Source organism: Macaca mulatta, chromosome 14 (assembly GCF_049350105.2).
Source record: "Macaca mulatta isolate MMU2019108-1 chromosome 14, T2T-MMU8v2.0, whole genome shotgun sequence".
NCBI classification, from domain to species: Eukaryota; Metazoa; Chordata; class Mammalia; order Primates; family Cercopithecidae; genus Macaca; species Macaca mulatta.
The window spans coordinates 5473547-5545088 of NC_133419.1; the positions used below are offsets into that span (position 1 = coordinate 5473547).

The following is a 71542-nucleotide window of genomic DNA, read 5'->3' on the forward strand; positions in this document are numbered from 1 at the left end:
GTTCTTCCTTTGTTCCCTCCTTCCTCTTTTCCTTCCTCCACCCCTTCGTTCTTTCTTTCCCTCCAACAGATAGATGTTTGGGTGCCTTTTTTGTACCATATCTGTGCTATACAACAAGATTTTAACAATAAGACTCCATTTCAGTCCACACGGAGCTCACAGACTAGAGGAAAACTCAAGCAGGTGATGATAGTACAAGATGTGTGACAGGGGCAGGTGCACAGGGCTGTGGGGGCCCCGAGGAGGTCACCTAACCCAGCCTGGGGCCAGGGAAGGCTTCCAGAAGACACAACATGTCCCTAATCCCTGGCAAGGGATTCTTTATGGGACTGGTGTTGAATATGCACTTTAGGATTGGTTAAAACACACGCTGGTCACAGCGGGTAGCCACACCACCACCAGTATGGTGAGCATTAAAGAGACTGACCAGCCAGCATGGTGGCTCACGCCTGTAATCCCAGCACTGTGGGAGGCCAAGATGGGGGGATCACCTGAGGTCAGGAGTTCAAGATCAGCCTGGCCACCACGGCAAAACCCCGTCTCCACTAAAAATACAAAAATTAGCTGAGTGTGGTGGCATGCACCTGTAGTCCCAGCTACTTGGGAGGCTGAGGCATGAGAATCTCCTGAGCCTGGGAGGTGGAGGTTGCAGTGAGCTGAGATTCCACCACTGCATTCCAGCCTGGGCAACAGAGTGAGACTCCATCTCGAAATAAATAAGTAAATAAATAAATAAATACACTGACCATGTCCTGGAGACCCTCCAGAGCCACTGGGACTGACGCACGCTTGCAGGCACATATGTAGGTGCAGCCACTTTGGAAATATGTAAGGCAACTTCTGATAAAGATAAGCTTCTACTTACGCTAGGACCCAGCAGCTCCACACTGAGCCCATAATACAAAACTTAGCATACGTGTCCCTCAACAGACTTGTACATGAATGTTCATAGCAGCTTTATTCAAAATCATCAAAACCTGAAAACAACCAAGGTGTTTGTCCACAGTAGACCTTGCATGTCCACCCAGTGGAAGCCCGTTTACCATGAAAGGTAGATATACATGGACGGTGGATATACACAGCCATGGATGGACCTGATGGGCACCATGCTAACAGACAAAGCCAGACATGAAAAGAGGAACATGCTCTATGTTTCTCTCATAACAAAATTCAAAAACAGGCCAAACTCATCTATGGTGATGAAAATCAGGGCAGTGAGTACCCAGAGGAGAGAGAAGTTAGTGAAATTAGTCCCTAAGAGAGATTTCTGATATGCTAGAAAATGCTGTAACTTGGTCTCTAATTTGATGGTTACATGAATATATATGTTGAGATACACACTTAATGTCTTTTACCATATGTAAATTATACTTCCGGTTTAAAATTCGATTAAGTGAAAAAAAAGAGGCCACTATAGCCAGGGAGAGCCCTGGGCCACAAACCAGGGTCTTTTAAAGTGGAGTCAGCAGGAAAGGACACAGGACATCGGGAGGGTTGGGGGCAAGGACTGGGGTGCAGACAGAGGCTTCAGAGAATTCACAGTTCAGGGCAGTGAGGGAGCCCCGCAGAGGGGTCTGAGGGGTCCAAATAGGATCATTGTTATTGCGCTTAAAGAAAAAAGTATGGCCTAGAAGCACTCCTAACTGCCATGGCCTAGTGACCACCTGACATGGAATGAACCCAGAGCTTGGAATTCTGGGCCTTGGAACTCATTGCAGTTGCCCTTATAAATCCCACACCATTTCAAACTTATCTGACTCCAGAACACATTCTTTTCTTGGTGCACCTGCCAACATTTCATGGAACACACTTTCGGAAAGAAAGGACTCCTTGATGAGGTAGCTGTTAAAAGGGTCATCATGCAGTGTGGTGATTCCTCAAAGACCTAGAACCAGAAATACCATTTGACCCAGCAATCCCATTACTGGGTATATACCCAAAGGAATATAAATCATTCTATTATAAGGACACATGCATGTGTATGTTTATTGCAGCATTATTCCCAATAGCAAAGACATTGAATCAACCCAAATGCCCATCAATGATAGATGGGATAAAGAAAATGTGGTACACATATACCATGGAATACTATACAGCCATAAAAAGGAACAAGATCATGTCCTTGGTAGGGACATGGATGGAGCTGGAAGCCATTATCCTCAGCAAACTAACACAGGAACAGAAAACCAAACACTGCATGTCCCCACTTATAAATGGGAGCTGAACAATGAGAACACATGGACACAGGGAGGGGAACATCACACACTGGGGCCTGTCAGAGGTTGTTGGGGAGCATCAGGATGAATACCTAATGCATGCAGGGTTTAATACCTAGGTGATGGGTTGATAGGTGCAGTAAACCACCATGGCACATGTTTCCCTATGTAACAAACCTCCACATCCTGCACATGTATCCCAGAACTTAAAATTAAATTAAATTAATTTTTTTTAAAAAAAGGTCATCATGAGGCCCATGTAATGATGCAGGAAGGCAATGAGACACGGGAAGGCATGCAGGCTCCCAGAGTTGACTGATCATTGCTGACTAATTTCACTCCTTCCCAGAACCCAACCAAAGCCACAGCAAAGGGATTTTAAAGATGGAAATTCACAAGAATGTGAGAACAGAAAAGACAACTTCAGCAACCAAAGTTTACCAGATGGATGGAAGACAAATGAGTTAAAACTGCAACTCAACAGAATGGCTTGAGAAGACCACCATCAGAGGTAGCTGGGAAGATCAGGGTAGGGGCGGGAAAGAGCTTGTTTACACAGCAGAGTTCTTCAAAAAGCCACTCTGGAACTGAGGTGAAGAACCCACTACAATAGAGAGATTTCGTTGGAGCCCCAGCTCCTGTCAGCATCCACCACTAAGGGCTGTCCACTCTTCTCTTTGGAAGAAGAATAGAAGTTTATGTTCTGGGCCAGGCACAGTTTTGGGGCCAGCCACGCTACTGCTGCTGTCACTATGGCTCATTACCAAGCCATCGACTAGAAGTATGAGCCGTTCTGGGGGTGCTCAGAGAAGTAGGGGTGCTGCACATGCTAACCAAGATGTGGGCAGTCTTCTAGGAAGAGAAACCCAATAGTGCTTTGGTTTTTGAAAGCATCGCTTAGGAGCTGCTAACCCAGAACATTCAGAAATAGAGCCACTCCACCTGGAATTGGTAGAGAAATAAAAGAGAAATATGAAACTATTATAGAAGAAAGTAAAAAATGCAAATCAAATTTAATACGTGCACTAGACCATTCTCACATTGCCATAAGGAACTACCTGAGACTGGGTAATTTATAAAGAAAAGAGGTTTAATTGACGCATAGTTATGCATGACTGGGAGGCCTCAGGAAACTTACAATCATGGGAGAAGGTGAAGGGGAGCCAAGGCACGTCTCACATGGCAGCAGGAGAGAGTGTGAAGGGGGGAACTCCCGCACACTTTTAAACATCTGGTCTTCTGAGAACTCACTATCACAAGAACAGCAAGGGGGAAAATCCGCCCCCATGATCCAATCACCTCCTACTCCACCAGGCCCCTCCCCTGACACATGGGGATTACAATTTGAGATGAGATTTGGGTGGGGACACACAGCCAGACCATATCAGTTGGTATGAACCACCTCAGGAGGAGAAGCATGCTGACTAAGATTCTTCCAGTTGAAAAGACGCTGCACTGAAGAATGGTTTTGTATGACTTAAACAGTTTGCGTGGCATATAATCTTTTCTCAACAGAGGCTGTAGAACTCTTTTAATATGTTAAGTTCACCTATCACACTTTAACTGTTACAAACACATGTACTCAGAATCGCCAATAAAAACTCAACATAACTTTCAAAAAAATGGTTTATTTTCTGGAGAACATAATATAGAAGGTTTACATACTAGGGGATTCCAGCACAGTGAGGGCCTGGAGACCTTGCCAAAAAAAATGTGAAGAGGTGGTCAGGTGACCCTTTGTACCCTGACCCGTTCCCTCACCCAGATCTTCCCCCTAGGCAGGCCACTGAAAGACCCTCCTCTGAGGTCTGTTCAGCCCAAGAGGAAAGATCTAAAGCTGTTTACATCAAGGGAACCTCAAAAAACATCCCATATCATCCTACAACGAAGGGTATGGTGGCCAAGCTCTGCTCTTGAACTTCCAGTGAGCTCTTTCGTCTCCCATCCTGTCATAACCTGACAGCCAAAGGTTACCAGACTTCTGTGAACAGCCTCCAACATGAAAAGCAGAGACCAAAACATCAACAGAAACACATAACTGGGCAGAAACAGACTTTTCAGAAAAACAAAACAAAACAAAACAAAATAATAAAACAAATTTTTTTTTTTTTTTAAGACAGAGTTACTCTGTCACCCAGGCTGGAGTACAGTGGCGTGATCTCGGCTCACTGCAACTTCCACCTCCTGAGTTCAAGCGATTCTCCTGTCTCAGCCTCCCTAGTAGCTGGGATTACAGGCATCTGCCACAGCACTCGGCTAATTTTTGTATTTTTAATAGAGATGGGGTTTCACCATATTGGTCAGGCTGGTCTTGAACTCCTGACCTCATGATCCACCCACCTTGGCCTCCCAAAGTGCTGGGATTACAGGCATGAGCCACTGCACATGGCCAAAAACAAAAACAAAAAACAAACAACAAAAAAAAACTTTAATGACCATAGCAACAATAACAAGCTGTCCTCAATATCCTCAGTGAGAGAGGATATTACATCTGAGAACAAGAGCAGGATGTTATCAAAAGGAACACTCAGAGGATTTTTTTTTTTTTCTAAATTTAAAAATCACAGCAGAAGTGAAAAACTCAGTAGAAGAGTTATAAAAGAAAGTTGAGAAAAATAGCCCAGAAAATAAAAGAAAGAAGAGAGGGAAGGGGGATTAGAAAGAGATAGAGAAGAAAAGAGAGAAGGGGGAAGAGGGAGGCAGGAAAAGAGAAGAGGGTAGATGGCAAGAATGAGGAGGAGAAATAAGGACAATGAGGCTGGGCATGGTGGCTTATGCCTATAATCCTAGCATTTTGGGAGGCCAAGGTGGGCGGATCACTTGATGTCAGAAGTTCAAGACCAGCCTGCCCAACATGGCAAAACCCCATATCCATTTAAAAATATAAAAGTTAACCAGGTATGGTGGTGTGCACCTGTAATCCCAGCTATTTGGGAGGTTGAGGCACGAGAATCACTTGAACCTGGGAGGTGGAGGTTGCAGTGAGCTGAGATTGAACCACTGCACTCCAGCCCAGGTAACAGGGTAAGACTCTGTCTCAAAAAATAAAAAAAAAAGAAAAAAGAAAATCTAGAAAATAAGTACAGAAGATCCAACATCCAAATAACAGGACTAACAGGAGCTACAGATGTATAAGAAAGAGGAAATTTCAGGGAAGAAATCATCAACGAAATAATTCAGAGTAATTCCCTGGCACTAAAAACAAGGCCCACAAAATACCCAGCATAGGAGGTGAACACAGCTCTACCCCATGGACACATCACTGTAGAACTTTAGTACACCTGGGACAAAGAGAAGATTCTACAAACGTCCAGAGAGAAAAACCAGATGACATACCCAGGACTGGTTATCAACATAGCTTCAGAATTCTCAGCAGCCACACTGGAAGCAAGAAAACAATGGAGCAATGCGTTTGAGCTTCTAAAGGGAAATTATTTCCCAACCCAACCTTCTGTGCCAGCCACATTATCAAGCAAGTGTGAGGGTGGAATAGAGATCCCTTCAGCTGTGTGAGGTCTCTAACAAATTTGCCTACGAGCCACACTTTCTCAGAAAGCTACTGAAGGATGTGCTACACCCAACTGACAAGGTAAACCAAGAAAGAGAAGACTCGACATACAGGAAGTAGCAGGTGAAGGCAGTCCCCCAAAAGATCCCTGATGGCCATGATGCACTCCACATAGAAGGCTGCCAGTGCAGGTGACAGCTATGTGACAAGATTTCTGCCACCACTGTGCCCCTTTTTGACCTGAGGACAGAGTATGGGGTGAGGGTCTTATCTTTGCTTGGGTTATATTGACCAGAGGCTGACAAAGTTCCTGCTGTTTCTCCTGCTGGGCTGCCTCCACCAACTGAGAACTTTGATCTATTCTTGAGAGCAGGAACTGGCCACTGTGAGCTTAGAAGCCAATGATACGAAGCAACCAGCTCTCTTTGGCCATCCTTCTGCCATGATCCCAGAGGTCAGCCTCATCAGATAGCCCAGCTATCGTGAGACCTCAGTCTCCCAGGATTCACTCATGCCTTTGCCCAATGACAGTCTGATCTTCAATTCTCTCAGAGAGGGGCAGAGCCTGGCTGGCTGCCCTGAGTTTGCCAGAACTCAGCTGGCCTTTGTATTTTATATTTTTCTGTGAGCTTTCAACTCTTGGTGACAACATTGTCATTTCCTTACACAATTTTCTTTGTGCTTCCTTTAATTTTTTAGAACTATACAATGTGTTGTAAGCTTGTAGATGCTGGCCAGATGATCACCAAGCCTGTTCCTCCCCGCTTCCTGGACACTCAGCTGGACTGCATTTCCCAGCCTCCCTTGCAGGTAGGTACAGGTACATGTCTGCATTCCATCCAATAGAATGTGATGGAAATAACGTCTACCACCTCCAGGCCTGCCTAAAAAAGCTTCCTACACAATCCAGCCTGCTCTTTCTCTCTGTTCGCTCCTCTGCCGACCCAATGCAGTGCACCAAATGGAGGACTCCATGGCTATAGGGGATGGCAGAGCCACTCAGAAAAAAAGGCCTGGGTCCCTGCATGGGTGCATGGAGCAGAGCCCAACCCAACCTGCCCTGCACTGTCATGAACAAGAGATACACACATATTGAATTAGGGTGCTACAATTAGCGGGTTGCTTGTTAAAACAGTTAATATACCCTGATTAATAAAGGATATTTGCATAGCTGGTAAAACTCTAAAGGAAAATATAGGCCATTAGTTTTAGGAGCGAGTTTCCTGACACAGAGGAGGTAGGTACTTGAGAAATAGCTTTGCTGAACAAACGAATGCACAAACACAATTGCTCTTTGACCGTGGCTTCAAAGTCTTGTCCACACAAGCGTGTGGCCCGGAGGGGAACGGGAAAAATGTAGACAGTTGATTTGTCAGCGTAGTGGGAATGTGGGTGAAATTTTTCCTGTTATTGTTAGGATAAGGTTATTTTGCAATAAATACGTAGAGAATGTGGAGTCAGGCTCTCCCGCATTCTGTGTGGCATGTGTAAAAACATTTAGGAACGCAGCACTCCAAACAGATGTTTCTTTGCAAGCAAGAGCTCGTTTCTCCCGAAAGCAGTCAGGATCCAGCCACCAGGCATCCCCCTCCTCCAGCAGCCCAGCTCTCCAAACCCACCCTCCCCAGTCCCAGCCTACACAAGGTCCTCAGCCCTCAGTCCTGCCCCCAGATGGAAGCCCCCCACCTTCTGCCACCACAACACATTCTGCAGGCTCAAGGCTGAGTTCAGTGTCACCAGTGCAGAGCTCTCCACCCATCCTATGTCCCCATAGGTCTTTGACCCTCTGTAGTGGGCATCTGCCCATTCAGCCTGGCAGTGCCCAGAAGACAGCTTGCCTAGGGGTGAAGGGATGAGGGTCCCCCAGTCAGACCAACCAGGTCCGCACCCCAGATGCCCACTGACCAGCTCAGGGGTGGGAGCAAGTTGCTTTGCCTCTCTGAAGCCCAGGGACCATGACAGCCCCTTCCTGAAGGATGTTTGTGAAGAGCAGATGAAAGGATGCATGGAATGTTCTTAGAAAGGCCCCTGGCCCATATGGATCACTCAGTAAGCCTTGGTCCCGGGACTGTCCTCAGAAGTAGAGACTGCATCTGTGTCTGGCTCTTACAATGACCTGTTAACCCCTCAAGGGTGATGCCCACATGCTCCTCCCTGGTAACTTGCCTGGAGTCCAGCACTCAGTGAGCTGCACATGGAACAGAACCAAGAGCTCAACCAGCCGCAGAGGAGCTAAGTTAAGCCTGTGTCTGTTGATGGCCACTTGGCCACTGGATTCGAAGCAGGATGCACTGGCACCTTGGGACTGCCCTCACCATCAGTCCTGCCTTGCCCAGAGTGCTGGGCCAGGAGAAGCTGGCCAGTGCAGGGGCCAGCCAGAAAGCACGTCCTGGGGAATGGCTGAAGAAACTAAGGATATGTACCCAAGGAAGAGAAGACCTGGAAGAAGATTCTATCTACCCAGAAATGGTGGTTGAGCACCTACTATGTTTCAGGTACAGTTCTCAAATGAGTGAGACAGAGAGCAAGACAGACAGATGGCCTGCCCTTGTGGGCTTGCATTCTGGACATTAAATTAAAAATAGAACCAGACAATCCAATTAATAAAAAACAGAACCAGACAATATAATAAATAAAAAATAGAACTAGACCATCCAATTAAAAAGTAGAACCAGACAATCCAATAAATAGATACGTAAAGCAACATCAGCTGGTACTAAATTCTATAATGAAAAATAAAGGCAGGCTAGCAGAAGAATAGAGAGTGCTGAGCCAGGCCAGGTTGGCAGGGTTGAGGGCATGGTTTGGTGTCAAGGAAGGCATTTCCCAGCAGGTGACAGTTGGGCAGACACTTGAAGGAAATGAGTGAGCTATCATCTGGGTGTGTAAGTGGTTTGCTAACCCTGCCCTGCCTGTGCACATGCCAAAGGGAATTACATTTCCCAGAGTCCTTTGCCCTCTGGCTTCTGGGTAGGTTCAGCCAATGGGAGGCCCCAGGGTAAGAGCGGAGGCTGGGAGGAAGCAGAATCTCAGCTACTTTCTCCCCTCTCTCCCTGTTCCCTGTGGCAGTCCCAGCAGGTTGGTGTGGGACACAATGCTCTAAGGTGAAGCAAGGTTCCATTTCTCCTCAGCTGTCTTCTCTCTCCTTCCTGACGTTGGGACTTCTTTTTCCTCAACCCCATCCTCCTTTGCTCCCTTGGCTCATAAGTGAGAAGGAGCTAACTGGCTGACTGGAGGAGCCAAAGATTCCCAACAGGCACTTGCCTAAGGCTCTGCCCTTAAAATCACTCAGGCATCTGATGTGTTCATTTTCTTATTTTCCAAACCTAACATCTCGTTAAAAAAAAAAACAAAAACAAAATTACATCACCACATGACTGTATAGTCAACAGCCTAGTTGAAGAATCCCAGACCTCCCTGAGATGCACGCCAGCCCCAGAGATGAGTAGTAGACCCATCTCTCCTCCAATCAGAACCATGGTGCACCCACACAAGTGCATTTGGGGGACCCATTTGGACAGTCTAGGGCTGTGTATGCTGTAGAAATGGGGGCAACACTTCCCATCCCTGTGGTGGTTAATTTTATGTGTCAACTTGTGATATGGTTTGGCTCTGTGTCCCCACCTAAATCTCACCTTTGATTGTAATAATCCCCATATGTCGTGGGAGGGACGTGGTGGGAGGTAATTGAATCATGGGGGCAGGCTTTTCCCATGTTGGACTTATGATAGTGAATAAGTCTCACAAGATCTGATGGTTTTACAAAGAGGAGTGCCCCTGCACACGCTCCCTCTTGCCTGCTGCCATGCAAGATGTGACTTTGCTCCTTCTCTGCCTTCTGCCATGATAGTGAGGCCTCTCCAGCAACGTGCAACTGTAAGTCCATCAAACCTCGTTTTCTTTATACATTACCCAGTCTTGAGTAACGTCTTTTTGAACAGCTTGAAAATAGACTAATGCAACTTGAATGGGACACAGGGTGCCCAGATATTTGGTCAAGGTTGATTCCGGGTGTTTCTGCAAGAGTGTTTTGGATGAGATGAGCATTTAAACTGGAGGATGTTCGGTAAAGCAATGTGCCCTCCGTAATGTGAGTGAGCCTTACCCAATCAGTGGAAGGCCTGATTAGAACCCAAACACAAGAGTGAATTCTGCTGCAGACGGCCTTCAGGCTCCATCTGCAAGGTCAGCTCCACCGGCTTCTACCACAGACAGCCTTCAGACTAAAACCATGGCATCGGTTTTCCTCGCTGTCCAACCTGTGGACTCACCCTGTGGATTTTGGACTTGCCAGCTTCCAACATGGTTCAAGCCAATTCCTTATCATAAATCTCTGTCGGCCGGGCGCGGTGGCTCAAACCTGTAATCCCAGCACTTTGGGAGGCCGAGACGGGCGGATCACGAGGTCAGGAGATCGAGACCATCCTGGCTAACACGGTGAAACCCCGTCTCTACTAAAAAATACAAAAAACTAGCCAGGCGAAGTGGCGGGCGCCTGTAGTCCCAGCTACTCGGGAGGCTGAGGCAGGAGAATGGCGTGAACCCGAGAGGAGGAGCTTGCAGTGAGCTGAGATCCGGCCACTGCACTCCAGCCTGGGCGACAGAGCAAGACTCCGTCTCAAAAAATAAATAAATAAATAAATAAATAAATAAATCTCTGTCTGCATATCAGCACATCCTATGGGTTCAGTTTCTCTGGAGAACACTGACCAATCCAATCACCATTACTCCCAATGAGTTGCTGGTGAAGCCCCTTCAGGAAAACTTCTTTGACAAATGAGAGCTAGGGAAAGATTTACGGTTCCTGAGCAGCCAAAGTATTTTCTCCAACGGCCATGAGAACCTTAAACCTTTCCTTCTTTCCAGGCTCCCACTGGCCGCCAGGAACTTGCAGGTTCGCTACAGCAACCATGGAGGACGTGGTGGGTTCCGTATCTGTCCCTGGACTCGCCTTCCCAACGTAGCTGCTTTTTTCCCTTGGCCCTGACTTCCTAATTCTAGGTGAATGTTACTCTTTTACTGCATGTTTTTCCCACAAAGTGCAGGGAGCTCAAAACGCCAGGCCACATGTCCGAGGGTTTTCCCTCCCCTTCCGCCGGCCCCTGGCCAATCCGCTGGCTGGGAAGGAGCTGGCTGCATCTCTCCTTTTGAACTCCAACTCCGGAGGTGAGAAACTGGCTGGAGCCACCCCCAGGGCAGAAAGAGGAGAAAGGGCATCAGAAAGGCACGTGCTCAAGACTGCAATCAGGCAGCTGTCCACGCTGTCACAGTGGGCACTCGCCAGATACCAGGTGTATTAGTCAGGGTTCTCTAGAGAGACAGAACTAATGCAATATATCTACATGAGAGTGTATTAACTCACACAATCACAAGGTCCCCCAATGGGCCGTCTGCAGGCTGAGGAGCAAGGAGAACAAATAAATCCGAGTTCCAAAACTGAAGAACTTGGAGTCTGATGTTCGAGGGCAGGAAGCATCCACCACAGGAGAAAGATGTAGGCTGGGAGGCTAGGCCAGGCTCTCCTTTCACATTTTTCTGCCTGCTTTATATTCTAGCCTCGTGGGCAACTGATTAGATGGTGCCCACCCAGATTAACGGTGGGTCTGCCTTTCCCAGCCCACTGACTCAAATGTTCATCTCCTTTGGCAACACCCTGGCAGACACACCCAGGAACAATACTTTGTATCCTTCAGTCCAATCAAGTTAACACTCAGCATTAACCATCACACTGGGGGCTGGAGGAAGGGGGACCTGGGGTTGCGGGTGAAGCCATCAGGAAAGACATCTTGAGGAACCTGCTGCCGCCAATGTTAAGATCGCCGCTGGGATGGCTTGGGCTGCTGGAGACAGCTCACTCAGGCCTGAGGCCTCAGGGCACCTGGGATATGGCGTCACCTGCCCCCAGCCCATGCCAGCTCCAGCCCACCTCAGCTTACCTCAAACTCCCATGAGCAGAAGGCTTTACAAAAGGTGGAATGTGAAACCCCCTGCCACCCATAAGGACACCCCAAATAGAGGCCCAGTAGCAGCCAAGCCCACGCCCTCGTCTTGCCCTGCTGTTGACTGTGAAAAGAGGGAGTAGGGGAGACGTCTCGGTGGCCATTTTTCACTGCCTGATTCCCTTGCTAATTTCTGTCCTTCAGAGGACATGATAGGAATAGCCAAAGGTCAGAGGGATTTGTGTTCCCAACAGGCAGCAAATGCTTCCGAGGAGGTGGAGGATGTGGTGCTGGGCCAGGCCATCATTGTGGGTCCCAGCCTCAGAAGGATTCCAGGGAAGGGGGGACAGGCATTTGGGGGAAAGAGCTGCCCTTTAGACATCACAAAGGCTGGCTGTGTGTCCTCGCTGTTTCCAGACTTTTGGAGGTGGGGCAGCCTATGTCTATCTTATGAGTGAGGAGGTTAGAGGTAGGTTTCCTGGAAGGGTGCGTGGGTCAGGGACTAGATGAAGCTGTGTAACAAAAGAGGCTCAGAACAGATAATAGCTTCATTCTCCTCCATCTGCTGCCTGCATCATCTGCACTCCATGGAATCTCCCTTCTCCATCCTTAACAATGGGGACAATAACTCCTCCCTACAGGAAAAGCGGAATCAGCCAGGCTTAGCCACCCCCAACAGGGCAGCACGGGGGCTCACGGATGCCCTGTCTCCTCTTTCTGCCCTGGGGACAGCTCCAGTCAGCTTCCCACCTCCGGAGTTCAAAGGAGAGATGCAGACACCAGTCACTGCCTGCCGGCGAGACCCATGTCCCATGCAATCCCAGCCGAGCTTGGCCAAGCCCTCTCTCACTCCACCACATTCTGGGCTCACGAAGCCCTAGGCTAGCACTCCATAACTCTGCAACTGGCACCCCAGTCTCTATGAGTACAGAGGTCCCCCTTATCCACAGGGAACACATTCCAAGACCCCCAGCGGAAGCTGGAAGGCGTGAGTAGTATCATATACAATTTTTGTGTACATACGAACCTATATACATTTCTCCTGTACATGCGTACCATGATAAAGCTTTACCTAAAGAATAGACACCAAATGAGATTAACAATAACCAATAATAAAACAGAACAATTGTAACAATATGTCAACATCATTACTTTTTTTGGCGAGGGGATGGGGTCTCCCTCTGTCACACAGGCTGTGGTGCAGTGCTGCTATCTCAGCTCACTGCCACCTCCACCTCCCGGGTTCAAGCAATTCTCCTGCCTCAGTTTCCTGAGTAGCTGGGACCGCAAGTGCCCACCACCTCGCCCAGCTAATTTCTGTATTTTTAGTAGAGACAGGGTCTTGCTATGTTAGCCAGCCTGGTCTCGAACTCCTAGCCTCAAGTGATCTGCCTACCCACAGCCTCCCAAAGTGCTGGGAGTACGGGCGTGAGCCACCACGCCCGACCTCAGCATCACTACTCTTGTGCTTTGGGGCCATTATTAAGTAAAAGAAGAGGAGGGTATCTTAAACACAAGCCCTGCAATATGGAGACAGTAGACCCCACAACTGAGAGGGCTCCCAAGTAACTCGCGTGCAGGTAGCATCAAGGTGTGGAGGCGCTGGACAATGGGATCACTCACGCTTCAAGGGGGACTGAGCGAGACGGAACGGGATTTCATCACACGACTCAGAATGGCATGCCACTTAAAACTGAGGAATTGTTTACTTATGAAATTTTCCATTTAATATTTTCAGACTGCAGTTGACTCCAGGTAACTGAAACTGCAGAAAGTGGACCTGTGGATGAGGAGGGGCTAGCGTAGGTTTATTGGGAGCCCCCAACGTGCCTTGACCAGGAAAGGGACAGTCGCCTTGGATGCCTCACTGAAGCCCCTCAGGGAGCCTCCCCCTTTTTCTAGTCTCTTTTAGGCTGGAGGTGGCTGATGGGTTGGCAGACGCAGACCTGGCAGGACCGGTGAGGGTGCCTGTGCTTCTCGAGAACGCAGCGGTTCTCGTCACCTCTGGGCCTCAGCTTTGTGGCTTCATCCGGTTCTAGAGTTAGGAAAGTCCCATCGGGCATGCTGTCCTATGCATCCTGGGGAAGTTTTGGGACTTTGTTTTAAAAACTTTAATGCAGGCCAGGCACAGTGGTTCACACCTGTAATCCCAGTACTTTGGGAGGCCGAGGTGGGTAGATCACCTGAGGTCAGAGTTCAAGACCAGCCTGGCCAAGATGGTGAAACCCCATATCCACTAAAAATACAAAAATCAGCCAGGCATGGTGACGCGTGCCTGTAATCCCAGCTACTCAGGAGGCTGAGGCAGAATTGCTTGAACCCAGGAGGTGGAGGTTGCAGTGAACCGAGATCACACCACTGCACTCCAGCCTGGGCGAAAGAGCGAGACTCCATCTCGGAAAAAAAAAAAAAATGCAACCTGCCAGTGCTGGAGGGCTCTGTGTGCTCAGGCTGTGTGCTGAGGGCTTTGAGGAACATGGTCGTTCTGTCCTTTTCTTACAGATGGAAGCTGGGCCCCAGGCTTAGCACACATGCCCAGGCCACCCAGGTAGAGGTGGAGGGCATGGGATTCAGGCCCAGGCCATCGCTGTCTCCAAACATATTGCTGGAACAACCTCCCTGCCAGGTGAGTCTGTGCACAATCCCTTCTCCCTTGCTACCCTCTCCCTGCCTCCTGGCCCCTCCGGGACCACACCCAAGACCCTCAGTGGCTGCCTGAAGCCCACTGTTGGGCTCTGATTTCTCCAAGGACTTCCCCACACCCCCATCAAGCATCCGGGCCCCATTCTGTGCCCTGAGTGCTTGGCATCTCCAGAACCCCTCTGCCCTGCTTCTCCAGGACCCAAAACTGCTCTCTCCCTCCTCACCCCAACCCCACTTCTGGTAACAAGCATGTAATTCCCCACCTTTTGCTCACACTCCACACACACACATCGCTGGATCCCTGGTGACCATCCCTGGGCTCTCTCCTGAACCAGGGGTGGGGGGGCCTACATTTTGCCCCTGCAACTGTCACAGACCTCTGCTTCCTCTCACATAACTGTTACAGTCCCAGCCCCCCAAGCCTCTGCCCAAGCGTCTGCCCAGCCTCCTCCCTCCCCATCAATCAGTCACCTACATCACTCCCAGAAGCCATTCTCAGAACCAGGTCCAGGAGCAGCACTCCCTTCCTTAAATGCCCTTGACAGCCCCCTCCTGCCTGTATACCAAAATCCAAACTCCTAGGCAACCCTCAAAACCCTCACAATTTGGACCCGACCTGCCTTGCCATCATACGTCTTCATCCCTTCCTCTATGCACTAGCGTCTGAACCAGAGGGTCTCAAATTTTGCAGACTATGGGAATCATGCAGGGGAATTATTAATCATATTCCTGGGCCCTGCTCTTGGAATCCAGCTGGTCTTCAGGCCTGGGAATCTGCATGTGCCACCAGCTCCCCAGGTGGTCTGGGGAGACCTGCAGAGGATCATGTCCTGAGCTTGCCAGGAGCTCTGCAGCTTCCAGGCCCTTGCTCACACTGTTCCTTCTGCCTGGAATGCTGTTCCCTTCCTACTGGCCTAGCAGAGTCCCCCCAGTCCTACCTCTAGGGACACCTGCTCCAGAAAGCCTCCCGCAGACCCCAAGAGCGAGCAGCGCCCCTTCCTTTGTGTGTGTTCCAGGGCACTCTGCCCTCTCTTACAGCCTAAGACTGTCTTCCCAATGTGGGAGCTATTTACATGCCATCAGTTTGTTTGTTTGTTTATTGAGACAGGCTCTCACTCTGTCACCCAAGGTGGAGTGCAGTGGTGCAATCTCAGCTCACTACAGCCTTGACCTCCCAGGCTCAAGCAATCCCCCCACCTCAGCTTCCCCAGTAGGTGAGACCACAGGCACGTGCCACCACGCCGGCTAATTTCTTTGTATTCTTAGTAGAGATGGGGTTTCACTATGTTACCCAGGCTGGCCCCAAACTCCTGGGCTCAAATAATCCTCCCACAGTGCTGGGATTGCAGGTGTGAGCCCCCACTCCTGGCCTATGCGCCATCCTTTACTTACTCATCTGGGAGCCATTGGAGGCAGGGGACACCCCACCCAACCCCCAAGGCCGGGGCTTGTAAGTGGGGGCAGGTGCACTCTGAGGCTCCAGACCTTGTCAGGGTTCCTGGCCCTCCCTGCCGCCAGTACACTGCTGCGGATCCCTCTGCAGGCACATCGGGCTTAAAAAGGAAATATACTATATCATGACTTCACTTCTTTTATTTTTAGAACAAGTGACTCATCTCTACCACAGGGGCTCTGTGAGCTGCTCCCGGGCGGACTTACGGAGGCCAAGCAGGGAGTGAGAGGCCCGAGAGGGCTAAAGCTGCCCCCGCCCACACCCTGGGGCCCACGACTGGCTGAGATGCAAGGCAGTCGGTCGCTCCCACCGACCTGCCCCTCCAAAACAGCAAGTCTGGAGAAGCCCGGCACCTGCAGAAGAGGTGGCTGCGGCAGAGGGTGCATCCGTCTCATCCCGCCTAGGAGGGGAGATGTGGGTGAGACCAGGCAGTTGTTTCTCAGGGCCTCACCTCACCATCTTTTCCTCCACATGCAGACCGGCCACTGCCATGGCCACAGCCACGGGCTGCCCAGGTGTGCTGCACCTGCCTGGCTGCATCCTTCCTCCCATACCTGCCTCCATAGAAGAAAAGCTGGGAGCACTCTGGGGGCCCAGAAGAGCTAGCCCTTTCCCAGGGCTGTGACCCCTTTGGTGGGGGAATGGGGAGGAGGAATTCCTGGTGATGACATCCGTGCCCAGGACCAAGGGCCCACAATTCACCTTTGCCCTGCCTCAGTCCACCTCACCCCTGGGTGTAATAGCTCATTCCTGTTTTCCTATCCCAGCACTTTGGGAGGCCAAGGCAGGTGGATTGTTTAACCCAGAAGTTCAAGACCAGCCTGGGCAACATTGTGAGACCCTATCTCTAGAAAAAAAAAAAAAAATATATATATATATATATATATATATATGGGCCAGGCTGAGACAGGAGGATCATTTGAGCCTGGGAAGTGGAGGTTGCAGTAAGCCTTGATTGCGCCACTGCACCCAGCCTGGGCAACAGAGCAAGATCCTGTCTCAAAAAGTAAGGGAACAACAGCTCCCTAAGCTTACTACTACTACCACCCTTAACTACTCATTTCCTACAGCCTTGCTCACTATACTTTCCAATCTGTGTAACCCACTTGTTTCTTCATTTTTAAAAAATGTGTGCTCATTACAGGAAAACTAGAAAATCCACAAAAACTTCATATGGGGCAATAAGGATGGGGTATGCACACATGCTATTAATTATGGGAGAAAATGGGGTGGATGGGAGAAGACGTTTGCATTTGCCTGGAAGCACACAGGATAGCTCTGGGTGAGACACAAGAAACAGGTAGCTCGGGCTGCATTGATAGAGGGAGACAAGATGGCTTCGGGGAGACAGAATCCTTGCTCATGGTATATCCTTCTGCAGTTTTGAAAGAAGAGGAGGAGAAAGAGAAGAAGAAACAGGAAACGAAGACACAGAAATTAGGAAACAGTCCCCAGAACTACCCTCACTTCTGACAGCAATTGCAAGTTCAGGGATCCTTAAGTTCATCATCCTCCATTTCAATAACTCACTGAAAGTTGTAATGGTTAGTTATGGTTTTTTACAGTGAAAGGATTAAAATCAGCCAAGGGAAGACATGCATGGGGCAGAGTGCAAGGAAGTTCCAATCTCCTTCTCCCAGTGGAGTTATGGACCGTATGAATTCCTCCCAGCAATGGTGCGTGACAAGATGCATGGAGTATTGCCAAGCAGAGACGTCCCCGGAGCCTTGGTGTCCAGAGTTTTTACTGGGGCTTGATCACGAACACGTGGGCATGATGGACTGATGCCCAAGTGACTGACCCTTACTCTTCTGCCCCTCCAGAGGTCAAATGGAGACCACGTGACCCAAACTCCTCCTCACAACAGGCAAACAAAGATGCTCTTCTCAAGCAGGACATCCCAAGGGCCTGGAGATCCCCTCCTAGGAACCAAGGACAAAGACTAGACTTCTATTTGGGTCAGATTAATTCTTTACTACACAGAAAGTCCTATAAACAGGATGACCAGCCATCCCAATGTGGCCAAGACCCTCCCCATTTTAATGTTGAAAGTCCCATGGCCCAGGCAATACCTCCACCCTCATTACTCATCCTACATGGAGGCACCCACCATCGCCACCTGCAAAAAACTACGATGGCTTTTTTCTGTGTCTTCTTGACTGCACTGTAGTGACAGGTACAGGAGCACAGGACTGGGCAGCCGTGGGGAAGGAAAGTCAGCTTCTGTGCTCTGAAAGTCCAAGTGGAGTCCCCAGCCCACAGTGGTCCCCAGCTACAGCCCCTCCAGCAAGGCTGTTCCTCTAGCTTATCCAGGCCTCCTAGTCTCAGCAACATGACAAAGCCACCAGCTTCCCCTGCAGGTCACCTGGGCCCCCCAGGCTGGACACCAGCTTTGTGTGGGCTTCTCCACCAGCCTTGACGCTGTCAGGGTCTCATGTCCATAATAAATCTCGTCTAGAGCACCCATGGCGATCGCACATTAAAACAGACTAAAGGAAATCACTGTAACCCTAACTTGATCATCCACAGTGGCCAACCATGTTTCTGCTCCTTATGTTGCTCTTATAAATGGGGTCTTTCATGCTTCTTATCTCCTAATGAATTGCTGTGTGTATAGTTTCTCCGTATTGATCTAGACCCATTCACTTGACTGAATTCTGGTATTAGCATTTGTAATTGCTTTCAGTTGACTCTCTTCCATTTTCCAAGAAAATCATCCATCTCTCTGTAAATAATTATTTTCCTTCCCAGTGCTTGCACCTCTGATTTCTTCCTCTTTTCTTATTGTTTTTCTAATATCCAACCATCCTTGCATTTCTGGAATCCATTCCACTCAGTTGTTGCAATGATTTATTCCCCTAATGTGCTGCTTAATTCAGGGACTTAATATTTTTACATCAATGTTCCCAAGCAACACTGGTGTGTGTTTTCCCTTTCCACGCCATCTATGATGGATCTTGGCATCAATGATAGGCTTGTTACATAAAAAGAAGTTAAAAAGTTTCTTCTTTTATGTTTTAGAACAGTTTAAATAGTGTTACCTGTTCCTTTTTGGTATGGTTGGATCCTCCTATAAAACATTCTGGGCCTGATGCCTTTTTTTTATTTTTTTTTTAAGGAAGGTTGACTTTGACAACTTTCTATTTCTTCTATGGTAATCAATTTGTTTAGACTTTATTTTGAGACAGTCTTGCTCTGTTGCCCAGGCTGGAGTGCAGTGGCGTGATCTCAGTTCACTGTAAGCTCTACCTCCTGGCTTCATGCCATTCTCCTGCCTCAGCCTTCTGAGTATCTGGGACTACAGGTGCCCGCCACCATGCCCGGCTAATTTTTTTGTGTGTTTTTAGTAGAGACGGGGTTTCACCGTGTTCACCAGGATGGTCTTGATCTTCTGACCTCATGATCCACCCACCTCGGCTTCCCAAAGTGCTGGGATTATAGGCGTGAGCCACCACGCCCAGCATGGAGTCTTTTTTAAATAAATTATGCTTTCTATGTTTTCAAAGTCTCAAAATCATTTACGTATCCCAGTGCCAGTTTCCTGTGGTTATTTGCCATTTTATGTCTCCGTGGTTGTTTTCCCCATAGACTTTTATTTCATTTACGTTTCCTTCTTTTTTCTTGATAGGATTGACTAACAGCGTCCTTTTTTATGCCCATCAAAAATCTGGCACTTGGGAACATTTGTTAATTCTATCACTTCTTAATGCATACATTTCCTCTACCTTTATTTCTTCCTTCTGTTTTTCTTAGTTTTGTTCTATTATGTTCAATATATTGAGCCATATGCCTAATCCATATGTTTCCATCCTTCCTATTTGTTAATATGAATATTTAAGGCTATAACTTTCCCTTTAAGAATTGCTTTGGCTGCATCTCATAGGTTCTGGTTTGCAGTCCGAACATTATCACTCAACCCATTTATGCCTAGTGTTCCATTATTGGAATGCTAAGCATGTGGGAGTTATTTATATATCCTACTGCTCAAGGTAATCACCAAGGTCTGATTGCAAAATTCAAAAAAAGGCAACCTCAGGCATAAATGGACTAAGAACCTCCTCCAAGAAGCTCCCTCCTGTGTTCCTGTAACACACCATGCATTCACCCACCACCCTTTTACTACATTATGAAGGTCCAGCACAACACTGTCCATAACAAAAATAATATAAGCTATCTATGTGATTTTAAATTTCCTAGTAGCCATATTAAGACCTATTAAAAGGAACAGGTGAATCAACCTAAATGCCCATCAATGGTAGACTGGATAAGGAAAAAGTGATACATATATACCATGGAATACTATTCAGCCATAAAAAAGAATGAGATCATGTCCTTTGCAGGAACATGGGTAGAGCTGGAGGCCATTGTCCAAAGCGAACTAATGCAGAAACAGAAAACTAAATACCACATGTTCTTACTTGTGAGAACATGTGGTCACATAAAGGGGAACAGCAAACACTGGGGCCTACTTGAGGGTGGAAGGTGGGAGGAGGCAGACGATCAGATAAAATAACTCTTGGGTACTAAGTTTAGTACCCAGGTGACAAAGAATCTGTACACCAAACCCCCATGAGTTTACCTGTGTAACAAACCTGCACATGTACCACTGAACCAAAAATAAAAGTTAAAAGTTAAATAAAATATCATGGCCAATAAAAAATGAAAATAAAAGAAACAGGTGAAATCGAATGTAATATTTAACCCAATGTGTCCAAAATAGTATCATTTCAATGCATAATCAATATAAAACCATTACTAATGAGATTTTACATTATTTTTCTGTGCTGTCTTCAACAGTCAGTATGTATTTTACTGACATCATATCGCAATTTGTGATGGCCACATTTTTACTGTTCAATAACCACACACGCTTAGTGCAGGTCTAATATCTGTTTCCAGGTCTCTCTGCCCACTATCCTTACCTCTCTGACTGCAAGCTACCTGAGGGCAGGTGCTTTGCCTTATTCAACATTGTATCTGTGGTGCCTTGAATACTGCAAGCACTCAATGAATGCTTGCTGACTGCTTGCAGACAGGATGGCTCAAACGGCAGACATTTATGTTCTCACAGTTTTGGAGGCTGGAGTCAGTTGGTTCTTCCTGAGTCCTCTCGCCTTGGCTTGTACATGGCTGTCTTCTCCCTGTGTCCTCACCTGGCTCTCTTTCTCTGTGTGTGTCTGGGTCCTAATCTCCTCCTCTGATTAGGACACCCATCCTTTGGATTAGGGCTCACCCTAATGACCTTATTTTAACTTAATTACCTCTGCCAAGACCATATCTTCAAATACCATAAATTCAGATACTGTATTTGAATCTCTTTCTGAAGTATTAGGCATTAAAGGTTCAACATATGAATTGGCGGCACATGTTCCAGCCCTAACACTATCCTTTTATGCCTTTTATACATCTGCTGTCCATCATCATTATTCATTTATCCATCAGTTCTTCACTGTCTCCATTCCATGGGCTACAGTTTGCATCTGTGGCTACCAGCTGTGAGCAGAGGCGTGCTCCCATGTGTCTCTAAGAAGGAGTGTGTCTGTCTCAGCCTTGGACTTCCTTATTAAAACATTTTCTTAGGAGGCCCCAAGGAGCCATGGGGGAGCCATGGAAATCTGCAACCTCTGACTCCAGATTGGAACAGCCAAAGACAGCTTGACTCAGCTGCTATTCCTGAAGGGCAGACAACAGCAAAACCAGCACATAAGGGTACCACAAAAGATGCCCAAATATCCAAAATAGGGTCCAAGACAAAGACCACTATTACAAAGAATGGCCAAGGAGCACATGGCAGAGACCACCAGTTGCCCGCCTGATCACCATTTTGCCTCTGTTTCTTTATAACAAACTTGGCATTCAGGATGGCAACGAGACCAGCTAACAAACACCACCATCTCTCAGCCTCCTGTGCATCCAGGGATGCCACGTGACATCCTTCTGGCTTATGAGATGGAAAACTAAGGGTATCTGGGGACACTGCTTTCTGTCTCTGTCACCCTTTTTCTCTTCCTGCCTGGAACTCGTGTAAGGTGCCTGGAGTAGCAGCAGTTTTCTTGTAGCCATGGAGGTCAAAACTACGTGCTGAGGGTGGCAGAGCAGAAATATGGCAGGATCTGAGACCCTGATAACTTCATGAAGCTGTCACGCCACAGCCTGGGAATGCCAAACGCCAGACTTCTTGCTACGTGAAGAAAGAAAAACAAAATATTTTTAAAGCCTCTCTTTTTTAAGCCACTGTTTGTCTACGTGTCTGTCACCTGCTGCTGAATGCATCTGCTGCCTGAGATACGGCCAGGGCACACCCTCTCGTTCATTCAGCCGCCGTGGCCTGAGTGCCTGCTCTGAGCCAGGCACTGCATCACGAGGCTGGAGATGCTGACACGTGGATGCAGAATACATGAACTCATTAGAATTGTGTCTATTTTCCAGGAACAGAAACCAATGAAACTGGCTTAAGAAAAAGAAAAGAAATTATGAACCAGTGTAACTGAGATAGGGAGTCAGAGGAGGTTGGCAGAATCTTCCCTTCCACCATCTTTCCAGGTTGATATGTTCTCATGGGGCTGCCTGGAGCTTCTGTCCTCCCTGCCAGGCAGCCCCAGCAGAGGAGTCTGTTCTGACCCCTGGCTCCAGCAGAAGTCCCAGGATTCTGAGGCTGGGCACGGTAGCTCATGCCTGTAAAACCCCAGCATTTTGGGAGGCCAAGGCAGGCGGATCACTTGAGGTCAGGAGTTCGAGACCAGCCTGGGCAATATAGTGAAACCCCATCTCTACTAAAAAATACAAAAATCAGCAGGGCATGGTGGTGCACACCTGTAATCCCAGCTACTCGGGAGGCTGAGGCAGGAGAATTGTTTAAGCCCCAGAGGCAGAGGTTGCAGTGAGCCAAGATTGCGCCACTGTACTCCAGCCTGGGTGACAGAGTGAGATTCCATTTCAAAAAAACAAAAAAAAGGAAGGAAGAAGGAGGAGGAGGAGGAGGAGGAGGAAGAGGAGGAGGAGGAAGAAGAAGAAAGAAGGAGGAGGAGGAGGAGGAGGGGAAGCAGGAGAAGGAGGAGAAGGAGGAGAAGGAGGAGAAGTCCTAGGATTCTGGTTCACTGGACCAAGAGGTGACCTCAGGTATGTGTGCAGGTGCCATCCTACACACCCATATGAACACGCAGGCCACACACAGGTTTACACAAAACTCTACAACTGGCAAGACATCAGCACATCGGATGAACGTCTAACTCTTTCCATCCAGCGTGACCTGGTTTGCCCAGGACTGAGGGGTTTCCCAGGACGTAGAACTTTCCATTTTAAAACCAAGACAGCCCTGGGCAACCCGGAACAGCTGGCCATCCTAGCTCCGTCTGTACCTGCTCATGACAACAATGTGATTTTTCTTCCTTAAAGAGAATAATAAAATTGTACAAGATCATGTTTTTAAAAAGTGAACAATATTTTCCTTAGAGATCAATAAGAACATTCCTCGCCACAATCCAATCAGGCGAGAATATTCAGACAGAGTCCTGGTGGCTGGTGGGGGTGGCAAATTGTCTGTGGCAGGGGGGAGTGGCCATAGAGTTCTGCTGGCCTCTGGTTGATACAACAGAGGCCAAACTGAAACAGAGCATGGTAGCCCCTGCCCCTGTGCAGACTTCAGAGTATGAATGAGAAGGGACCCTCTGCAATAGGTCATCTTCACATCACCCCCTGGACACCTCAAACTCTAGTCGGTTCCCCTCCCAGATGGTTTCTGCTCCTGCTCACCAGCACCCCCATGTCTGTAGCTCTCTTGAATGAATGATCTGAGCACAGCAAGTCCTGCAGAAACCAAAAAAAAAAAGATTTCCTTGGCATAGGTGAGTGTATCAGGTGCTGCAGAAACAGTGATAATGGTGTTTCTGGCCCTCACTTGGGGCCATTCAGCCAGGATACAGCAAGGCAGAGGCTCCCAGCCAGTGCCCCGCTCCATGCCCACCCTGGGGGGGGGCCACTTGCCCCAATCAGCAACACCAGCCCTGGAACCACCATCTAAGCTCCTGCTCTTGCTGGATGTCCCCAAGTCCTTTCAGAATTCACAAGAATCACCCCCTGTGCAAGCTTCGTGTTCAGAGGACTTGGCCCACGTTCCCTGAGCGAGCATCCCTAGCACACCCGTCACCTCTCAGGGAGCAAGATGCTGCCACATCACCAGGCTCAGTCTCCCCGGGACGATATCTGGTTCGATGCTCCTCCCTGGAGCTGCCACCCGTCGTCCCTTCCATCTCACAGTTCCACATATAGTCAGCAGCCCTCGCTGCAATCCAGAATCCGCTGGAACCATCCCAGGAAGTACAGTGTGGAGCTTGGATGTGGGTGTTTGCCGAATTTCCCCCAGAGTCTCAAATATGGGGCCAGGATGAGAACCACTGAGCTTCCCCAAGCTGTGGGTTAGGTCACCGGCATCACGGCGAATGTGCTAGGGAGGCGGGGCAGGAGCACTGGATGCTTGGCCTCAACCCAACTTCCCTGCCCCGTCAGCCTTCCTGGCCACGTCCCAGCCCCACACTTGCAGGAACAGATGAACAGAGGGCATTGGTAGGTCCCTTGGCTTGTCCCCTAAATCGTCCCCCACATGATGTCCTGCTGAGGGGGGCAGGCAGGGATCATTGTGTCCTAACTGAGGTTCAGACCGTTAGAGAGTATACAGCGGCTCAACCAGAGTCAAGTGCATCTGGCTGGTCAACTCAGTCTCACAAGTGCGTCTTGAGACCTTTCCCAGGGGTCTGGCTCTGGGGAAATCAAGACAGCCATCTGCACTTGTCTTGTCCCTCGGGAGGCAGGAGGAGCCTGGTTATGAGGGTAGTGAGCTGAGACAGGATGTGGCCTTTGGTAGCAGAGCCGGCTTGTGGTTAGGTCACCTTTGTCTTTGTGGTCCCTCCACCTGAGTCCTCTGGCTTACCCAGCTCTCCCTGCAGGCATATTTATAAGGAATTGGAGGCAGAGAAGGTCTTAAAACAAGACCCACCCCCAGGACCACTCCCTGCAACCGGGGACCCCAGAACCTGGTGATGGACCTGCAAGGCCGGCCCCTCCGTCTCCCCACATGGCCGACTGCCTCTACGGGACGGCCCTGGTCAGTCTGTGCAGGCACGATCCATCTCAGGCCTCTCTGAGCTCCTGCCCCGGGGGTGGGACATGGGGGTCATGTGCCTGTCCTGCTCCCCTCGCCTCCCACCACCACCAGAAAGGCCAGCTGAGTCTAGAGACAGGGCGCGCGGAGGCCGCAGCCTGCAGAGGCCTAGTCCTGCTTGGGTTTCCGGGGCCGCCGCTGGGCCAGTCTGTAGTCGATGTAGGTCCCAAGGCAGGACCACAGGATGAGGCGCGCTAGCAGGATCACCACCAGCAGGGCCAGGAGCGGGTCAGGGCCCGAGCTGCCACCTGGCCAGGAGGTCATGCCTGAGGTCGGCACCACAGGGCAGCAGCAGCCTCTGCCCTCCAACCCCGATACAGTGGGGCCCTGCCGCCCAAGCCCAGCACTGCCAAGTGGCCGCCGTGCAGACCGGGGTCAGGAAGCTCCGTCCAGCCTGAGGCCTCTGCAGCCGGCGCCCCCAAGGGACCGCCCTGTTCTCTCCGGTGCCACCAAGCAGGCCAGACCTGCCCGCCAGACTCCAGCCCAGGGCCTCCCTGGCATGTGAGAGGACAGACTGGGGACGGCGAGCGGCCTCCTTGGTCAAGAGGCCCGTGTACCATTCATCCAGAATTAACCACTCTCTGTGCTGACAATGACAGCATTGTCCAGGGGCCTGGGGGGCGGGAGGCCGCCGGGAGCCGGCCCCCCTCGCTGTCCCTGCGCCCCCTGCTCGCCAGCGCTGACGTAATCTGCAAACATCCCCGGCGGCAGCTGCTGGGCGAAGCGGCCACCTCCTCCCGGCGCTTTCAGCAGCCCACGCGGCTCTTCCGGCCCCGCCAGACAATTGGGCCCTTTCTCTCCCCAATTAGCTATCACTTCTGGAGGCCGCGCCGTCCAGCGCCGGCCCACAGTCTCCGCAGCAGCAGGCCGGGGATGGGGCGGGGGTCGGGAAGCTTGGCTGGGAGGCTGGGGCCACCGCAGGGAAGGAGGACACAGCCTGTGGATGAAAAACCAAGGAGAGGGGGAGAAGATGAGGACGGCGGCCCCAGCCCACAGGCGGCCCCAAACACAGCTCAGCAGCACAAGGACCGCGCTAGGGCCTCTAATAACAAGGGGGTCAGCCCGGAAACTGGCTTCACCCCGGAAACTGGCTTCACCCCCAGGAAGGGGACCGGTGGACCTCCAGCAGCACCTCCCTCCAGTTCATCCCCACCACTCCCCACCAAGAAGCCTTAGATGGGACCTGTAGCCCTAAGCTGGAGCGCACAGGCCTGCAGGGTCCCTGACATCCTCACAGTCGCCCTGGGCCTGACGCCAGTCCCGCCTTCTACTAGCTGAGTGACCTCGGGCAAGTTGTGCAACCTCTCAGAGCTGCAGATCCTGCATTAAAAAGTGAAGCAAATACCTCCTGCTTTGAAGGACTGGGGGAGAGAGTGTTTCTCAGAGGCCAAGCCCAGCACCTGGGCACAGAGATCCTGGCCCCTTCCTCTCAGTGGATGCCTTCAGAAAGGCCTCCACATCTTTTCTGAAATAACAGTGTTTGCCCAGCCTTCTCTGTCACACGCACACACACGCATACACATGTATACACTTGTGTGCACACGGACTCACACGTGTGCACACACAATAAGGACACATTGACCTCTATAGGCTCTGCCCCCCAAGTCCAGCTCTGGCCTCTCACAGCCGAGTTTCTGTGGGTGAGAGACAGACTGCCAGCACTGCCCCCTCTAACTCTAAGCCTACATCCCATGAAGCAAAGGGGCCCCCGTTGGAGCTGCGGGGCTGAGCGTGAGGAACAGAGGTCTCTGGTGGCTGGATCCTGGGAGTTCAGCCAGTTCTCACCAGGAAATGTCCAGCCTGAGCTACAGAGAACAGCAACGGGGGCCTTCCTGGCCACAGGGCTCTGGGGCCCATTGCTGGTCGCCAGAAGCCAGCTCTTCAGTTTCTTCCCAGTCTACACAATGAGTGTCCTCCCTGCCAAGTCTTTCCAGAAGATTCCAACGGGACCACGCGTTCAAACGGAGTGTGGAGCGCGATGCTACCTCACCTTCAGCCGGGCACTGCCTAAGCTGCCTTCCTGCTGCCACCCTGGAGCCCCTGCCTGGACTGGCAGAGGCCGTCTGGGAAGTGTGCCCGGCCCTTCCTCGATCCGTGGTGTGCCCTGCACCCACTGGGCTGCCCAGCGCTGCTGTCGGAGGCCACTCACTTAGGGAACATTTAGCTCTAGGCTTGTTTTCCATGCACAGAGGTTTGAAGATCACTTCAAACATAGGTGGGGACTTAGCTCTCTGGACCCCATCACAGAGTGAGTCATCAACAGTGCATTTGTGATGGGGCCTTCCAGAAGGCCAGGGAAAGTCCTGCTGACTTCCTGGGGAAGCCCATCAGCACATGGGGTGCGGGTCCCCAGACAGGAGCAGCTGTGCACGCAGGGAGGGTGCAGAGGCTGCTGCCAGCGGGCATGTCCCTTACCTGAGAGGGTCACCTCTCCAGGTGACATGTCCTGGGGGAGCCGGGGGCGTCTGCTCAGGCCAGAGGCGCTCACACCAGGCAGGGCACCTCCCAACCTGGACAGGTGGGGACCAAGGTGGCCTTGGACAAAACTCTGTGTTTGCCAAGCACCCAATCGACACAGAGAGTCAGCCACGCCCCAGTCACGTGGTGTCCACACGCAGGGGTCAAGGAGGCCTGGCCCCTCCCCCTCAGACGTCCCTGGGCCTCTGGGAATCAGCAAGGACGAGGACAGCGTGCCCTTCGAGAGAGGAAGGGAGTGGCCTCCTCCCGGTGGTGTCCAGGCTCAGCTTCTCCCGAGAGGGGGTTGCTTGCTGGATAAAGTGGCCGGGGCCACAGGGAAAAAGCGAGTGACCATGAGCAAGCCACAGACACAGTGCACCGACACCATTGCAGCGTGGGGACTGTGAGAAACTCCCCACGTCCCCTCACCGTCAGCAGTCTCACCATCAGCAGTGCTGTGGTTGGGGCTGCGACCTGTGCTCGGAGCCTCCACCAGCTCCTGTGGCTCACCGCCTGCTGCCCTGCACTTTCGCTTCCAGCAGGACCCTTCTCCAGGGCATCCTGGGCCACGGGAGCCACCCCAATGCACAGAGACCCGAAGGCCCAGGAAGCTCCCTCCCCCAGGCAGCCCTTAACCTAAGGCTGACCTGGGCAGGACATAGCCCGGGTTCCCTGCTTTGGGGCAGGACAAACTACAGGCCACTTTGAGCCCTCAGAGCTCCCCCTGAAAATCCCAGGGACGTGTGGCTGTGCCTGAAGTCACCCCCTTCCCAGCCTGCCCCACTTCATCTTGCCCTCCCTGCTCCTCCTTCCTGTGTCTCCCCATCACACCACCCCCTGAGTTAGCCGCCTGTGAATATAATCCAGGATAAGCGAGAGGAGCTCCCCGTCAGCGCAGACCCAGACCCCGCCAATGGGAATGCATGGAGCTGGGCGGTGGCGGCTCCCAGCCCCGAGCCTCTGAGGATGGATCAGGGATGCTCCCAGCCCCGGGTCTCTGAAGATGGATCCGGGGATGCTCCCAGCCCCGGGTCTCTGAAGATGGATCCGGGGATGCTCCCAGCCCCGGGCCTCTGAGGATGGATACAGGGATGCTCCCAGCCCCGGGCCTCTGAGGATGGATCTGGGGATGCAAGTTGCCATTGGGACCTCCAACAGCCAAGCTATCTTCCTGCACCCAAATATTCAACACTGATACAGCAGTGAGTGACGCACCCTCACTCACTGTTTCCTGACAAAATGCTTGGCAGAGGAAACCTCTCCACAGGTGAGCTCCGTGGGGAAGGCCTGGGGTGGAAGCAACGAGGAGGTACAAGTTCTCGCCCCCAAAGCCTGGTCCCCGCCCAGGACCAGCCCTCAGTCCAGGTGACAGCCTTGGACAGAGCCCCCAAGAACCTCATGAGCAGCTTTCTGTGAGCCCCAGGCAAGCTGGTCTCCACTGAAGCATCACTGGGCCTCAGTTTCCTCCCCTCAGTAAAAGGGGAAAATAATCCCAGCACTATGGGAGGCCGATGTGAGAAGTTTCAGGAGTTCGAGGCCAACCTGGGCAACATGACAAAACCCCATCTCTACAGAAAAAAAAAAAAATTAGCCAGATGTGGTTGTGCACACCTGCAGTCCCAGCTAGCTAGGAGGCTGAGGCGGGAGGATCGCTTGAACTTGAGAGGCAGAGGTTGCAGTGAGCCATGATCGAGCCACTGTACTCCAGCCTGGGCAACAGGACAAGACCCTACCTCAAAAAAAAAAAAAAAAAAAGGTGAGGGGATAATAATCCCTCCCCATCTTCTGCAAGCAAGGATGGGGATAAGAGGGCTTTGCAGGGGAAATCCCTGCCCAAATGTCATAGAGATGAGCTGGACTTGGCTGACTCGAATGTAGGCCCCAGGAAGAACCTTGAATGCTCTCCCCCAGGGACCACCAGGCACATCCCCCAGGGACCGCCAGGCACATCCCCCAGGGGCCGCCAGGCACATCGCCCAGGGGCCGCCAGGCACATCGCCCAGGGACCGCCAGGCACATCCCCCAGGGGCCGCCAGGCGCATCCCCCAGGGCTTCAGTGGGTTGGTTGGTTTTGTTTGTTATTTTCATAGCACCAGCATCCTCTGAACTCTTCCACGTGTTTCTAGAACTTGAGCTCTCACCAAATCTCCCAGGACTCAGCACAGTTCCAGGCACCCAGAAGGCTCTTAGCAAGGATGGCCGCGTGCATCAGAGCCGGGAAGCCAAATTAAAGGAAGCACGTGTTTTCCTTAGACCAGATTCCACCAAAACTGTAAAACCACCACCTACAGCCTTGTTGATAGTGAGACATTCTCAGACATGTCAGGGTCCTGTTGAAAATCGCTATTTTTTTTTTCTTTGTTTCTTTTTGCAAGAGCAAAATATGCTTGCTTTAACCGCCCCCTCGCCACCCCACCCCCAAAAAAAAGACAACCATGGCAGAGATGGGTGAGTTGGGAGAGCATTAACATCATCAACTCTTACTTCTGCCAAGACGGAGCACAGGCCATGGGGACCCCGTCCAGGGCCCACGGGGAGCCTGAGTTCCCACCCCATAAAGGTCTGCAGCCCATCACCTCTTCCCCTGAGAATGCTGCATCTCAAAACCCAGCCGGCGCAGGCTGCCGAAATCAACAGAACATGCAATTCAAACCGGGTTTCCACTGAAATGCTCCCTACACACAGACGGGCGAAAATTAATTTTCTTTCTTCCTGCGCCACAAAAGAAGATTAAAATCACGAACAGTGGGACGAGTGGGGGAAGTGGAGGGCTTCCTCATTGAGGGAGACCCCTGCCCGGGCGGTTTCTCTCCCTAACAAGGGATGGCCCCAGCCGTTTGAAACGCCCTGCTGCAGGCATAAAACCCGACCCAGGAGAAGGTACTTGAGAGAAAGGACGCCGCTGCCCTCCCAACGGCTGAAAGCTGGTATGTAACTTTGCTCGGGGTGATCAAACAGCTAGTCAAGGACGCTGTCAGGAACAGAATGAAATTCCAAATAAATTAGCCATGTCCAAGAAGCCAATACAACACCGGATTAAGGCTCACAAAGAAAACACAATTTATTCAGCCTACCTTGTCAGAATTCTTAATAACCCCCCTTCCTTTTCCTCACCTCGGGCTGAGAGTCTCTGGGTGTGAAGAGACAAAGTGAACCCCACTCGGGACGCTGGGCTACACGTACTTAGATGTGCGGGATGTCTAGTGGAGCATAAGCGTTTACAAAATCGTGTTTTTAGGAACATTTCAGCGGGGACCATACACAATCGCGTAGGGAAGGCGAGCTGTCCCAAGGCCCACTCACATCTGAATGAGCGGGTTCATACATTAGAATACAGGAGGAGGGGGGCAGAGACAGGGATATTAACCATTTCAGCTTAACTCTTTGGGGTTTTAGGAAGAGTAACATCCCTGCCGGCGGCTCAAATGTAGTGTGTGCTGGCAGAGGTGCCTGAAACCTCTGTCTTCATTTGGACATGATTTTAAATGTTAAGGCAACAAGTAGGTGAACGGTAACTGTCGCCCTTTGCAAATCCTAACTGTCCGCCGTGACAACTCATTAATATATTCAGCAGCCCGAAAGACAATATCTTTTTTTTTTATCAATGAACCCAGACGGCTTTCACAGCCCACAAACGCTCTTTGAAAGAGTTAATAGGCAGAGGTTTGTGCCGACTCTGGAGCGGGCACCTTTGAAGGCTCCCGGGCCTCCTCCTCGTCTTAGGCTGTGATGATGTATCTGGTCTGCCCAGGCCTCAGTGAGAGTATGGGGCCCTTTCTTTGTCCCCAGAGAGGGGGGTGGAGGGCCCGGGCAGGGGGAGTTTGCTTTGCAGCACGGAGACATTTGCAAGAGATAAAGCCGACAGGGAATTTGAAGGGGAGCTGGAAGGAAGTGATTGGGCCATTACTCTGAGACGGAATGTCAAGATGCTTGAGAAATACACAAAATAAAGATTTTCCCAGAAAATTTTTTTTTAAAGGAGATGACCTAATGGTATTAAATTAAAAAACAAAAAAAAAAAAGATAAAAGAATTGGGCTAAGCTTGGAGAAATCTCTGCCATTTCCCAAGCCTAGATTCTCTCTTGATTTCTAAATAAAACAAGAAACCAAGCGGTGGGGACAAGGACAGGGAGACGCGTTTGAGGCCTGCCATGTGCACACAAAATGATTTTTGCGAGAGTGAGCAGGAGTGGGCCTCAGAACAGGACCCCAGCAAAAGGACAATGGGCATGAGAATCCCATGATGCTCCAGGGCTCTCAAAGTCAGACTGAGTTACCGGGAGGTGCCCTGTTGTCACCAAGTGTGTGCCACAAGGAAAAGCTCCTGTCACCTTAGAAAGGCTGTAGTCTCGTTTAATTTCTGTATAGATTCTGGGCATTAGACCTTGGTTGGATACATAGTTTGCAAAAATTTTCTCCCATTCTCTAGGGTGTCTGTTTACTCTGTTGATAGTTTCTTTTGCTGTGCAGAAGCTCTTCAGTTTAAGCAGATCCCATTTGTCAATTTCTGCTTTTGTTGCAATTGCTTTTGGCATCTTTATCATGAAATCTTTGCCCATGCCTGTGTCCTGAAAGGCTTGCCTAGGTTGTCTTTCATGGTTTTTATACTTTGGAGTTTTCCATTTAAGTATTTAATCCCTCTTGAGTTAATTTTTGTATATGGTGTAAGGAAGGGGTCCAGTTTTAATCTTCTGCATATGGCTAGCCAGTTATCCCAGCACCATTTATTGAATAGGGAATCCTTTCCCCGTTGCTTGTTTTTGTCAGGTTTGTCGAAGATTATTTAATTGTAGGTGTGTGGTCTTATTTCTGGGTTCTCTATTCTGTTCCATTGGTCTGTGTGTCTGTTTTTGTACCTGTACCATGCTGTTTTGGTCACTGTAGCCTGGTAGTATAGTTCAAAGTCAGGTAGAGTGATGCTGCTAGCTTTTTTCTTTTTGCTTAGGAACAACCCTATTAAAAAGTGGCCAAAGGACATGAACAGACACTTTTCAAAAGAAGACATACATGCAGCCAACAATCATATGAATAAAAGCTCAACATCACTGATCATTAGAAAAATGCAAGTCAAAACCACAATGAGATACCGTTTCACACCAATCAGAATGGCTATTACTAAAAAGTCAAAAAAAAAAAAAAAAAACAGCAGATGCTAGTGAGGCTCTGGAGAGAAAAGAACACTTATAAACTGTTGGTGTGAGTGCAAATTAGCTCAACCATCATGAAAGACAGTGTGGCAATTCCTCAAAGACCAAAGAGAGAAATACCATTTGACCCAGCAATCCCATTACAAGGTATATACTCAAAGGAATATAAATCATTCTATTATAAAGACACATGCACATGTGCATTCATTGCAACACTATTCACAATAGCAAAGACATGGAATTAACCTAAATGTCCATCAATGAAGAAAGAAATTGTGGCACATATATATCATGGAATACTACACAGCCATAAAAAAGAATGACAACACATCCCTTGCAGGGACATGGATGGAGCAACAGACCATTATCCTTAGCAAACTAATGCAGGAAGAGAAAACCAAATACTGTATGTTCTCACTTAAAAGTGGGAGCTAAATGATGAGAACACATGAACACAAAGAGGGGAACAGACACTGGGGCCGTTTAAAAGATGGAAGATGGGAGGGGAGGAGGGAGAAGATCAGGAAAAATAACTAATGGTTACTAGTCTTAATACCTGGGTGATGAAATAATCTGTACAATAAACCCCCATGATACAAGTGTACCTATGTAACAGACCTGCACATGTACCCCTGAATTTAAAATAAAAATTTAAAAAGAGAGAGAGAGAAAGAAATGCTGTGGTCTCACAGCCACCCTGAGGGACGTGTGTTCAGAGCCTCCCAGAGACTCCATTGTCAGTGGGTGACAGTGTTCACTTAGCAGGAAGAGGAGGCTGCTCAGGCTAGCCCAACTGTGACCCCCGCTGGAGGCTAGCTCTGGCACATCCCCTGGCTGGAGGCTAGCCCAGACATGACCCCTGGCTAGAGGCTAACTGGGGCTCATCCTGTGGCTGGGGGATAGCCTAGGCATTGAGAGGCGAAGCCAGCTGGACTTCCTGGGTCGAGTGGGGACTTGGAGAACTTTTCTGTCTAGCTAAAGGTTTGTAAATGCACCAATCAGCACTCTGTAAAAACACACCAATTGGCTCTCTGTGTCTAAAGTTTCATAAATGCACCAATCAACACTCTGTAAAAACGCACCAATCAGCACTCTGTGTCTAGCTAAAGGTTTGTCAACACACCAATCAGCACTCTGTAAAAATGCACCAATCAGTGCTCTGTGTCTAGCTAAAGGTTTGTAAACGCCCCAATCAGCACAAACGCACCAATCAGTGCTCTGTGTCTAGCTAAAGGTTTGTAAATGCACCAATCAGCACTCTGTAAAAACGGACCAATCAGCAGGATATGGGTGGGGCCAAATAAGGGAATAGAAGCTGGCCACCCCAGCGGGCAGTGGCAACCCACTCTGGTCCCCTTCCACACTGTGGAAGTTTGTTCTTTCACTCTTCACAATAAATCTTGCTGCTGCTCACTCTTTGGGTCTGCACTACCTTTACGAACTGTAACACCACGAGGGTCTGCGGCTTCATTCCTTAAGTCAGCGAGACCACAAACCCACCGGGAGGAACAACCAACTCTGGATGCGCCACCTTCAAGAACTGTAACACTCACTGCAAAAGTCTGCAGCTTCATTCCTGAAGTCAGCCAGACCACGAACCCACCAGAAGGAAGAAACTCCGGACACATCTGAACGAACAAACTCCAGACACACCATCTTTAAGAGCTGTAACACTCACTGCAAAGGTCTGCAGCTTCACTCCTGAAGTCAGCAAGACCACATACCCACCGGAAGGAAGAAACTCCGGACGCATCTGAACATCTGAAGGAACAAGCTCCAGACACACCATCTTTAGAACCGTAACACTCACCACAAGGGTCCGCGGCTTCATTCTTGAAGTCAGCAAGACCAACAGTCCACCAGAAGGAACCAATTCCGGACACAGCATGACCCCCAGTGGAGGCTAGCTCGGGCCCGTCCTGTGGCTGGAAGCTAGCCCAGGCACATCCCTCGGCTGGGGGCTAGGTCGGGCACATCCCCTGGAACCTCACCAGGAAGCACAGTGGCCACCTCTCCTTCTAAGGCACTGGGTCTCTCTACCTGACTTCTTCCAGCTTCACTTTCTCTCTGCTCATTGGCTCCCTCTGCTCTGCCTGAGCCTAAAGGCACTATCAGCCTCATCCATAAATAAATCCAGCACCCACACATTTCAATCCCAGCCTCCCAGCCCCAGGCTCCTGAGAGAGAATCAGAAGGGCCCAGCAGCCCCTGCACTGGTTCCACAGGCAGAGTCCAAGCTTGACCAACCCGCTGAGGGCTGAGGTACACACATGGCTGTGGGGGCTCCAAGAAGGCACACGAGAAGCAGAGCACATGTGGCCGGCCCCCACCTCTAACCTATGTGCACACACACGTGCAACACATTTCCAGGTGCCACTGAACGTCCTTAGCAGTGAGCACTGTGGGGCTATTAACAAAGACAAAAACACCAACCACCCTGTATAGTCACAGAGGGCGTGACAACCCACACGTTGCCTCCATATCCAGTGTCCATTTCTGGCACACGTAGAGCATGGGAGGCTCGGAGAGGTGGGACATATCTGTTGCCTCTGGGAGCCCTGACTTGAAAGTTCACACCCAGGCTCCTGTCACTGAGCCCCAGGTGAAGATGCTGAGCCAGGGGAGGCGGCTCTATCACTCCTCCCCCATGCCCTGGCCTCCCTGCCCTGCAGGACAACTCTCTGTCCTTGCCCTGCTGAACTCAGGAGTGGCCACGAGATTCGCTTTGGCCAGTGAGATGAGGGAGGAAATACTCCTGTCGCTTCCTGGTGTGGTGGCTCACACGTGTAATCCCAGCACTTTGGGAGGGCAAGGCAGGCAGATCACGAGGTCAGGAGTTCGAGACCAGCCTGGCCAATATGGTGAAACCCCATCTCAACTAATAATACAAAAAAAATTAGCTGGGCATGGTGGCGCGCTCCTGTAGTCCCAGCTACTTGGGAGGCTGAGTCAGAAGAATTGCTTGAACCCGGGAGGAGGAGGTAGCAGTGAGCCAAGATCGCGCCACTCACTCCAACCTGGGCGACAGAGTGAGACTCTATCTCAAATACATAAATAAATAAATAAATAAATAAATAAATAAATAAGCTACGGCATGGTTTACCACGTTCTCTTTTCCCTCTTCCAGGACGAGAGCACTATTCCAGAAGGAGGCTGCCCTGCTAGCCTGGGTCCTGGAGTGAAGAGTGCATGGAGCAGTCTTAGCCGACCCAGGTGGGATGTGTAATGTGGCAGAGAAATCCACCCGTCCTGCTGAGAGCCACTGTGCCATGGGGTCATGTGTCACCTAACTGACTTAGCCCAGCCTGACCGATCCCCCGCGTGTGACTGGACATCAGCACAACCAGAGGACCTCATACTGAGAATTGGTGGACCTTTCAGAATGGACATGACCACTCAAAGTAGGGATGTTATTCGCTATCTGATGGCTCGTGTGGGACCAAAGGCCACTGGGGTTCCCTCCAAGGCATTGCACATTTAGAATCCCGTAAGTCCTCAGTTCTAAGGCATGTATTTTTCATACTTTGATAATTCTGAAATCAAGTATAGCTTCTAGTAGATATTAAAACTCATTTTCAGATACTGCAGAAAGGAGGAGACAGAAATAAAGATGCCATTCCCTGCTTTTGTATGAACTCTAGCTGAGCATAAACCATAATCTATTTAACCTCCACCAGGTGTTTGCCTTGCGTCCCCACACCTGGTTGACTCGTAACCTAAGTTTGGATTTCTAATTTTCACTTTAAATAATTTCAGCTACTCAGGATGCTGAGGCAAGGGAATCGCTTGAGCTTCCCAGGAGGTGGAGGTTGCAATGAGCTGAGATTGCGCCACTGCATTCCAGCCTGGGTGACAGAGCAAGACTCTGTCTTGGAAAATAAAATAAAATAAAATAACTTCAAAAATATTGCAGTACAATGCAGCACTGAAACAAGAAGCTGTTGTGTATGTGAGATTGCCTGTCCCACATTGGGCAATGCAACTGAAGGCAATAGAAACCAGGACATTGCTCAGAATACGCCATAAAGCTCCACCATGCTAAGAGCTTTAAAAAAAAAAAAGAAAGAAAGAAAGAAAAGAAAGAAAGAAAACCAAAAATAAAAGAAGAAGAAGAAGAAAAGCTCCACTGGGCAGCTGGAGATGTTAGCATGAATAACCTCTCGATGAAGATAGTCTATCAAAAAGTTTTTGCTGCCAGCAGAAACAACAGAAAGTAGAATCAGACCCAGAAAGACCTGTCAAAATTATCAGAATATAACACAAAATAAGCATGATTAAAGATTAAGAGAAAATATTTAAAACATAAAGAGCAAAAGATTATAAAATGACCAAGCAGATTTGGAAAGACCTAAATGTAATTCCAGAAATGAAAATATATTAAGTGATATTAACAGATGGTGAGACATGGCTGAAAATTATGTTGGTGAACCGAAAGACAGATCTGAGCTATGGCCCAGAATACAGCACAGAGAGACAATGGGAGACAAGAAGGAGCTACCAAGAGGCATGAGGGGTGCAGTAAAAGGTACACTGTATGGTCCCAGGAGCTCCAGTAGGAGAGACTAGAATAGGGCAAAGGCTAGATCTGAAGGGGAAATGATTGAGAAGTTTTCAGAACAGATGAAAGACATCAATCCTCAGATTTGGGCATCCCAGATAATCCAACATAGGATGAGTGACAAGCAATCCATACCGGGGACATCATAGTGATACCATATGATACCAAGAGGTGTTTTTAAATGTACCTGGGATTTTGTTTTAATCAGGTACATTACCATGGCAGACATGGAGACAGCTGCCTTAAAAGAAGTTTATTACTTACAGTTCAGGAGCAAGGGGCATGCCATGCTACGCAGGCTACATGGGAAAGCACCAGGGTTGGCCAGGAGGCAGAGGGAGCAGAGGAACGCAAGGGGAGAGTTTACTATTACTATTATTACTATTACCATAGTTATTATTATTACCATAGTAATAATACCATAGTAATAATACTAGTAAAGTACCATAATAGTCAAGACTCTCCCCTTGGTGGTAGAAGGTTAAATGAGGGTGTCCCCTATCGGGCAGAAGGCAAAACACAGATGTTGGGGGTTGTGGCCAGAGGGTTTATGATATGATTTTTGCGCACCCATGAAAACGCAAGGATAGTAAGGATAGAAATAAGCCTGGCTATAGTTTGGCTCATGATTTCAAGACACCAAATTACAGGACATCAGGAATGATTTTTACAGTGGAGTGTAGCTTAGAAGCAGCCAAAGAGGCAAGGTTGGCCCACAGCTGACTTCTCAACAGCAATGGATGAGCAGAAGATGGTGGAATGACATTTTTAAGGTGCTAGAGTGAAGTGACTACCTAGCACTGTATACTCAACCAAAAATGTTTAAATAATGACACATGCTAGAGGTTTCTCTTGGGAACATACCTATGAGTGTATGTGCTTAGTTGAAGGGAATACGGATCTGGCTTCATGGACGCTTCCAACAATAGCTTAGTCTGGGTTCCTTCCAGTTGCTTCTATGAAATTAAAGGATTCAGACTTAAAGCTGTTGGAACTGTATTCGGAGCCTTGAGAGGAACGTGACTATGCAACTTGAGTCATGTGGAATGCAACTGCAACTTCTGCCTTTTTTTCCCCATAAATAATTCAGAAGACCAAACGACTTTAGAGATAAGAATTCCTTGAATTTCTACCCCTCCTCATGGAGTAATAAAGTATTTTCCTTGGAATGTAGCAATCTGTAACCGATCAAATCACTGTACGAACTGATCTTGTATGAAAAATGTTGTAATCCTGCTGAAATTTCTCTGTCTCTGCCTACGTAAGAGAAACCTTAACTTCTCCACTTTGGAACACTGACCCCATTCATTTGGAGTCAGTGTTTCCCAAGCAGCTATCCTCATGCTTTGGGCTCAAAGAATCTCTACACTTAATCATATTTTCTGAATGTCACTGTTTAAGGTTGACACTTCTCATCCTCACCAACACGGGCTTTTGAATGCTTGCCAATCTGGTGGATGAGACCTGGTGTCCCAGTGTAGTTTGGGGTTGCATTTTCATGTTGACTTTTCTTATGCTGATTGCCTTTGGGGTTTCTTCTCTTGTGAAGTACCAGTTAAGTCTTTGGTTGTTTGTTTTTCTTAGTAATTTGTAGGCATTCTTCATTGTATTAACCATTACCCTTTTTTTCCTGTATTCTGAGGCTTTGACATCTGGGAACTTGCTGACCCTGGAGAGATGGCCCCTCCCAGGATTTGCCAATTTCTAGAAATGAAGTCACCTGTGAGTGCACCTTTCAAATGCAAACCAACTAATCCAGGGCCCACACTTGCAACTACCTCTTCTATCAGGTTCTCATACTCAGGGCTACCATCCCCCTGCCATAATCACTCCAGGGCCAGGTATCAGACAGGCAGGGACAGCCCCTGTGCCCCAGAGCCTGTAACATTATTCAAACTAGTCCATCCTATGCCTGCTTGCCCTGCCTCACTCGTTTCTTCCTACAGAAACCACAATCAAGGCTCTTGCCCACACTTTCTCCTTAGTCCCTATCCCTCCAGACCAACTCCCGTGCTTCCCTGTACCCCCCATGCACCCTGGGTTGCGGTATGTCCCCTCCTCTTCAGATCTGTGAGTAACAAACTATCTTTTCAATGATGGTTATCCCCTGATCTGTTGGCCTCGCCATATCTGAATAATAACAAAACCTATAGCAGCCGGGCGCGGTGGCTCAAGCCTGTAATCCCAGCACTTTGGGAGGCTGAGGCAGGCAGATCATGGGGTCAAGAGATCGAGACCATCATGGCCAACATGGTGAAACCCGTCTCTACTAAAAATACAAAAATTAGCTGGGCATGGTGGTGCAGGCCTGTAATCCCAGCTACTTGGGAGGCTGAGGCAGGAGAACTGCTTGAACCCGGGAGGCAGAGTTTGCAGTGAGCTGAGATCGTGCAACTGCATTCCAACCTGGTGACAGAGCGAGACTCTGTCTCAAAACAACAACAACAACAACAACAAAAATTTTTCTTCATACAAATCATTTGTCAGTTCTAAGCATTGCAGTATCTTCTCCCAGTTTGCAGTTTGTCTTTTCATGCTTCCTATGGTGTTTTTTGTTGGTTGGTTGGTTGGTTTGTTTTTGAAACAGAGTCTCGCTCTGTTGCCCAGACTGGAGTGCAGTGGCACAATCTTGGCTCACTGCAACCTCCACCTCCCAGGTTCAAGCAATTCACCTGCCTCAGCCTCCCAAGTAGCTGGGATTACAGGCATGCGCCACCATGCCCAGCTAATTTTTGTATTTTTAGTAGAGATGAGGTTTTGCTGTGTTGGCCAGGCTGGTCTCAAACTCTTCACCTCAAGTGAGCCCTTCGCCTAACCTTCCCAAAGTGCTGGGATTACAGGCATGAGCCACCGTGCCTGGCCCTTATGGTGTTCTTTGATTAACATAAACTCTAAATTGTAATGTGGTCGAATTCATCAATTGCACTGAAGGCCCCAACTGGGACAATAAGGCAAAAAAAAAAAAAGACATGTAAAGACTGGAAAAGAAGACAAAATCCTGTTGTTATTCACAGATAATGCAATTATCTATGTTGAAATTCCAAAATAATCTACAAACGAGTTATTGAAAATAAGAACAGACTCTACCAAGGTTTCCAGTTAGAAAGTCAGTGTGGGAAACTCAGGAAGAAAGTACTGCCCATTACTGTCTCTTGTGGACCTGAGGCTTCATCTCTACAAACACTTCCCCAATTACAGAAGCCAAAGGAGGGACATGTAGCAAGTCCCAGACAGCTCTTAAAGCTTGTCTCAGGAAGTGACATGCCCCATTCTGCTTGCACACCATTGGCCAAAACAAGTCACATGTTCAAGCCTAACAAATGTGATTGGATAGCCACTCCCATGTTTAGGTTACACCATATAAGACTCCATCATAGCCAAGTGGAGTGAGATTCTTCTGCTGGTTTTGAAAAAGTGAGCTACCATACTGTGAGAGGAGAGGCCACAGGTTAGAATCTGAGGACAACCTCTAGAAGTTGAGAGTGGCTCTGGCTGACAGCCAGCAAGAAAACAAGGACTTCAGTTCTACACCAAAAGCAACTGAATTCTGTCAACAACCCCATGAGCTTAGAAGCAGATTCCTCCTCTGAGCCTCCAGCTGGGGACCACAGTCCCAGCCACCATCTTGATTTCAGCCTTATGAGAACCCAGGCAGAGAACCTAGCCAATCTGGACTTCTTGCCCTAGAGAACTGTGAGCTAATAAGGGGGTATTGCTCTAAGCCACTAAGTTTGTGTAATTTGTTATACAGCATAGACAACAGAGAATTTGGTGGAGGTTGGAAATCCTACCATGTGCCTGAACTATTTAAAGCTGCAAATACTGTGGTAAGAACACTAATGACCACCATAGACCCCTACCTCACACCTTACCCAAAAATCAGTTTCAGGTGGCTTAACAATTAAACGTGAAAGGCAGAACTATCAAACATTTAAAGGACAATACAGAGTAACATTTTAGAGCCTTGGGGGCAGGGACATCTTAACAACACATAAAAAGTACCAATCATAACAGAAAAGAATGGACTAATTTGGTCAATGTATTTTTAGACAAATGAAAATTAAGATGTTTGCACTAATTAACTGCCAGTAAAGACAATTCCAAAGGATATATTTCAGGTCAAAGAGAAATTACCACAGAAGGAATGTTTAAGATGCAAGAAAAGATTGTGCGCAAAGAGCATGGGGAATATTTGGGGAAATCTAAGCAAACCCTGACCAAATAAAACGAGAAAAGTCAGGTCTGCTTAGGGAAGTCAAAATTAGAAGTAAACTGTATTAGGTCCGTTCTCATGCTGCTAATAAAAACATACCCGAGACTGGGTAGTTTATAAAGAAAAGAGGTTTCATTGACTCACAGTTCCACATGGCTGAGAGGCATCAGGAAACTTACCATTATGGGGAAGGGGAAGCAAACACATCCTTCTTCACGTGGCAGCAGCAAGGAGAAGTGTTGAGCAAAAGAGGGAAGCCCCTTATAAAATCATCACATCTTGTGAGAACTAACTCACTATCACAAGAACAAGATGGGGGAACCGCCCCCATAATTCAATATCTCCACCTGGTCCTTCCCATAACATGTGGGGATTATGGGAACTACAAAATGAGATTTGGGTAGGGACACAGCCAGACCATAACATAAACTATATAACACAATTGCATATAAGTCAGAAGAGGAGAGACAGGAGATGATTCTATGATTTTGTACCTTTTGGAAGAAGCATGAAATATTGTTTAACTTCGACCTTTACAAGTTTAGTATACCTGGTCAAAATTTCAGATCAGTTTAACAACTTGTCCCTGCAGGTCCTGCAGATCAAATTCTTCAACTATGATCAACTCCTGCAGGTCAAACTCAGATTTTATTTTTTTAGCGGTTTTATTTTTGAGGGCATTTTCATTTTACCTCTTCTAATGGGTAGATGTTTATTTCATGATACACTTCAGCCAATTATTGTTAAGGCTTCAAACCTCCCAGTCACTGACCTCTTGAAGCAAGGTAAGTTGTCATCTGTGGCCCCTGAATGTTCCTCACGTCACCAATACTTACAGTGGGTGGTACAACATCATTGCAAAGATGGCTATTCAGAGAAATTGCCAATTGTCGTGGGCCTCTGAAAGGGAGCTTTTTTCACAAAATCCAACATTTCCCTGAAAACATGGCTTCAACCTCTATTCTTATGATCTACAGAAGTCACAAAAAAGCACCTACTGCTGTTACTGGAATTTCAGCTCATAGTGGGGTCAAAATCTATAATTTCTCTTGTGACATATGCAAGCATTACTTTGAATGGCATCTGACACAGTTTGGTGGTCCAGGTCATTACTGGCAAATCAAGAGTCCTGTTTCAGCCACAAAATCAAGTATCATCACAGCCATGCTACAGAGAGGGAAACATGGGTTTGGGGTAATGTAGATACTACAATATATTGTAACCGTGAGATCAACTCAAACTGATCAACCATTGTGTGAGTTGTTACTGGTGACACAGAGCCAGAATTGTCCAGGCGTGCACAAGATAAAACACTTTAACCTCCTGTTAATGTTGCCAGCCTGGCAGACCAGCTGTGTGGGCATCAACTGGGACTAGTTATAAATGCCATAAAAGCTCCACCCACCCCAGATCAGAGAGACAGATTTGAACACTGCCTCCTGTCTCCTTGCCGTTGACTCGCAATAAAGCTCTTTCTTTTCTCCAAAAGCCTGTGCCATAGTATTGGATGGTGAGTCCACCGCTCAGTAATAATTTGTTGGCCTCATATTTGGCCAAATGTATATGGCACAACTGATTTTAAAATAATGCTTTCTGCTGGGTGCAGTGGCTCGTGCTTAGAATCCTAGCATGAACACCCAGGGTGCTGGGCTTGAGAACCAGTGCCCCCCTTACTGAATATGTTACTGCAGGCAACTTCCAGCCTCTGGACCTCAAGTGCCTGCAAAAGGGCGAGCATGATTTTAGCTTTTGTTGGGTGTCTACTATATTCCAAATATATATCAATTAGGAGGTCTCTGAAACCCTCCACAGAAACTTCACCCATGGAATTTGTCTTTGATAATGAGGGTTGGGCAGCATCTTCCTGACACCTTCAATATCCAAGCACCTCTGACCCCCACCATGCAGAGCTTGCAGTTTCAACCTCATGGCTCAAAATGACTGCCACGATGCCAGCCCTTAACCCAGGCTTCATGAAGAAGAGAAGAGCCCAGGAGGAGGCAGTGATGCCTATCTCAAGGGAGCAAACGCTTACTGGACAGTCCTCTGTAGACTTCCAATGACATCCCTTCAGCAGTGTTGCATGGCCCTGAATTTCAAGGTAGCTGGAAGGTCAGGAAACTTCTCCGGGCCCATTTCTAACACCACTGCCTCCAGGGTTCTCTTAGGAAGGGAGAAGGGAGACCAGCCAGTGGGCCCGCAACTGGCAACATGGTCCCTCATGCTCAGCAGTTTGAGATGGTTCCACAATCATTCCCATGAGGCAGGTATTTTTTAACAAACTACAGCACAAAGAAGTTGAGGAACGTGAACCAAGCTCCTCAGAGCTGGGATCTGAACCTAAATCAGGGGTCTCCAGGTTCTTTCTCTGAACCTGGCTTCTGCCATTTTAGGTAGAAATTTGGCTATCACAGATAAGGAAGGCTGCCAGGAGGAATTTTTGGTCTCCCTCCTCCCTCTTCTCCACCCCTGCCTGCCCAAGACCGCCACCTCATTTCCGACTTTTACCCAGGTAATCTGAAATCACACATTGTACAGGCTAAGCCTGGATGATGTGTCTAATGTTTCCAAGTAACTCGGTACAATAATGTCCTTTTCTGTGACTGGGAGCTCGGGACAATGCAGGCTCCCCAGCCAAGTCACGTTGCATAAGGCAGCAAGGACACTTCTCCATCTATCAGGAAACGAACCCCTTTGGCCACAATGGAAAGTCTATGAGGTCTGGGCACTACCGGCTCCTAAAATCTCTTGTGGAATGCTGAGATTTGTTTCAGGAGCAGGAGGAGAGCTAGGGGGTACGAAAAGGAAACCAGGGATTAAGATAACCCTCTACAGGGCAGCCCACGGCTCTGATATTTCCTGTTGAGCAAACATCTGGGTTCTGGCACCGCCGTGGGGCAGCTCTTCCTGAGACTGTCAGCCCCATACCTCCCGAAGCTCCTGGAGCACCTGGGTGGTGGGATCAGAAGGAGAGGTCAGGGGGTTTCAAGACCTGCAGAAATCTGGGTGCCACTACACCCCTAAAAGCAGCGGGAAGAGCTGGAGGTGTCCACAGCAGATGGGGAGTGGGTAGGGCCGGGTGGTGGCCCCAGCTGCCCACCACCTCTTCAGAGGATATGCTGGATGAGGACATACAGAGGCTTAGACATGGGAGTCCCAGCAGAGGGGGTGGCAGGACCAGTGGGAGATTCCCCTTGTTTAGGGCACCTCCCACTCCATTGAGATCTGGCCCATTTTGATAACTCCCACGCTACGCTGAGAGCCACTGCCCAGGCATCAGTCACCTCACCCTGCAATTGGGCATGTAGAGACGCTGTGCCATAAAGCCACTGGAGGGTGAAGGGCTGCTGTCACACCGCTGCCTCTGAGACCACCAGGCATGTTCAGCTCTTGTTACTCACATCCCAGATTCCTGGTGGTGGGTCTTCCCCTGCTAGTCCTCTTTGCATATCCTTGCCACATTAATCTTCCCAAAAATGCCATGTGCATGAACCACCCCCACCCCACACTCTAAACCCTTCGAGACTGATCCTGAGCACATCCACTTACTGGGTCCTGCACCAGGCAGATGAGAAAACTGAGACTCAGCAAGACACCACAAAGGCCCCACAGCTGGTCATTGGAACCACTTCACTAATCAGTGAAGCCAGAAGGGAAAAGCTGGTCTGTGTGAGTCTCTCAGCCACCTCTCTCCCCCAGACCCACAGGACCAAGCTCCTGACTCTTCACCTGGTGGTGAAGGTCCCTACCACACTGGCTAGTACTCCTACCATCGTCCTTTATGCCAGCATCTCACTCACTCAGGCCAGGCCAGTCTCCCTGTTCCTCAGACTCATCTCCACTGCTCACACAGGAGCCCCACCAGGAATGCATCTCCTTCTTTGTTGTAGCCAGTTTCTAAGATGTCTTTCATATTCCTTCCCACTGGTATCCACACCCTTGTGTAGTGCCCTCCCGCACTTAATAAGACTTATTCTGCAACAAATAGCAATGATGGAGTGTGATTTTCCAGACTAGACGGTAAAAGATGTTGTGGCTTCTTGGATTGCATGCTCTGGGGAAAATCAGCCGCCATGTTGTGAGGATGCTCAAGCATTGCTGTGGAGAGGTCTTCATTGCCAGGAGCTGAGGCCTCCCACCAGTTTGCCAAACACATGAGAATCTGCATTTGGAAGCAGATCCTTGGCCTTGCTCAAGCCTTCTGATGATGCAGCCCAGCCAACGCCTTGACCACAACCTCATGAGAGACCCAGAGCCAGGAATGCCCAGCTAAGCCACTCCCAAATTCCTGACCCACAGAAATTGTGTGAGATAATAGATGTTTCTTGTTGTGTTAAGCCATTAAGTGCTGGGGAAAATCATTGTGCAACAATAAACAACTGATACACATGCCTTTCGTTTTTCAGAGTCCTTCCCTTCCTCAGAAGCCAGGGTCAAGCCCACCTCCATTCCCACTCCTGGGAAGACTGCTCTGACGGTTGGCCACAATTTTACCCTCCCCTGGGCTCCACACAGTGAACCTGACATATGCTTTGGTATGGTGTCCACTCCCATAACCTCAAAGAGCCTCCACAACACAGGAGCCCCGGAGGACAAGACCCTGCTGGCTCCCTCATGCCCCTGAACCTGGGTCATTGGTACAGGAGTGCAGATGATACTAACGATAGCATCAGAGAGCAGAGCAGACTCGTGACTCCTCAGCAGGAGGGTGACTGGAGCAACTCCTGCCTCTGGAGAGAATGAGAATTCGCTTTTACCAGGCCCTTGCTAGGTAGAGGCAGGGACAAGCTACACACTTGACAAGTATCCCACTGACTCCCTGGGGCAAGAGGGTATCCTGGGTATCCCCATCTCACCGACAAAGGCAGCTTCAGCTCATTGTCCAAGGTCACTCAGTTCAGCCATGTCTGGCCCAGGACTGGAACCAGCTGTTGGCTCCAGTGTCCACCCAGCCCTGCCTGCCCTGTCTCAGGCACCGCCACTCCTGCTTGCTCCTCGATGCCCCCATGCTCCAAAGGCCTTCACTGCACGCACCCACACGTGTGCACCAAAGCTGGAGACTCACACTACCACCACAAACTCAGCACACCTACCCAGCCCCGCCCCAGGTCTCTGATGTCACCAGACCTCTAAAGCCAGGAAGAGATACAAATGCATTGAAGCATGTTCACAGGGGAACACACGGCAACAAGGGCCACACCCTCCACCTGGAACCTAAGCCACTCGGAAGGCCACACAAGGAGGAAGCAGGGCAGAGTTGGGAACCTGAGACCAACCTAGAACCTATTCCTGTATCAGCTCATTCACTCACTCACCGTTCACATGCAAAGTCCCTGAGCACCTACTATGTTCCAGGCACAGTGCTAAGCCCTGAAAACGCAGCGGGGAATGCAACAAGCTCTCCTGGGCTTCCAGCCAAGCCGGGAAAGAGACTGTGAGCTAACCAAGCCCCAGCTCTCCCTGGACATGCCAGGTGCCCGTGAGCGAGTCTTCAGCCTCTCTAGAGCCTCAATTTGCCCTCTCAAAATGGGGAGTGATGGGGAGCAGGGGCTGTCACCCAGGGGACCCACAGAGGGACATTTGGCAATGTCTGGAGACATATTTAGTGGTCATGCTGGGCAGTGGTGGGGTGGGGATGCTACTGGCATCTGGTGGGTAGAAGCCAGGGATGCTGCTAAACATCCTAAAATGTACAGGACAGCCTCCACAAAGAGTGGCCCTGTCCAAAACGTGTATAGTGCTGCCACAGCGGAGAAACCCCGGCTTGGAGGAATTGACGAGCCTGCAGTTGGAGAGGCTGCAGCACTGAGCCTGGCAGCTGGACAGTCCCTGACAAAGGTGTATTCCCTTCTCCAGCTGTTCTTGAGGCCCTTACTGAGACCAGGGGACCCTGAGCCCTGCAGGGCCCCAGGCCATTGAGGTATACACAGCCTCTCTGCCTGTCCACCCAGGTCCCAGGGCAGGGCCATGTCAGTGGAACCCACAGCCAGCACACAGACAGGAGGAAAGCAGCCCAGGCCTAATTCCTCACCTCTGTTGGTCCTGGGTTTCTTGAACACCCATCAGGACTCAGGGTCTCCCCTCCCACAAGGTCCCAGCAAGGCTGCATGCAGCCTGCGCTCACCCATCAGGTCCCTCTCCTGCTGCACCTCCCCAGCCTCCCCAGCTGAGAGGCAGGATCTTCCTTCCAGACCTGGGCAGTCTGGGGCAAGAGTCCTCCCTCTGTGGGTCTTGGTTCCCCCACATAATGAGAATCAAAATAACTGCAGCCCCAAGTCACGGCGTGGGTTTGGGGTAGGACCTGAGTGTCCCTCCTCAAACACAGAACCTTCTGACCACCAGTGCTGTTCTCTGTGGGACTGCATTCGTTTGTTCTCACGCTGCTAACAAAGACATACCCGGAACGAGGTAATTTTTAAAGGAAAGACGTTTAGTTGACTCACCGTTGCACATGTCCAGGGAGGCCTCACTATCGTGGCAGAAGGCAAAGGAGAAGCAAGATACATCTTCCATGGCAGCAGGCGAGAGAGAACGTGTGTAGGTGAACTCCCCTTTATAAAACCGCCAGATCTCGAGACTTGCTCACTACCACAAGAACAGCACAGGTGAAACCGCTCCGCCAGATCTCGAGACTTGCTCACTACCACAAGAACAACACAGGTGAAACCGTTCCGATGATTCAGTTATCTCCACCTGGCCCCACTGCTGACACGTGGGGATCATTACAATTCAAGGCGAGATTTGGGTCTGACACAGCCCAACCACATCAGGGATCCCAACCCTGGAGAAAACAAAAGGGTCAAGCACTTCTTTTTCTGCAGTGCGTAACTGTGGGCTTCAGACACAGCAGAGTCAGGAGGACTCCTGTCCTTTGACCTGAGGCCAAGAGCCTGCTCTGACCTCTCATCACGCTTCCCCTGTGCCCAGGTCAGAAGTCTATGCCCAGGCCTGCTCCTGCTGGAGGCCCCTCATCCTCACTAAGAGCCTGCCACGGACTAGACATGTTGGGCTACAGGGGCCCTGCACCAGGGCAGTCATCATCTTTACCAGCACAAAAACCCCCTTGATGACAGAGCCTCAGCAGGCCCCGGCCTTGACCCTGGCTTTCACGGTCCATTGGGTTTTGTTATAATTTACCATTTCCACTAGATGGGTGGTTCCAAGTTCATTCACTTGTGCCACAAGCATTTATTGGACCACCTACTGTGTATCAGGTGCTGTGGACAGGGATGTACGTGACTCACAACTTCATCGGGGCATGGAGAGTCTGTCCACCACCGTCAGGAGCATCGTGAGGAGTTGGTGCCGCTCTGGGGACTCCACGTGAGAGCCCCTTGGGTCACTGAGGGAAGAGACACAAAACACAAGAAATTTGCAACCCAAGGGAGACCTACGGAACAGGAGCGGGGCCGGCAGCACCCTCACCCTGAAATAACCACCTGCCAATGATGTCGGTTAAATCACAGCCAGGTTCCCGCGTGGATGCAGATCTAGGAGGCCTAATGGGGTGAGACCTGACCTGGGAAAGCTACACGGCATCAAGGGATTGAGTCCCAGTTCTGCCATTCATACTGTTCCACCTTGGACAAATAAGTGGTTCTCTTGTAAACCCAGTTTCCCCACCCTGAGAAATGGGGCGAGGAACCTGCTGGGGGGTGAGGAGAGTGGGTAGACTCTGATAAAAATGTTTGTGTTTGGGCTGGGTGGCTCAGCCCACACAGTGATAGGGAAGGTGCCCCCAGGCTGGACAGAGAGGAGGAGGAGAACCCCTGGGGCACAGGCAAGCAGCAGCTGCCCAGGGCTGGAAAGGACAGGCAGACGTGGCTCATTCAGCAATTGTATCTTCTAAGCAGTGGGCAGGATCCAGCCTTGGGGTCCCCTGGACAAGGTCACTGATATGGTTTGGCTCTGTATTCCCATCCAAATCTCATGTTGAATTATAATCCCCAGTGCTGGAAGAAAGGCCTGGTAAGGCCAGGCGCGGTGGCTCACGCCTGTAATCTCAGCACTTTGGGAGGCTGAGGCGGGCAGATCAGGAGGTCAGGAGATCGACACCATCCTGGCTAACACTGCAAAACCCTGTCTCTACTGAAAATACAAAAAATTAGCCAAGTGTGGTGCTGCATGCCTGTAGTCACAGCTACTCGAGAGGCTGAGACAGGAGAAACACTTGAACCCGGGACATGAAGGTTGTGATGAGCTGAGATTGCACCACTGCACTACAGCCTGGGCAACAGAGCGAGATTCTGTCTCCAAAAAAAAAAAAAAGAAAGGCCTGGTGAGAGGTGATTTCGTCATGGGGGCGGATTTCCTCCTTGCTTTTCGGGTCATAGTGAGTGAGTTCTCACGAGATCCAATTGTTTAAAAGTGTGTGGCTCCTCCCCCGTTTTCTCTTCCCTTTTCTCCAGCCATGTAAGACATGTCTGCTTCCCCTTCACCTTCTGCCATGATTGTAAGTTTCCTGAGGCCTCCCCAGCCATGCTTCCTGTACAGCCTGTGGAACTATGAGCCAGTTAAACCTCTTTTCTTTATAAATTACCCAATCTCAGGTACTTCCTTATAGCAACGTGGGAATTAACTAATACAGTCACCCTGCAGTTCTGAGGGCAAACAGTTGGGCAAAGGCTGACGCCAGCACCAAAACCCGCAGGGTGGCCCAACAGCTTCGCATCTGTTGTTCACAGGTGGCAGAGCAGCCTTGGCCAACAGCTGCCCAGGTGGACAAGGGTGGCTGTGACAGGGACAGCCTGGCCAGCTGCAGCTGCTAGTGGCCACAGGACGTAAGCACTGCAGGGCACTGTAGACAAAAGTGAATTCACACCAAAGGGTCACAGACATAAATGTAAAACCTACAACTACAAACCTGGAAGAATACAGAGCTAAAGTTCTGCAACTTTGAGTTAAGCATGAGTTTTTAGGTATGACTCAAAAAGTACAAAGTATAAAAGAACAAAATCATAAATTAGACCTCATCAAAATAGAAATTTCTTCTCAAAAGACACTGCTAATAAAGTGAAAAGACAAGTCACAGGCTAGGAGACAATATTTCCAAATTGCATATATTATAAATGTCTCTCATCTAGAACATAGAAGAACTCTTACAACTCAGTCATAAAATAAACAACGCCTATTTTTTAAATACACAAAATTTGAACTGACACTTCACCAAAGAAGAAAAGAGACGGCAAATAAGCAACTGGATGGCAAACTGAAAAGATGTTCAACAACATTAGAGAGTTGGTAAAGGCAAATTAAAACTACCATACTTACTAAAGTGGCTAAAATTTAAAACTGACAATACCAAGTGTTGACAAAGATGTGGAGCAACTGGAACTCTCATACCTTGCTGTTGGGAATGTAACACAATGCAGCCATGTCGGGAAAGAGTTTGGCAGTTTCTTATACAGTTAAATATACACTTAACATACAATCCAGTGATAATCCCACTTCTGGCACGTGTCCAAAAGAAATGAAAACATATGGCACACAAAGACCCGGATACAAATGTTTGCAGCAGCTTTATTCATAGTAGCCACAACTGGAGACAACTTGAATGTCCATTAACCAGTGAGTGGGAAAGCAAGCTGTGGCATATTCATAAAACCCAGTCTTCGTGCAATGGTCACACAATACTCAACAGTAAAAAGGAACTATCTACAGATACATGCAACAACATGGGTGAATCTCAAACACATATGACAAGTGATACAGTCACAGGCAGACAGCTGCACACTGCACACTTGCATTTCTATGACATGCTGGAAAACCACAGGAATGAAAACCAGGTCATTGGTTTCTAGGGGCTGGGGTGGGGGCAGGCTTTGACGGCCAAGGGGCAGCATTGAGGGACTTCTGGGAGACAGCACTGTCCTATGCCTGGACCAAAGTGGTCGTTGCATGATTGTGTCTTTGTCAGAAGTCATCAAACTGTAAAAAGAGCCACTTTTGCTGTGTGCTAATTATGGCTCAATAACACCCCACCAAAAAAAAAAAAAAAATCACTTCACTGTCCTCATCATTGAAAGTAAAGACACTGAAGGAAGGGGAGGAGCACTCCCTACATGGCAGAAATGGTGTTGAACAACCGAGGAGCTGCATTCCCTGTGGTCAGGTACCCAGGAGGCCCTGGGTTCTCTCCATTTTACAGATGAGTGAATGGAGGCCTGGAGGTGCCAGGTCACCCAGTGCCACCCAGGAAGGCTGGAATGGAGTTGGGACTTCCACCCAGGACTGACTGCAGCGTCACCCCCCAAACCACTAAAGCTGTCCTGGGAGAGACCTTGGGTATCAAGCCAGCCTCCTCCTCCTGTTTTCCACAGGAAAGGATGAGGCCTCAGGGGGCCCGACCCATCCAGGCTCACGAAGAGAGCGACAGAATCAGAATGCAGAGGGAGCCAGGCCTCATTTGTCAACAAACACCTTCCTATGACAACCTTGGGAATAGAAAAGACCCCAAGACGTGACAGGAATGAGGTCCGAAGCCATGACAGGAACAAAGTCTGAGGCCACATGCAACACAGGTGCACCAGGGTGAGCCCCGCCCCTGCCCTCAGGGAGCTCCCAGCCCCATCTGGCACAAGGTCACCTCCCAGACCCTGGGCAAGTGGCTCGCCAGACACACCCAAGAGGTGCAAACACCTCTCTGCAGTTCCCTCCTGAAAGCGACTCTTGGACCTTGGTGATGATGGAAGCTGGGGGTTCCCCATGAGGGCACTAGGGTTAGAGCAGGGAGGGAGCGGGACCCAAGACATGCCTCAGGCCTGTCCAGGAGGGATTCCAGCCCCAGGAGAGGGCGAAGAGAGGAACGCCGTTTCCAAGCCAGAGAAGCAGTGAGAGTCCACACTGCATTTCCCGGTCTGCAGGGAAGGGCAACAGCAGGTGGGTGGGTCAGGCACCAGACCTTTCTAGACTGGCTGCAGGACCTCTACACCCCACCTCGGTTCTGATCAACAGTTCTGGGAGTTCCAAAATGCAAGCGCTCAGCTCTTTAACCCAGGAATTCCCAGCCAGCAGGCAGAGCCTTCGGGAACACACGTGCAAGATGCCCCACCTAGAGGCAGGAATGTGGCTGAGGCATTTGCACCATCAGGAAGGTCTGAACACCTGGGGAGGAGAGCGGCTCCCTCCGTCTCTTAGTGCTTCCCACCCTAGCTTCCCATCATGGCTGGGCCACCTACCAGCTTCTCTGTGCCTCAGTTTCCTCATCCGGGAATTGTGGATTGCAATCCTATCTACACCCCAGTCTCTCATGGAGATGGTGTATGTAAAGTACATCACCTGGCACACAGCTAGTAGCCATGAGGCAGCCAGCCCAGGGTTGTTCTTGGGAACATGGGACAGCCCACTGCCTGGAAATTTGGTGGCTCTGGGATTGGCCAGATGTCTTCCATGGAAAACCAGGCAGCCCATGCTGAGACACAGTGGCCCATCGAGATATCACAGTCTGGGAACCTTTCCGGGCCACCCCTGGGCAGCTGGGACAGTGCCAGGGACCTTGGCCAGCTCACATCAGGAGGCTCCCCTGCCAGGCTGCCTGCACCCTCCTCGGGCAAGGCCTAGCCTAGATGTACAGACACCCAGAGGGAAGTGGCTCCGGGACAGCAGAGGTGGGGGACTGCCTTCGGACCCTCTGTTTAGGACAGCACAATGCTAAGAGGACCTCCAGGACAAGAGCCAGCAGGGACCACAAGCTGACAGGCCTCTGACGTCACCAGACCTCTAAAGTCAGGAATAGATACAAATGCGTCGAAACACGGTCACAGGGGAACACAATGCTGGAGAGGATCTGCTCTGATGGAAGGAGGACTCGGCTCTTTTGAAACACGGATGGAAAACTCCAGAAGACAGATATCCTTATTTATGAGGTGCCCCAATCCCTGAGCAGGCAGTAGACCCTGCCACCCTTCGAAGCCCACTGAGCTTCTGCAAGATGGATTTCCTGGGATCGGACAGCACCTCCTCCCCGACTCCCTGGGAGCGTCCTCTACAGGAGGGAGCCTGAGTAAACAGAGGGGCCACTGAGGCTTACGGAAGTCATGTTCCCTCTCAAGGCCGGCCACAGAGCCAGACATGGCAGAGCCAGGACTGGAGCACAAGATTCTGATTCCAGTGCTCCATGTCTTTCCCTGGCCCTCCTCCCTACACAGGTAGATTCCACCTACCCAGGAAAATCCCACTCCTGCTCCCGTCACCCCCATCAAGGCTCCCACCCAGGAAGTGAGTTTTTGGAAGGATGGCAAGATTCATCACCTTGAAAGAACACTTACATTCCTTCTTCCATTAAAAAGAAAAGAATTTATTATTTTATTATCATTATTATTATAATTAAGAGAGGGTCTCACTCTGTCATCCATGCTGGAGTGCAGCAGCATAATCTCAGCTCACTGCAGCCTCAGTCTCCCAGGGTCCAAGCAATTCTGCAATTCTCCCACCTCAGCCTCCCTAGTAGCCGGGACCACAGGCATAGCCACCACATCCAGCTAATTCTTGTATTTTTTATAGAGACAGGGTCTCACTATGCTGCCCAGGCTGGTCTCAAACTCCTGGCCACATGTGATCCACCTGCCTCCGCCTCCCAAAGTGCTGGGATTGTAGGCATAAGCCACCACACCCTGCAAAGAATTCTATTGATCTAACTATGCCAGAATAGAGACAGATCAATATTATACATAGTATTATTTCCTGGGCCTGCCATAACCAATTAAACAGGTGACTCAAATTTGTGGAAATTCTTCTCTCACCGCTCTGGAGGCAGAAATCCAAACTCAAGGTGTCGGCTGGGCTAGGTCCGCTGAAGGCTCTCAGGGAGGGTCCTTCCTTGCCCCTGCCAGCTTCTGCTGGTTCCTGGCATTCCCTGGCTTATGGCCGCATCGCCCCAATCTCTGCTTCCATCGGCGCGTGGTCTTCCCAGCCTGTGTCTCTGGGTCTCTTCTTCCTATGAGGATACCAGCCATGGGGTCAGGGTCCACCCTGCTCCAGAACTGCCCCCTCTTCACTTGACTACATCTGCAAAGACCCAAAGAAGCTCATACTCTGAGGCTCCGAATGGATGTGAATTTTGTGGGGATATTATTTTTTTAATTAACACATAATAATGTACATATTTATGGGGCACATGTGATATTTCAATACATGCATATGATCCTATTTCAACATGTCACGATCACAGCAGAGTGACTGGGACGTCCATCGCCTCAAACATCTATCTCTCCTTTATGTTGGGAACATTCCAATTCTAGCTAGCTATTTTGAAATATATAATAAATTATTAATATAGTCCCCCTACTGTGCCATAGAACACTAGAGCTCATTCCTTCTGTCCAGCTGTAATTTTGTACCCATTTACTAATCTCTCCCTATTCCCCTGTCCCCATCACCCTTCCCATTCCCTGGTCCCCAAGCTCATTCACTTTTCCTCAAATGACAGAATTGCATTCTTTTTTATAGTATTCCATTATGTATATGCACTTGATTTTCTTTATCCATTCATCCATTGATGGACACATAGGTTGATTCCATCTCTTAGCTATTGTGAATAGCACTACAGTGAGAATGTGGGTGCAGATGTCTCCTTCACATGCTGATCTCCTAGTCTTTGTATACATACCCACTAGCAGAATTGCTGGGTCATATGGTAGGTCTGCTTTTAATTTTTTGAGGAATTTCCATACTGTTGTCCATAATGGCTGGACTAGTTTACGTTCCCACTAAGAGTATATACGAGTTGCTTTTCCCTGTATCCTCACCAGCATTTGTTATTTGGTTGTTTTTGTCTTTTCGACAACTTTATTTCTACTTTAAGTGGGATAAGATATCTCATCGTGGTTTTGTTTTTTGTTTTTGTTTTTGTTTTTGTTTTTGAGATGAAGTCTCGCTCTGTCACCCAGGCTGGAGTGCAGTGCCACGATCTCCACTCACTGCAACCTCCACCTCCTGGGTTCAAGCAATCCTTCCAACTCAGTCTCCCAAGTAGCTGGAATTACAGGCATGCATGACCATGACCAGCTATTTTTTGTATTTTTAGTAGAGACAGGTTTCACCTTGTTGGCCAGGCTGGTCTCAAACTCCTGACCTCAAGTGATCTGCTCGCCTCGGCCTCCCAAAGTGCTAGGATTACAGGCGTAAGCCACCACATCCGGCCCTCACTGTGGTTTTAATTTACATTTCTCTGATGATCAGTGATGTTGAGTATTTTTTTCATATACTTGTTGGCCCTTTGTATGTCTTCTTTTGAGAAATGTCTATTTAGAACACTTGCCCATTTTTTAATCATATTTGGATTTTTTGCTGTTGAGTTGTTCAAGTTCTTTATATGCTTTTGTTGCCAGTGCTTTTGAAGTCTTAGCCATAAAATCTTTGCCCAGACCAATATCCTGAAATGTTTCCCCTATGTTTTCTTCTAGTAGTTTCATAGTAAGTCTTTAATCCATTTTGAGTTTTTTGTGTGTATGGCGTAAGGTATGGGTCCAACTTCATTCTTTTGCATGTGAATATCCAGTTTTTCCAGCACCATTTATTAGAAACTGTCCTTTCCCCCAACAGATGTTCTTGGTGCCTTTATTGAAAATCAAGTGGCTATTAATACATGCATGGATTTGCATCTGGACTCTCTATTGTGGTCCATGTGTCTATGTGTCTGTTTTTAGCCAGTACCATGCTGTTTTGGTTACTATGGCTTTGTAGTATATTTCGAAGTCAGGTAGTGTGATGCCTCGTTTTGTTCTTTAAGCACCAGATTGCTTTGGCTATTGGGGTGTTTTGTGGTTCCCTATGACTTTCAGGATTTTTTTTTCTATTTCTGTGAAGAATGTCATTGCTATTTTGATAGGGATTGCACTGAATCTGTAGATCACTTTAGGTCATATGTGGGGACATTATTAACCATTATTTCTTCAACCTAAAAGTTCATTTCTTTCTTTTGATTTTGAAGGACATTAAAAGATCACTGTGGGTCCCTGCAAGTATCATGGACCCAGGTATTGTGCATCCTGGAGGCACCACCCCATCTCCGTCCACCCCAACAACTGGCACATTCTCCTGGCACACAGTAGGTACGCACCAGGCTGCCTTGCTGCAGAGGTCCCAGCAGCTAGAGAGAGGTCAGCTGGCCTGTGCTTTCTACTCCCTGTCCCCGGTTATCGCCTGTGCCTCCTCCCAGGCACTGGGTGGATAAAGTTCTTTGCTATAATCTGCTCCTTCCGAGGGTGCCTTTCCACTGGCCGCCCTGCACAAACAGCCCCACTCTGGCTGCCACCCGCTCGGCTCCAGACTCCTGATATGAATGCGGAGGTTAGATATTCTTGACACTGCTTTAATTTTTCAAATAGCAAGCCAGTTACCAAGCACGTTGGCACCTGGGCCCGGTTCCACCACGACTTGGCAGGGCCCACGCAAGCTGCTGGCAGTGATGGATGCGTGCCCCTCGGCACACCCCACACCCACCCGGCCGCAGCCGCACCAGCCCCAGGACCTCACGCAGCCAGCCCCCGGCAGCTGTGAGGCCTGAGTGCCAAGACACAGAGTGGGCTTTTCCGAGGCCGGGATCCGGCTGGGCGGGCTTCCCAGCATGGCCTCTGGGAAATGTGTGCAAGGCCTCTCATCCATCTGCAGGGACTGAGCTGCTCGGAGGGCCTGGGGCTGAGCGATTTCATGTATTTTCCCACCCACTCGGCCTCACTCTCCCTCAGCCTCGCGCCAAAACAAAATCATTTTAAAAATAAAAAGTAACAGGCGATACAGAAGCTCTCAGAGCTGGATAGAACTTAGCCATCAGAGGGTCCCATTCACTCCTGGTACAGTTGGAGACACTGAAGCTGGCACCAGGAGGCTGAACAGCCAAGACTAGAGCCAGGGTTTTGGCTATCAGAGGGGACAGTCGCTCAGCAGTTCTCAGGAGCGTGGGAGCCAGGCGGTGGGTCCAATCCCCAGCTCTGCCACTCGTGAGCTCTGAAACTCCGGGCAAATCGCTTCCCCACTCTGTGCCTCAGTCTCCCCATCCACAGAGTACGACCGACGCAGGACCTGCCTCTCAGGCTATTGTCAGGAAGACAGGGTCATCAGCGTGCGGGGAGAGGCAGGCCCCAAGCAAGGCTGGACAGTCACCGCACAGGGTACAGAACCCTGGAATGGCAGGGTCCCTGAGGAAGGTCAGAGTCAGACCCCTGCAGCAGGTGAGACATAAAGGCCATCCCGGACCACACTCCACAGTGAGGCCTGCACCTGAATCCATGTACCAGGCCACCAAGAAGGGCCGTCTGTCCGTCAGGCACCGTCTGGTGCTGCTAGACCTCTGGGAAGGACTCCAGTTCCTGACTTGTGGGAACTGGCAAGTACTAGGTAGAGAGACTGGAGCCCGAGGGGACATCAGAGCCCTCTGGACAGGCCCAGAGAAGGGTTGCGTGCGGCCCCAGGCGCCCAGCCCAAGGACTCAGACCCCACCAGGTATGAGCCCTCTTCAACCTCACAGCAGAGAGGGCTCCAACGCAAAACCCCTCCCCTGCCTGCCTCCCTTTTGAAAAGCCTGAAGCCCCATCTGATCAGCCCTCGAATGTCCCCTAAATGCCTCTAAACGGGAGGTGGGGTTCAGCCTCTCGCAGACAAGTGTGCCTGAGAGCCTCAGATGAGCCAGGGGCCACTCAGCAGAGGCTCAGGCTGGAGGGACAGGGCCCTGTGCAGGTGCAGTTTGATAAGGGTGGAAGGACACAGATGACGCCTGGACCAGCGTCACCCACACACCAGCCCCTGGCCACGCGGCCGCTGATCACTCAGTACGTGGCTGGTGAGACTGATAAACTGTGATTTTTTTAAAACATATTTAATTTTCATTATTTTACATTTAAAAACTGAAGCAATAATTGGATTGTTTGTAACTCAAAGGATAAATGTTTGCGGATGGATACCCCATTCCCCAGGACGTGCTGATTTCACACCGCATGCCTGTATCCAAACATCTCATGGACCCCACAGGTACATACACCTACTACAGACCTGCAGAAAAATTCATTCAATTTAATTTTTAAACCCGAAGCCATGTGGGCCAGGCGAGGTGGCTCACGCCTGTGATCCCAACACTTTGGGAGGCCGAGGCGGGCAGATCACGAGGTCAGGAGTTGGAGACCAGCTTGAGCAACATGGTGAAACCCCGTCTCTACTGAAAATAAAAAAATTAGCTGGGCATGGTGGTGTGCACCTGTAATCCCAGCTAGTAAGGAGGCTGAGGCAGGAGAATCATTTGAACCCAAGAGGCGGAGATTGCAGTGAGCCGAGATAGCACCACTGTACTCCAGCCTAAGCGACAGAGTGAAACTCCGTCTCAACAACAACAACAAAAAAAAACTGAAGCCATGTGAAACGGCCTCTTGTTCAACACAACTTTATTATCTAGGTAGGCCGTTCAACATGTAGTGTCTGAAGTAAGAGGTGCTCTCGATGTAAAAAAACGTACTGGATTTTTAAGACTAGTACACACAAAAGAATGCAAAATATCCCAATAATTGTAATATTGATTATGTGCTGATTCAATATTTTGGATGGACTGGGTTAAATAAAATGTGATTAAAATTCATTTCACCAGTTTCTTTTTACCTTTCTAATGTGGCTACTCAAAAATTTTAAATTATCTCTGTGGTTCGCATGACAAATGCTGCCCAACTTACGATGGGGTTACGTCCCAACAAACCCATCCATTGAATCAAATGCATTGAATCCACCTGAACATCACAGCATAGCCTGGCCCACCCTATGTGTGCCCAGATCACTGCCATTAGCCTACAATTGGGTAAACTCATCTAACACAAAGCCTGCTTTATAATAAGATGTTTACTATTTCATGGAATTTACGGATGTTCTACTGAAGGCATATGGCTTTCACACCATTGTGAAGTCAAGAAATCCCTAAGGTGCATCCTAAGTTGGGAGCCATCTGTCTACAGCTAATCCTTAAACAACACGGGTTTCAACTGCCAGCTTCACCTATAGGCAGGTTTTCTTCCACCTCTACCACCCCTGAGGCACAAAGACCAACGTCTCCTCCCACTCCCCCTCCTTCCCCCACTCCTACTCCTCCCCGCTTCTCCTCCTCCTCTTCCTCTTCCTTCTTCCTCCCCTCCCCCTCCTCTTCCTTCTTCCTCCTTCCTCTCTCTCCCCCTCCTTCCCCCCTACCCCTCCTCCTCTGACTTAGCCTCTTTGATGTAAGATGACAAGGATGGAAACCTTTATGATGATCCACTCCCACTTATTGAATAGTAAACATATTTCTCTTCTTTATGATTTTCTTAATAACATGTTCTTACTTTATTGTAAGAACACAGTATGTAATACATGTAACATACAAAATACCTGTCCGTCAACTGTTGATGTTATCAGTGAGGCTTCTGGTCAACAGTCGACTATTCCTAGTTCAGTTTTGGGGGAGTCGAAAGTTACAAGCAGGTTTTCACTGCGTGGGGGAGGGGGTCGCACCCCTCACACGTGCATTGTTCAAGGGGAAACTGCATGTCTATTGGGCCCTAGTGTTTTGGAGCCTTCGCTGATTTGCTGCTTTTGAACTCGCTGGTTAAGGTGGTAATAAACACAGCAGAGCCCTCACCAACCCTCGCCGAGCACCAGTCTGGGAGTGAAGCTTACATTCTCCAGCTGCCCTGAGTGATCCCAGCATTCCGACAAGATAGGACCCATCAATCCCTCTCCGGGCCCAGAGAGATGGAGTCACTTGCCCACGTCACAAAGCAAGGCCTTGGGGGATCTCATATCTGCAGGCCTGAGGTGGAGGCCCTGGGAGGGCGCCCGGCCTCCCCTCCTCCCTCCAGCTCCTCAGCCATATTCTGCCCTGGATTTTCCCAGGGACTGGGGGCCTTTCTCAGTTCCTAAAACCAGCAGTGAATCCAATCCCAGGAGAGCCGCCTCCGGCCGCTGTCTACCAGAAGCAGGGGAGGGGAGAAGAGAGACCAGAGACTGCAGACCTGGAAGGCCAGAAAAGGGAAGGGGAAGTGGGCCAGCGGGGAGGGGCATGGTGGGGGGGCGCCCAGGGATGCAAAGGCACTTAGCCCCTGCAAGGGCCAGGAGGGAGGGCAGGGGGAAGTAGGAGGACCCCACCCCTCGCCCAGCCAGCAAAGGACGCTTGGGCACCTGGCGTGCACCCACCACTGTGCTCAGTGTTGGGGTGCAGTGGTAGGAGGGGCCTCAGCCTCACAGAGCTGGCATCGGCGGCAGGGACCGGTGCTGACCACCCTAATGGTCAAGCAGAATGCTTGCGGCGTGCAAGGTCACAAAGGTCTGGGTTCAACTCTAGCTGAGCCCCACTGTGTGACCCTGGGCTACCGTGGGCTGCAGCCCACTGGCGTGAGGAGAGACCTCGAAGGTGCAGGGAACTCTGGGGCTTCCCCACCCCCATGAGTAGAGGAGATTCAGAGGCCTCCGCAGAGCGCACAGAAAGGCCAGCTCAGCCCCCAGCGCCCCCACACACCCAGCCTGAGCACTTCCTTCACTCGCTAGATCAGGGCTGCACACAAGATGTCACCGGCTCTGCAACCTACGTCTCTGCAAACCACTGATGCCACCCACTCCGGCTCTCACAGGGAGCTGACTCGGTTTGCCCAGGGTCCCTGAGCGGGCAGGAACAGCTCAGGGTGTTCTGGCTCCCCTCCCCTCGCCCCACTGCCGTGGGTCTAGAATATTAAAAGAAAATTTCCCCAGGAAGCCTGCAGAGACACACCCAGCCCCGTTTCTGAGATCACAGGCCAGGAGCCCCCAGAGGCAGGGACAGAATGACAAATGCTTCTTAGGGGACACAAATGCCTCCTGCTGCGCGTACAGAGTGCTGCCCTATTATCCACCAATGCAGAGAGCACTGCTGCAGGGCGAGGGCTCCGGAATGTTTGCAGGACGCATAGCAGAGCTGTGAGTCAGCCGAGGCAGGGAGGAGGCCGCACAGCAGGGCAGGCAGGTGGGGAGCCGGGCGTGAGGTCAAACCCTCCATGCAGAACTAGGGTAAACAGTGGCCCAGGACCAGCCCTTGGGCGGCATTCTCCATGGCCCAGCCCAGGTAACATCAGAACAGTGCCCAGGAGGAGGAAAGGCACTCACCAGGAGGGAAGGCATTTGCTCTGGGTCCTTCCGGGACTCGGGGCCAAGACTCTGGACTCCCAGCACAGTGCTCTCTCACCCAAGCGCTGCCTGGGCACGGCTGTCCCTGGATATGAATGAAACCTTGCAGATTTGAAGAGTATTCTAGCCCTCCCTGGAAGCCTGGCTGCTCAGAGGTGCTGTCTCACGACGGGATCATGTACGAAGACCTGGGGCCCTACCTCGAACTGGCCGTGTGACCTGGGACAGGCAAGCCACTTATGGGTCTGAGCCCCAGTTTCCCCACCTGGAAAAGGGACAGGAATTCCTACCACGCTAAGCACACGTACAGTTCCAATGAGATAAGAATCAAAGCACCCACTGTGTGCCAGGCACTGGGTAGGGGCTTTGCACGTGGTGTCTGTTGTCTGTGCCACACCCTCTCCACATTAGGGAGGCAGAAATGGGCACGTGGAGAAGCCAGCTTGCCGTCAGCCACACTCCGAGGATGTGGCAAGGCCAGAACCTGGAGGTTCAAGCCCCCCGCAGCGCAGCGCCTCCAGCAGGCTTCCAGAGGGCATGGGACCCTCTGCCCTCACCTGCCTGGGAGCCCCTCAGAGTCCAGGAAGACAGACGTGTGAGGGTACAGCTGCAGGGAGGGCAGGGCGGATCCGAAGGCTCTCTGGGCTGGGGAAGGATGGCTGAGCCGGGATCCATTTTCCACGTGGGTCCTGAGCACACTGCTCTTCACTCCAAGTTCTCAGCCACTTGGGAACACACTCTTCTTTAATTCTCCAAGCAATGCTCCCACTGCCCTCTGAGCGGTACACCCCACCCGGGTGTGTACCCGGGGCTTAACCCCCTCCAAGCTGCCCTCCACCAGCTGCCTCTGCTCCTGCTCTCAGGCCCACCTTGCCCCCTGCCTCTTGCTGGGCACCCCAGGGTCGTGGTGGGGCTAGGCGCTCCCAAAGGCCTGGGCTCGGGATGACTGGCACTGAATAATGCCCTACTGCTCCCAGGGCCCCTGTGCAGGGTGGCACCATCTCCTTCTCTCCAGTGCCTCTGCCCGGCTCCCAGGGCCCTCCCGACCAAAACCACCAATCCAAGCCTCAGTGATACAGAGTACTCCAGCCAACATTTCACCAGCTGCCCAAAAATCCCGGGGGAGGTGGTCAGCTGGGCTTGAGGACAGCCACCCCAGCCCTGGGACAGCCACTCCCAGGCAGGACGCGTCCTGCCTCTCACGTCACACCCCTTCCTAGATGCCCACATCTGTATGATGGGGATGAGAAAAACTTCTCTTTATGGAAGAAAATCTACAGAGAGCCCTGAGCAGGAGCCTGGCAGGGATCTAACACGCACCCAACAGCTGCTGCCACTTCCTTCCCTAGGTGGGCCTTCTGCAGCTCGGCCCCCTCAGCCTGTGCATGACTTTGCCCACTGCACATTTGGAAAGTGAAACTCAAGCCTGAGACCAAAGGCACACAGGGGCGTGTGCATGCTTGAGTCTTATGGGTATGTGCTGTGTGCCTGTGTGTATGCATGCCCAGGCAGATACGTGTGTGTGGATATGCAGAAACATATACATGTGTGCATGCATGCCCAGGCAGATATGTTTGTGTGGGTGTGCAGAAACATGTACGTGTGTCCATGCATGCCCAGGCAGGTACGTGTGTGTGGGTGTGCAGAAACATGTATCCGTGTGTGTTGGTGTGTGGAAGCATGTATGTGTGTGTACATGTTTGTATAGGTGTGTTGTGCCTGTGTGTGCATGTAAGTATATGTGTGGCTCACATAAGAAAGTTCCTTAAATTATAACCACCTTGGAGTATGTCACACTTATTGCTGCCATGATTATAGCAGTGGTCACCTTCGGGCACCTAGTGAGTGCCCAGCTATGCACTTGTCCAGTGAGGACCCCGGCCAGGATTAAATTCCAGCCTTTGTGACTCCAGAACCTGCAGACGGGCACCCCCCACCTGCACCTGGCATGTCAGGGATCTAGCAGACAGGAGCGTGTGGCCACCTGACCCAAGGGCTCTGCAGCAAACGGCCCAAGCCCATCTGCTGGACTCTGAGCCGCTCTTGCAGCCGGACTCTCTCATGTGACCTGTGCACCCAGCCTGTTTGCCACACGGTGTCCGGGCCTTTCTGACCCCCGCCAGCCAGCGGGCATCGGCAGGACCCTGGGAAAGCAACAGTGATATAGTCAGGGCCACCTCCTCGTCTCCTGCTCCATGCTAAAGAGATAGTCAGACCAAGACTGGAGGCCTCTAGGAGGGACCAATAGAGCCACCTGCAGAGGAGCAGCCCAAGTGCTGCTGTGAGCGTGGGGTATCCCACCTCCTCACACCAGCCCCACCAGCAGGTCGATGGCCCCACTCTACAGGTGAGGAAACCGAAGCACAATGTGGACCCCTGCCTGAGGTTACCCAGCTAACATGCTGCAGCCGTGGTGCACAGCCAGCCGTGGCTTCCATTCAGACATGCTACTCCAAGGAGACCCCCAGACCTCCCCAGCAAGGCTGCCCTCTCTCCCCACCCTGATTCTGGGCGAAGGTCACGTCCCCAGGCGGCTGAGTCTCTGATCCCATGAGAATGCGAGCCACAAGGATAGGACTCGGTCTGTTCTGTCCCCGGCGGTGCCCCAGCACTGTGACATGTGCTTGGCTCAAGGAAGGTGTTCAGAAAGTGCTGAATGAATGGATGAGTGTGTGAGTGAATGAATAAATGGGCTGCCTCAGGCTCGGCTCAGAGTCAGGGTCCTGAGGTCCTTTGCGGGTTGGAATCTTCACTCCACACTGGGTCGCACAGCCTTATACAAAAGTCACCTCACCCCTTGACTACTCCACCTGTAAAATAATGACAGAGCTATTGCAGGGGCTGGTGGTGGGATTACATGGGTGAGGCCAGTGCTGGGCACAGTGGTACTTGCTGCCACTCTCACCATCACGGATCTCAGGTCTTCAAAGCTGGTTTGCCCCTAATGCCCTAACTCCAGGGGTTCCCCCAGATTATCTCTCCCAAGAAGCCCATGATTGGTATCTGGGCCCCTGAGAAGCACCCGAGCTGCTCTCCTCGTGTGTGTTAGGTCCATCCATACAACACCCAGAGGACACCGAGAGGCCACCCAAATCCTCATGTTCTAAGAGACAAGAATCTTTGCCAAATGTATCGGGCAGAATGAAATTTGACCACACGTAACTTTCCTATCGTGTAAAAGAAGTCCAGGGATAGGCAGTCCAAGGCACCAAGAAGTCAACAGGATCCAAGCTTTCTTCCAACTAATTCACCACCCTCAGGGCATGGTTCTCAACCTCATAGTCTAAGATGGCTGCAAGAGCTCCAGTCATCACATCCACATTCCAATCAGCAAGGGATGTGGAAGGGAGAAAGGAGGTGTGCCTATTCCCTGGAAGGAGACTTCCTAAAAGACCCACTCTGCTCAGATCTCATTGGCCAGAACTGAGTCACACACTCAGTGGTAGATCATGACAGTGATGATCCCTAATTTATTCACACTCCCCCACATGACTGTTTGACTCTGTCACTCCTCCCACCAGGAGATGACGTTTATTTCTCCACCCCTGAATCTGGACTTGGCCTGTGACTTGCTTTGTCCAAACGGATGAAGCAAACAGGATGCAAGCAGAGGCTAGAAAAGCTTTTGTGCATGCAGGCTGCTGTCTCAGTACTGGGACCTCCCGCCAGCACATGAGCAAGGCCAGCCTGGTCCCCTGAGGATGAATGATCACACGGAGAGAGCATTGCTGTCCCAGCAGAGGCCCCCAACATGGGAGAGAGGCCATCCCCAACCATCCGGCCACAGCCAGGCCAGCCCGGATCAGAAATCTTGCTTAGCCAACTCACAGAACCTGGAGGAATAATGAACCCTTGCTGTTTTAAGTCACAACGTTTTGAGGTGGTTTGTTACACAGCGAAAGCTAGCTGATACACTTCTCCAGCAACAGGGAGTCTAGGCAATGTAGCTGACTCAATGGACCACAAAGCTCCTACACTGGATTTTTAGTCTAAAAGGAAAGGAAGTAGGCCCAGTGGCTCACGCCTGTAATCCCAGCTACTGAAGGGTCTGAGTTCAGAGGATCACTTGAGGCCAGGAGTTTGAGAACAACCTGGGCCACACAGCAAGACTTTGTCTCCACCAAAAAAAAAAAAATTTGTTTCAATTAGCCAGATGTGGTGTCTCATGCCTGTAATCCCACCTACTCTGGCAGCTGAGACAGGAGGATCACTTGGGCCCAGGAGTCTGAGGTTTCCTGGGCTTGAGGGCAGTGACAAAATCATTGCTTAAGCTATGATGCTGCCACTGCGCTCCAGTCTGAGTGACAGAGCAAGACCCAGGCCCCAAAAAATAAGTAATTAGGCCAGATGCAGTGACTCATGTCTGTAGTCCCAGGGCTTTGGTAGGCCAAGGTGGGCAGATCACTTGAGCCCAGGAGTTTGATACCAGCCTGGGCTACATGGTAAAGCCCAATCTCTACAAAAATCAGCCAGAGGTGGCGGCCTGTGCCTGTAGTCCTAGTGTAGTCTAGGCACTGGACTATACTATAGCAGTAGTCCCAGCTACTTGGGAGGCTGAGGTGGGAGGATCACTTGGGTCTCGGAGGTCGAGGCTGCATTGAGCCATGATCGCACCACTGCATTCCAGCCTGCGTAACAGAGCCAGACCCTGTCTCAAAAATAAGTAAATAAATGGAAGGAGAGAGTGAACATAGGACCCAAGCTCAGTAGCCCCCACCACACCCAATTCCTGCTCTGGCCTTGCCCCCAGGAGTGCAGAAAAGAGGCATGGCAGTCCTCCCCTTGCTCCGAATTTCCGTTCCTGTACCACCGTGATGCGAGGCCATTTCAGGAAGGGGCTCTGAGCCAGCCATGCTGAGGCCTCACCACCATCTCTCTGTGGGTGACCAGTCACACAGGAGCTCTTCCTCGGGCGGTCTTCCCTGTGGTCTCCCCACAATGCATCCTCCATCCCAGACTCACTGCTGCCCCCGCTCCTGCACTTACGGCTCAGTAGGGGACACTGCACTGTCCCCGATGGCCTGAGCCAGGCATCCTTCCTGCCCTGTACACCCACCGCCTACGTCCAGCCACTCGGGCAGCCGGGGGCTGCCACGCCTGTGATGTTCAATAACCAGCTCCTGGAGTCACATAACACCCAGAGGGAAGAGACAGAGGCCCTTCTCTCTCCCCTTCCCCAGTGCCTAGCTCAGGGCTGAGCGCAGGATGGGTGCAAAGAACAGGGAAACTCCACGGAAGGAGTTCCTGAAGTTTCTAAGGACACTCCCGGTACAGCTCAGGAAGGTAACACTGCACTGCCCTGATGCTCTCCACAGTCTCCCCCTTCTGTCCTAACCACACTCCCCGTATGGCTGAGGAGAGGACGCTGCACTGTGCCTGATGCTCACCACGGTCTCTTCCTCCTGTCCTCTTCTCTTCAGGCTCCAAAACGCTTCCACATTGTCTCTCAGCCTCCAAAGTGACATTGCCTAGGGCTACACCAGGTAACGTTATTCAGCTTTACAGAGGGAAAACCCCGATCCCCAGGAAAAACGGTAAATGGCTGCTCGTCCCAAAAGACATGGCCATATTTGATTATTCTGAGTCATCCCAACCTGACACAAGCTACCCTTGGGGACAGGGGAGCAGGCAGAACACCCTGGGAAGCCCCCAGGTGGCTTCCACGTGATGAGAAGGCTGCCCGTGGCCCCTGACCAAGCCCAGCTTCTCCGTGGTAAAGCGAGGGCTGCGCTGGGGTTTGCCCGTGGCCGGGTGCCCTGGGAAGCCCGGGCCTGGCAATAACTCACCCAGAGCTACCTCAGTTTATCTGGCTGTGAAATGGACTGGGAAGACCAGGTGAGGGGTCCCAGGCAGGGTAGGGGGTCAGGGGTGGGGTTCGCTGTGGCAGACAGGTGAGGGCCTGCCCTACCTAAAGCTTCTGCTACCCAGCAACCTCTGGTCACTGCTGGAGGGGGCCGGCCAAGCAACACCAGGCGCTCTGGAAATTGAGATGAGTTCATGAAATCTCCTGTAGCGGCTTGCACGGTGGCTTCGAAAGATATGTCCACATCCTAACCAAATGTGGCCCTATGTGGAAACAGGCATCTGCAGATGCAGTTAAGGACCTTGAGATGAGATCATCCTGGAGGACCCTAAATCCAATGACCAGCCTCCTCCTAAGGGCTCAGAGGAGAGACACAGGGAGAAAGGACAGGGGCCACGTGAAAACGAGGCGGAGACCGGAGCAGTGCAGCCACAAGCCACGGGGCACCTGGAGGCACCAGGGCAGAAAGAAGCCGGGGGCCCTTCCTGGAGCCTTGAGAGGGAGCGCCGCCTGCCTACATCTAGATATCGGGTTCTGGGCCCCAGCACTGGGAGAGAAGACATTTCTGTGGTTTTCAGCCCGCACTGGTTTGTGATCTTTTGTTACGGCAGCCGCAGGAAATCTCCCAGCTTACAGGGCCGGCTCGTTCTTTCGCTAGTACTGAAGGTACCAGAACGCGCGTCACGGCCGCCCTCGTCCTGGGGGTTCCGGCCAGCAAGGCCTGGACTCCAGATCACAGCCCTGCACTGGAACCCAACGAGGAAACGGCCCCCCAGGTGACGTCGGGGAGGAGAAGCCCCCTCCCAGGCCGCAGGCTGCTCTCGGGAGTGGACAGTGACAGCGCCTCCTTCAAGGACACTGGCTATGACTGCCTTTGTAAGCTTCAAAGTACCTTCCAGGTTACACGGCGGGGTTATGAACGGGACTGAGTTCCTATCTCCCGAGAGTGACAGTGCAAGTTCCAGACCCACGCCCCGCCCCAGGCACGGCCAAGGCACAGAGGCCAGCGCCGGGAGCTGGGCCCTGAAGGTCCCGCAGTGGCCCGCAGCACCCCTGGGGCGGCACCCGCCTGCCCGAAGGGCGGCCCCGCCCTCCCCCAAGGGAGGCGGCCATCACATGGCAGAGGTGCCAAGCTGGTGAAAGGCTGCCCTCCCTCTCCTGGCACCACCGTCCACTGCAAATGCCTGGCTGGAGTCGGTGCCAGCAGCCTTCGGGGGCTGTCATGTGCCCAGGTTGCTGGCAGCTGCTGGTCAAGGGGCCTTGCCCTCCCTCTCTCTGGACACACCTTTGATTCGGAGGAATGTGTGTGTGTGCTTTTTATTCCTTGAAGGGGAAAAAGCTCTCTCTCGGCAGAATTCTTCCCGGGACCCCGGCTGCTGACCGCCGGTGAGGGATCCTGGGAAGGTCAGGCCTCTGCAGGGACCCCCGTCCCTGCCTTCCCACCACCCTCCCTGACACCGCAAATGCACTTCGTGGACTTCTGTCGCTTGGGAAGGATTAGAGGGCCGTGCCTTTCAATCCCACCTCTGAGATTATAAATCCTGGAAACCAGCCCTGCCTCCGAGCTGTAACCTTGAGCAAGTCCCTCCATCCCCCGACCCCCAGTTCGTTCATCCACTTCATAGGGATATTCCAGAGGGCTCCACCGAGGACCAAACACAACGAAACCATGCTCCTTATCAGCTCCACAGGGCGCTCTGAGAGTTTTCACCTTCAGGGGGTTATGAATGATGAAGCCAGGGTGACAGGCGTCGCCTGGGACTTGGAGGCAGACTGGGATGTTTGCCAGGCTCTCATTAAATAAGATAACATACATTAATAAGATAACATCCTTGGCTCAGGCCTCCTAGCGAGCGCTCCGCAAACACTAGTGATGGCCGCTCCCATTTTCTCCCAAATCCAGGCTACATGCCCGTGGTCCTGTCACCAGCTGCTCCAAGCTTCAGTCTCCATAGGACAGCGCTGATCACTTGGAGCTGAGCCTTGCTAGGCCACGCTGGCCGCAGAGCAACTACCCTGCAAGGGAGTTTCATTTATTCATAATAAATCCTGTTAAGGCTGAGGGTGAGACAAGCCTTTTTGTTTCCGGCATTTTCTCTTCTAAGCAAAGTCTGGTGCAGGCAGAAGGAAATCACGATCCGTGCGTCTCAGCACCAGGAGTCCTCGGTGGAGGCCCCGTTGCCAGGCAGAGGGGCTTCTGGAAGAGTGGCCATAGGAGCTGCAGGTCATGCACCAAAGGTGCAGGCTGTGCTAGGCTCACAAAGGGGCCGAGGGGCAGGGGCCCAGTGACCACCTGGCCTCAGGCCCCAGAAGGACCCCTGTAGACAGCTCAGCGTCACCAAGGGCAGCTCCCAAGAGATCACCAAGAGCCTAGAGGCCACCCCCATGTGAACAATGGGGCCCTAGGTCCCCACGAAAGAGGGTGGCAGAGCTGGACATGAAGCAGGCACCTGGCACAGGTCCTTCTCTTTCCTGTGTGAGGCCTGGGGCTCTCCCCTTCTGGAAGGCAGGAACATGAAAGCACCTCCCTGTGGCACCCCCAGGCCCTACACCCGGGGGCCAGCTTGTCTCTTTGCTCCACACACCAGGGCCATCCTCACGCAGCCATCGACAATGTCCCCACCCCTCGGTCCCCGCAATATTCCAAACCCATCACTGAGCACTTCCGAGTGAGGGCCGGGCCACGGGCTCCCTGACCTTCCAGAAGTGCTGTCGCATGACCTCACGTCCTCACGTGAAAAAACAGGGCTCAGAGAGGTCAGGTAACTTGCTCAGATCACACAGCTGCGAGGGCTGGGCTCGAGCCCAGGACTGTCTGGCTCCACCGCCTGTGCTCTGGGCTGAGCTATAAAACTGCACACCCCTCACTCACCCCCACACACACTGGTCCGTCTGTCTCACATCCACAGGGCTCAAAGCTGCTTCTGGCCCCAGAATGCACCGAGGTGGAAGGAAGCCCGGGAGGAAATGAGACTCATGGAAAGGGAATAAGGTGGTGAATGCAGCACTAGAGACCAGAGACGGGGATGGGGAGGCTTCCTGAAGAGGGGCGTCGGGGCGAGGCGGGCCGGCCAGGTGGGGGTGAGGGGAGAGCAGAGGGAGCAGCAGTGGACACACACAGAGACAACAGAGGGAACAGCAGTGGACACGCAGAGAGAGACAACAGAGGGAACAGCAGTGGACACACACAGAGACAACAGAGGGAACAGCAGTGGACACGCAGAGAGAGACAACAGAGGGAACAGCAGTGGACACGGACAGAGAGAGACAACAGAGGGAACAGCAGTGGACACGCACAGAGACAACAGAGGGAACAGCAGTGGACACGCACAGAGACAACAGAGGGAACAGCAGTGGACACGCACAGAGACAACAGAGGGAACAGCAGTGGACACGCACAGAGACAACAGAGGGAACAGCAGTGGACACGCACAGAGACAACAGAGGGAACAGCAGTGGACACGCAGAGAGAGACAACAGAGGGAACAGCAGTGGACACGCACAGAGAGACAACAGAGGGAACAGCAGTGGACACGCACAGAGACAACAGAGGGAACAGCAGTGGACACGCACAGAGACAACAGAGGGAACAGCAGTGGACACGCAGAGAGAGACAACAGAGGGAACAGCAGTGGACACGGACAGAGAGAGACAACAGAGGGAACAGCAGTGGACACGCACAGAGACAACAGAGGGAACAGCAGTGGACACGCACAGAGACAACAGAGGGAACAGCAGTGGACACGCACAGAGACAACAGAGGGAACAGCAGTGGACACGCAGAGAGAGAGACGGCAGAGGGAACAGCAGTGGACACGCACAGAAGCCATGTCCAGGCAGCTGCAGGACGTTCTCGAAGCTGCCCTGAGTGAAAGTGTGGGGAAAGGAGGGGCCGCTCGAAGCTGCCCTGAGCACCGGTGTGGGAAAGGAGGGGCCAGGCTTCGCCAGGCATTCTAGGATCAAACCAGGTTGGGGCTTTTCTCTTAGATTGAATCCTGAAGAGCCATAGACAGTTCTAAGCCCAGGGTGAGTGACAACATTGACCATTTGGAAGTGCCCACCAGAGGCCACGTGCCCCAGAAGGAGAGGAGTCAGAAGAGGGAGTTGCCAGGAGAGGAGATGGCACTGAGCTGGGGATGGGGAGGGAGAACAGGTGGCCTGATGAGATCTGAGACAGGACTGGGTGGCAACGTGAACAGCTGGGGGTGAGACCGTAGCCTACACACTGAAGGCATATTGGTTTTTAATGCCTTGCAATTGCCTTTGATTCTGCAAGAGAATAACATTTCTGGAAGCTCCGGTAGAAAATTTGATCAGTGCAAAACGAGAATCTACTCATGAGTG

The 71542-nt window shown here is 50.7% G+C and overlaps 2 protein-coding genes across 2 annotated transcripts; both read right to left on the reverse strand.

Moving 5' to 3' along the window:
* Positions 1 to 20430: 20430 nt before the first annotated feature.
* Positions 20431 to 47805, reverse strand: LOC114672216 (uncharacterized). The gene is made up of 4 exons (XM_077964875.1): positions 47736 to 47805; positions 27803 to 27934; positions 27332 to 27464; positions 20431 to 25853 (listed from the first exon to the last, which is right to left on the reverse strand). Exons 1-4 carry the CDS (start codon positions 47803 to 47805, stop codon positions 25487 to 25489), a joined length of 702 nt encoding a protein of 233 aa, XP_077821001.1. The 3' UTR covers positions 20431 to 25486.
* On the reverse strand, positions 25025 to 25180 carry SMIM38 (small integral membrane protein 38). The gene has a single exon (XM_077961879.1). It carries the CDS (start codon positions 25178 to 25180, stop codon positions 25025 to 25027), a length of 156 nt encoding a protein of 51 aa, XP_077818005.1.
* Positions 47806 to 71542: the final 23737 nt, after the last annotated feature.

Excerpts from the sequence above, each read along its gene's own strand:
- SMIM38 (XM_077961879.1), bottom strand. The coding sequence starts at position 25,180 with ATGACCTCCTGGCCAGGTGGCAGCTCGGGCCCTGACCCGCTCCTGGCC.
- LOC114672216 (XM_077964875.1), bottom strand. The coding sequence starts at position 47,805 with ATGGAAGATGTATCTTGCTTCTCCTTTGCCTTCTGCCACGATAGTGAG. Across the intron at positions 27,935-47,735 it reads CTCCCTGGACATGTGCAACG|GATGCCCTGGAGAAGGGTCC; the intron begins GTGAGTCAACTA and ends CCCGTGGCCCAG. Across the intron at positions 25,854-27,331 it reads TGGAGAGGTGACCCTCTCAG|GCTGTGTCCTCCTTCCCTGC; the intron begins GTAAGGGACATG and ends TTTCATCCACAG.